This window comes from Battus philenor, unplaced genomic scaffold, assembly GCF_028537555.1.
Source record: "Battus philenor isolate CCGP_79_NKW_IND1 unplaced genomic scaffold, ilBatPhil1.0.hap1 SCAF_12, whole genome shotgun sequence".
Classification (NCBI taxonomy): domain Eukaryota; kingdom Metazoa; phylum Arthropoda; class Insecta; order Lepidoptera; family Papilionidae; genus Battus; species Battus philenor.
In genome coordinates, this window is record NW_027181674.1 from 7,732,897 (window position 1) to 7,804,985 (window position 72,089).

At 32.2% G+C, this 72,089-nt stretch overlaps 1 protein-coding gene across 1 annotated transcript; it reads right to left on the bottom strand.

The window, feature by feature from the left end:
- Window positions 1-6,742: 6,742 nt before the first annotated feature.
- Tmtc2 (Transmembrane O-mannosyltransferase targeting cadherins 2) lies at window positions 6,743-55,144 on the bottom strand. Its single transcript, XM_068776387.1, has 11 exons — window positions 55,096-55,144; window positions 48,571-48,704; window positions 43,893-44,700; window positions 26,484-27,447; window positions 23,034-23,148; window positions 12,702-12,787; window positions 10,770-11,032; window positions 10,293-10,433; window positions 10,123-10,207; window positions 9,464-9,642; window positions 6,743-7,473 (listed from the first exon to the last, which is right to left on the bottom strand). The coding sequence occupies exons 2-11, from the start codon at window positions 48,657-48,659 to the stop codon at window positions 7,306-7,308; spliced, it is 2,898 nt and encodes a 965-aa protein (XP_068632488.1). The 5' UTR covers window positions 48,660-48,704; window positions 55,096-55,144; the 3' UTR covers window positions 6,743-7,305.
- Window positions 55,145-72,089: the final 16,945 nt, after the last annotated feature.

The window sequence follows — 72,089 nt, forward strand, 5'->3', positions numbered from 1 at the left end:
TTTTGCGAAGACCTTGGGAGGGTAGCACTTGATACGCGTTTAGTATTCCGATTCAACAACACTCGAAAGCACCGATTCTCCACCTTTGGCTATCTTCTGTAGGTATCTTCTGTTGGACACTGTTAGCCGTTCTGGCTTTTACAGCTTCTTCGGATTCAGGGTTAGCCAATAAATTAAAAAAATCTACGTCAGATACGTCGTTGACATCTACTTGGTTTTTGGAAAAAGGTGTGAACCTTTTCTCCGGAGACATTTTACCTGAATTGATATCGGAGCTGGGAGAAGATCAGTTTGATTCGTCGGTGAGTGTGGCACTACGTCGCATACGGACACGAAACCACGAAAACAAAAACAAACATCTCAACCGAATGGCGGTTGTTATTGCGTGGTTAACGTTACTTCCACCTCGGAAAGTTAAGTTAGTAATGGGCAAAGAAATGGCTGGAGGAACTCTAGCAACGCCTCTACCTAGGATGATCAGATAATACATTTTTAACCTTCTTGGTCAACGAAGATAGTGCATTTTTAAAAAGTTGCAAATTACTTAATAAGCTATCTGTCTTACTGTAGTCGAGAGCGTATCTCGTCCAGAGGACAGCACAACGATTGAATTTGTCCGGAGGGATTGTTTTGTAGATGACGGCACCTACAAAGAAATTTGGATGAATAGCGGCAGACTTGGGACATACTGCAATGTAACTAGCTAAATAAAAAATTACGATAATGTAAAAAAAATATTTGAAATATAATTAAAGTGATAAGTAAAATTTAAGAAAAAAAATGAAAATAAGTGACTCTCTAACGTAAAATTTATCTAAAATAAAGTTATATAATAAGACAAAAACTGAAAGTCAAACATTCACAATAATGTAAACAATAAATTTAAAATTTATGAATAAATGGCTAGCAATATTTATTTATATAATGTTTTTTGTATACTCATAAAAGAGCATAAATTACCTATGAAATCTTACTGTTTAATTTAAATACATTAGCGAGGGATAACAATGCGTTTAAATTTTATCAAAAAGCTGTTCATCGGTTGACCTGCCTGCGTGTCGCGCCAAATATTAATCGTCTCTGCAAATAGTTGAGACCATTATAATGAACTTCCGTTTTAATCCAACCCTGTTTCAATTAATACTTCCACAGTCTTTCCTTTCATTAAGATAAATTAAATTTTATTTTGTTATAACACACAATCTTGATTTTTCTCATGTAGAACATTTAATAACTTGAGATATATTTTACGTTAATCTAGCCTTTATTATCTGTAAGAGGATGCTAGTGAATTGGCAGTGAAAATAATACTGGATAAAAATAATATCATTATAACGCATACATACATGGTGGGTACACGTTTGGTAAGTTAAACTCTGAGAAAGAAGTCAATCGACAAATCTTAATTCGCTGAGTAACGTTCGGATAACCATGAAACATCTAGTCACATATTTCTTTGTACCTTATGGTGAAAGTCAATGTGAGTTATCAGTAATGATTTCTTCTTTTCCTTTTTAGCCGATGGGAACCAACTACTGATCACTAGAATAACCGGTCCTGCACTGCTCGCATCTATCTATCTTACTAGTATTTTACTTGTTTTGGTGAACGCTGAGCTCTGGGAACGCTTCGATGGACGCTCCATAGAATGACAGGCCCCAAGGGCCGCCACGACATGATTTTAGCTTCAGCTATCACTCGTAGATATTCACCCGATTAAAATTGCGGCAAAAGGGCGCCCGAAAGGACCGAAACTTGGTTTGTTCGGTTGCTATTGCCTGACTAATATCAGTGCTACAGCTTCGGACAGCGTTGGTGAGGGGAGAACAAGTAACAGAAGAAACTCCAGCAATGCTTTTACCTAGTATGATCAGAAATGGCCAAACAACTCACAAAAGGCTGCGACAAATCTCCTCGCCCAGCATTTTTCATCAATAATATAAGGTATAAGATGTAACAGTTAATTCTATAGGTATTATCAATTGTACCCCAGAGCTAATAATAAAATATATAGAGAAAAAATATACACAGAGATGCGACCAAAGATTCTTCAAAAAATTCAATGTAACTAATCTCGGCAGCAATCTAATCCCGTTTAACCTTATACAAATTCGAAGTTTTAGTCGCATATAATATAACCAACAAAGGCCTTGACCTCGAAGCCTAGGTATAATAAAAAAAACTCAGCAGGAATTTTTTAATTCCTGAATGTCTGATTTTTCACATAGATACAAAACGAAAAAACTACCCATAAGTCATAAGTAGACAAAGTATATTTCCTTGGAGAGCAAGCAGAAGCTCAGTTCGCGTGAACCCTTTTTTTTCCAAAGAGCGTGCAATTACAATTACGTAACAATTGTTTTTGGAACAATAATAAGAGTTAATTTTTTTGTTTGATTCTTTACATGAGATAGTGTCTTTACACTCTTAAATTTGTTTTGATTTACAGCGCCTGTATATGCTAACGGAACTGATTCCTGTATGAGCTCTGAAATTATTGAATAAGTTACATATTAACACAGTTTCACCTACCTTTGCTTTTCGACTTAATAGTAATTAGATTGACAGATTTGACATATTACTCTGCAAATATATAATCAAGTTTACATATACATATAATAATCTATGTTCATGGCAAAAAAACAATTTTTATAAAAAAAATAGATTTCCTTGTCTTAACAATCTGTATATTTCTTTGTTATTTAAATCTCGTATACAGAAGTCGAATAGATTACGTATTTCGTGTTCAAATTTATTCACAATATTAAACTGAAATTATGCATGAAGTCCAACACAGTAGCCGCTTGGTTGTACCACAAAGATTAATATTAATGAAGTTGCGACATGCCGTTCAGGTAAGCGATGTCAAGCTTCTATCTTCCTTTTAAATGCAAATCATGGTTTTCTTTCTTCTGCGTACTTGTTGCAATACACTTTTTTCTCTCTTTTCCGTTTTCCTGAATCATTTTTGAAATATTTAAGTGTTGATTTTTGTTAAACAACGTCGTAACGTTCAATATTATTTGTATTAACGTTTTAGTAAAGTTATTCAATTTCTAAATTTATAAATTAATATTCATTTTTAGTTCAAAAAATTATTAATTATTAACTTCAACACGGTTAATTGGCAATGACTTTAGTATAAATACTCCATCGACATATATAACAAATAAGGGTAAGTTTCGTGTGGAAAAACAAGCGTTAATAAGTGTTATTTACATATAGATTCAATTTTTATTCACGTAAATACGTACATGCAATTTTTCTTCTAAAAGATTGTCAGTAACGAATGTTATCAACATATCTTTCTGCTTTTTACTAGAAAGAAAATACATAATGGATCTGGGTTACTGCTTATTAATTAACTTAATGGACCGCTTATAGGGTTAATAAGAGACATATTATAAATAATATTTATATACCCTCACTATAACAGTACGCTGTTCCAAACAATGTCTCTTCAATAAATCATCCATTGACTAAGGTCACCCAGGTAGTTCAAAGAAATGCAGTGGCAGTAGGTAGGGCCCATCGCTTATACAACGGAAGGCCGTTGAAAACCGAAAGTTTCTCGAGTGGCGGTCACGAGCCCTCCTCCTCCCCTATCCATTTTGGAGGACCGACGATATAGTATAAGTAGTGAGAAGTCGTTAGATGTGGGCAACGCAAGACCAGTCCTCGTTCCTTAGGGGAAGGTCTTGGTCCTTGCAATAGACGTCTACCAGTCAAAAGGAAGAAATCAACGATTTTTTAATACCATAAATGCTACAACACAGCGCTTTGAAATACTCAATCAAAATAATTTCGCAATCAAACTGATATATGGAATACAATGAGTATAGTATATGAGTAATACCAGAAATCGTCAATCTAGGTTCTTGAGTGTAGACCACAGATCAGCAATTGTAGTACAGGTCAATGGGGACCACGACCTTGTTAAGGTATATGCTGGCTACAAGCTGCTTCCCACTAGTCCTATTGAAAACTTTGGAGACCTGTCTAAGAGTAGACACACTACGACTAAAACTATGATTAGGTTAAACTATGATTGGTTTACAATTGTGCTGGGTCATAGAAGTTAATTAACTACCTGCGATAGTGTCTAAACCTGCTTTTATAAGATCTTTGAGTTTTTCCTATATACTTTTTTTGAATTACATTACCCACTAGCTAACAATTTATTTCTATATTTCATATCAAGTCATTCAAAAAAAAATGAGAAAAAAGGTTTTATGTTTGGTACGCTGATGAGTCATAATTTATTTATATGATTAAATACATTTTTGTACCCCCGAACTTTTAAAGATAAATGTAACTCAGCCGCTAACATTGCAATCTAACGCTAACTAAAAATAGCGACGCAATTCGATTTCTTACTATGTCGCGATATTAAATACAATGTTTCGAGAATTCAGCAACTTTACTAACTATCGAGTATTTTTATTAATTAATATGTGTGGAAAATGAATTTAATTGATTACACGGGCACCTGCTTGATTGCTAACCTAACCGTATAACCTAATGAAATAGAGTCATGTCTCTCCCGGACACTCTTAAGTCCAAATGCTGGGCGCATATTAATTGACAGCCAAGGTCGAAGTCCTAGAGTCCTTACGTCAGGTCAGACCACGGAATGTACGATTGCTTGGGCGGGCGTTCAATTGTCACTCAGTGCATATTTAGCATTTCGACTAAAGGGCACTCTAGAAAGCTAAATATTGACTTGGTTGCTACTACCTGGATAACATCACTATCATTTTGGAAAGTGTTATTCACCATGACGTCCTTTAAACTGGTTTAGTTACACTTGACGCCACGGTAAAAATAGACATCGCAATGACACGTTGATGACGTTCGGCAAAACAGATCTAGCGTAACTGCTCTCTAAAAAAATTTTGATGACATCTTGTTATAAGTAATTATGTTCCACACATCTCTTACCACACAGCAGAGTCGAACGGAGCTGACCTATTTTCGTTACATCAAATATAAAACTGCAGTCTGGTATAACATTAATCATTATAAAATAATACACAATAAAATGTCGAAGCTTTTATTTACAAAATTACCAACATATAATATCACTTTGGGAATTTGCAGTTTCACTTGCATAACACTATAAATATAATTACATAACTGGTATAAAAACAATAATGATTACAATTCCTCGATTCTAATCCCATCGTTATGTAGTTGTGATTATATAATGAACAATTAAAGGAAACCTATTTGATTATTGGAAGTACGAGATGAAGTATATAAGTGACGACGTTATAATTAATCGATTATAGTTAAAAAAAACCGTACAGCATCGTAATGGTCGGTTCTAATTTAGAATTTCTCAAGGAACTTAAGTACACCTTTATTTCATTTCATCAATTAACATTAATATTTTTGTAGGGTCTTAACTGTTTACTAAGGAAGTTGTTACAGTATAAATGCTTTTATCACTATAGAAAATCCCAAAGATTGCCTGAAACATATAATGATGCTTAATTATACCTAAAATGTGTTAGTTTCTAATTACAGAGCATCTTTACGCTTTCAATTCAAACATTTGTTAATAGATTGCCGAGAATCTAATAAAAAGATTTTTACTTTGCAAATTGTACAGTAGGCATTTATTAACCATAATTCAAGTTATCAAATTGGTCCAATACCTAATGAAAGTTTGTTTAAAGAAACCATATTGACGTTTCATATATATGTACATATATTAAGAAGTCTTGTCTTGGTACCACAATTTTAAAATAAATTCAAGAAGTAAACAGTTAATTTGGCATTTATCTATTACTACGAAGCGTAATTAACATTTATTGTCACAGTGAGAAAGAACGTAAGTTTATGACAGAAATTATGTACGATTATAATGAAAGACATGTCGCAATAAATAATGCCTTTAAGCCTTTATATTTATTTACAACAATGTTATGTTAAAATTTAACATGTAACAACAATAAATGTATTATTTTAATCTAATAAAACTTTAAATAGATATGTTTCTGAATTCACAGTAAAAAAGTATGCAGAATAGTTAATGATAAATTCACATAAATAAGATTACAAAAATAATGAAAAGAGCTTTTAGAATTATGAAGAGAATAATAGTCATCGATGGATTATAAATTAACACTTTAATAGTCCCGATAGAACACTTATAAATGATTGTACGTATTCTATCAATGAAATAAGTGTAGCCAATTATGAAAACCAAAAATGTCTATAATAACACATTATCTTTAACATGATATTTAACAGCATTACATTAAACGTACACTAGCCTTTAGTATTTATATTTGATAATAAATATTATCGATTCGCATAGTAGGCGTCTAAACATATTGGAAGACGAAATAAATATATAACTTAAAAAATAATTTACCCAAAATTTTCAAAATTATTATACAAATATTCATTATAATCAAAATAAGCACAATATTAAATTTGTTATATTTATATTAAAAAAAAGTATTTACAATACAGACCTAACTACTACTACGGCGTTGTTCGAAGACCCTTGAATAAAGACTTAAATTAGGACCATTATTATCATCGTTCGGATATACGTAGCGTATGCTGCGAGAATGGAGCAGGTAAAACGTTTATTGTGCCTTTTATCTAAGTATAAACATTATATTAGAAAAGTACATAATCACGTTTTTTATTCAATTGATATACAGTTACAATCTTAACACTTAAAATTAAGTTATAAATCTAATGCCTATACTTAACATAGGCAATTACACAGACATCATGGTATAAACACGTGAATTTTGATATGACTGATCTTTACACTAAAGTTTTTGTTACTAATATTGAAAATATTTCACGTAATGCGTCGGAGAAGGTACTGATATACAACCACTGTTCATAGGTCAATTCCAAGCAATTCCAATAGACATTTAGGTGTGTTGTAAAGAGGCAAGGCGATATAATGATTAGTTAGTATGCAAATAAATATTTATGAAATATAATATTAAACCATTACCAATCTGATAATTAACAATGAAGTAGATACATCCAAAAAAATATTTAATCTACGCCAAAACTACTAGATGTCAAGTGCTATTTGAGTTCAGTTTTACGTTGATACATTTTTACCCCTAAGTATTTTCAGATCATACGGATAAATGAAAAATATATAATATAATATACCTTATCATTGTAGCAAATATAAATTAACGTTTTTTTTAACAAATACGCATGTTTCACTCGATTTATATTTGGCAATTGACATCTTTTTAATTCAATTCATCGTAGAGGTACAATGCTGTGATAACTACCATATAACAACTTGCGCCGCGTTTATTTTCTACGCTGCTTGCTCATTAAAGTTCGAACTCTTTTTAAATTTGTTATTGTTATTTCGTCGTTCGGCTGCAGTTGCAAAGCTCGGCGATAAGACGTAGCCGCGGCAGCGTATTTGCCATTCAAGTGAAGAATTGCGCCAAAGTTGGAATGGTAAGCTGCATCCTGCAAATAAAAAGAAATATTCAAGCATTGCACCGATAATAAAACAATGAGCAATCGCCACAGCCAATCCTGTAATTAAAATATTCTTGACAACTGATTGTTTATTTATTCTCTCCGAGGCAAGTGTTTACTTATTCAATTTAATTTGATGTTTTTATTTATTGCTGTATTTATTATTATATTAATCATTCCATTAATCGCTTGTACTTCTATTTACATATTACTGTTATCTGAAAGAAATTTCTTTGAGTGTAAGACCGACCATTGTTCTTTTTATGCATCTGTATGTGTATTTGCTGAAATGTACAATAGTACCATAGTACAAGAGTTAAAATAAATAGGCTCCATAGGGAGCTCTCGACATTTGCTACCAAAAGCAGGTTAGAGGAACGCGCCATCTGCGACCAGCCAAACTCGTGGAATCTGCCAGTAGGCTGACAGTGGCAATTCTTTACAAAAAATGAATCGATACATATCGATTTTTTTTAATAACAGAAGTTTCATAATTTGTTGTAGTTAGAATTTTATCTAAGTAGTTTTTTTTGCATCGAATATATAAATACTTAAAGCAGAGACATTTAATGATCACATAAGATTATGAGGCTCCCACAAGACCGACCGGTACAGTCAAGGTTTTGTTTTCAGAAAATCATCAGAAAAGACGGACCTGGTTGTTAAATTATTGGAGATAAAACTTTTAAAAATGTCGCTGTGAAGAGATTGTAACATTTTGTTCTAAATTGTCCATAAAAAAATAAAACCTATTGCCCGAAAATATTTTTTTTTTTGTTTTATACTGAATTGCTTGTATCTAATAAATGAAAAAATCGAAGTATACCAGAGCTTAAAGATTTAAGTTGAGAAATTTTGAGCAACTTTCAATTACAATAACCAAAAAATATTTCACATTAATAAAATAAAAATGAAGTCTTATTTAACTTTTTATCGAAATTGATATAACTTTAGTAGCGGTAGCCTAGTAGTACACGATTGAGACTTGCAATAGTAGCTCGCGGGTTCGATTCATGGAATACAATCTCATATAATTCGTACTTTGTGCATTAATTTTATAGGATATATGATTGCTACTGCCCACAAAAGAGTTCCAAAGGAAGGGTAGTGGCGTCCTATGCGACTATAGTCCAAAACAGTGATCGCACATCTATCTGCAAATCGTAACAATTATAGTATTGTATATCCCATAGATATCTTTAGGAAAGGCCTATGCCTTGCAGTAGGCGTCTATTGGCCGACAAAACGGGACATAATTTTCAGCTAAGCTCTGAGATATAAAGTACTTGGTACATGGTTCTTGGGACATTTCAAACTTATACGACCTGTGGCTACATTCATATTCCTTAAAGAAAAAACGTCGGTCATAGCTAAATTAAAGTAAATATCTTAAAGAATATTCAATTAAACAAAGAAGCTATAAACGAAGGAACCTTACTAATCTAGTACTTTGACTGATATATTTATTAATAATTTATCTAATAAATAATCATGTAGTTGAAATGTGAAATGTTTTTCATTGAACAATTCTCGTTTATAATTATTATTTCACCTTACTTATTGATTTACCCTTTTACTGTATATCAACAGGGCTTAAAACAAAATCAGATACCATAATCTACAAATTGAGCAAATCAAGCGATTTTAGCACAAAAAAACTAGATTTCTCTTAGACAAACATTAGATAAGCTTGGTTAATAAGGAGAGATAAAGTTGACGGTCATCGAGTGATAAAAGATGTTCGAAATTGAAATTACAGATTACTTATAATACATATATCATACAGCTAAACTACAATATATACTTTTTTCCAGGGATAAGTGCACGCCTCTTCTTGTCATTGTAGTATACTAGTGACATGTAATAAAGTATAGGAAGCCTGTTAAAAAAAAAACAATATACATTTAAGTTCATTGCTTTACATGTTATTTGTAGCTATTATTGTTATGATAATATTATATGCTAAGCTGCAACTTACCTCGGGATTGAGTTCGACGGCTCGTCCATACCACCGCTCAGCTGATCGACAGCGGCGAGCGTCTCTAAGGGCTCTAGCCGCCGCAGCTGCGCGTGCTCCGTCGTCCGGCGATAACTGAGCTGCTCTTACAAACTGTTCTGCTGATTCGCGTAGCCTTCTTTGTGATCTCAAGAACATACCTTTGAAATTATAAGGATCTTACGTTGTAACGTATTATCGAACATCATAATACTAGCTTCTCCAAAAATATTAATATTAAGCAAAGCTAGCTAGTTTTTTTAAAATAAACAATTCCAATAATTATTGCCTTTTTTGGTTTTGTTCTCTGATATTTTGGTATCATACATATGTAATACTGTAACTAATGAGGTACGAAGTTGACCATGTATGTTCAATTACCGAATAAAAAATAATATTTTGTCTATGATAAACCAGGTCAACCTTTACTATTAAAAAATATTAACTATTTTAAATATATTTTACTTTAGTTAATATATAACAAAAATGTAAAACCTTTCAATTTTATATATAATTGTTGTTAATATAATTATCATGATCGAAATTTTAAAAGTTATTAAACCATTTATTACAGTGTTCTTTTATTTTCTTTGTCTAGAGAATATAATTTTTTTTATCGCAAAATCATAAATAAACCTTACCAAATTGATCTCGAACTGATGGATTGTCTGGCGCTAACGTCACAGCTCTTTTAAACCATAATTCTGCTTCAATAGCTCTACTTGTCTGTTAACAATTAATAAAAACATTTTAGTACAACTTTAAAAATCAAATTATTAATACAATTGATGAAATCTATACATTAACTCACATTTCGAGCAAGTATTTGTGCAAGGGTAATATGTGTACCCAAATCCTTCGGCGCAACAGCCAACGCTGAAAGAATACTACGTTCTGCTTGAGGCCATTGCTGAAGTTGTATATAAATATCGCTGGCCATGGACAACACACTCTAAAAATAATGAAAATATTATTTAACTAAGTACCAGGAGTTTTTGCTCATCAATTAAATAATGAAAAAAAAAATCGATTCAGAAGTTAGAAGATTAGAAAAAGACGAATGTCACCGACGTAGTTTAGAGAGACACATAGTATATCGGAAGATGCTTCTGGTAGGCATCCACTAAGTGTCCCGACGTCATAGTTAATACCGTGGAATATCACAGGGCACAAGCAAAGCAAGAAAAGTTATCGCGGTGATCTTTGGAGGAGGTCTATGCCATACAGTGGGCCTCTGTCGATGATTATTTATTAATAAACTGGTATTAGTGTAATTTTATTGTCATACATGTCTTGTCCATCCCACGACAGCGGCATTTGATTCAGGCAATATTTGTAGAGCATCTTTATAAGCCGAAAGCGCTTTGTGCCAGTGGCCACGTTGCGAGTGGAGTGTTGCAAGTTGTACCAGCGCTGACACCCGAGCAGCATCATGTTCACGTCGATCACGAACTCTTAATCCTTCGACGCGAGCGCCTGTTCGTAGGGCACTTGCAGCTTCAGCGAGCCGTCCGTCCGCCATTAACGATGAACCGAGATTCACGTAAGCCACTAAAATTATTATTTATTAACTAAAAATAATAGACGTGAAAATCAAACTATATACAGGTGGTTTGTTATAGATGATAAAACTATAAAGTGAATATATAGCTTATTCACCACCAAAAAGCTTTAAAGCTTTCACATCTATTTCCAATCAGCCTTTATAATGTGATGATACCAAAATATGTTGTATTAATTTTTTTTTCTATATGAATGCGATAGGCCAATAACTTTTAGCACTACAAAATCTTAGGGTACGGAGAGTGAATTATATATATATACATTTTCGGTAGCGTGTACATTGCATTAACTGTCAGCGAATATGGTATGTAGTCATCCCTTAAAAGGGCTTATACCTATAACCAATGACCCCGTTTAATTAATTTCAAACAAAAGAAGAAAAGGTAAAATAAACCAGTTATACGCATTACATCTTTACTGTTAAACAGAAAAGATTTTGACGTCACTACTAAAATAAGTAAATGTCTTCATACCATCATATACTTTCAGTTGAATAAACATCGTATAACGAAAATAGTAATCGCAATTTTTGTTCGTCATAATATAATTGCGTAAGTAATAAGTTTTATTATAGTCGGAATTTCGTCGAACTTGTTCACCGCCTTTTTTATTTATAGATATACTTATTGGTTTATCGTTATATGGCTTGAAATACATTAACATTAAACATTAGCAATAATACACATAACACTATTATTATCTCTTAATATTTATTAAAAATAAAATTTGCAGAATCTGAAGAAAGCTCATAATTATTTAAAGAGCGATGGGCAGAGGTATAATTGGGTTCTGTACGAAATCAAATTAGAAGCGAAGAGATCCGTAGACGAACAAAGTAAACTACTCGGCTAGGCCGATTGGCAAGTTGAGGCCGTGGTGGGAAAACTATATAACACGTAAAACATATGACCACCGGGGCCTTAAGGATATGGAGTGGAAACCAACAACCGGTAAGAGCAACGTCGTATGTTCACCCTCACGATCATAGGTCACGTTTAATATTTCTTTAAGGAGCTTATTGTAAATTGAGAACATGCAGTTATTAATATTGGGCAAATGCAGCGCACAACAAGGTGGACAGACGACGTTGTGATGGTCGTCAGAAAACGCTGGGTGTTGGCCGCGTCCAACCCATCTTTTTGGTGAATTGAGGGGGAGGACTGTGAAACATAAATGTAAGATAAAAGTTAAAATAAAAATCTGAGGTATTGCGATTTGTAAATAGACCTAACTGCAGTGATTGAGAATGGATGAAAAATAATTAGAGCCGAAGAGAAAAATAGATCGAGTTGTTGAATAAAAGAGTAGCAAGATAGATATTGTGACGAAAGAGAAAAGATAATGGAAATAAAAAAATAAGAAAAGTGAAAATAATATTAATAAAATAAAATCCCTGTCTCTGAAAGAAAAGGAGGTACCCAATAGCGGGGGCCATAAAAAAATCTAGGAGGGAGGCCCATCTCCATCAGCTGACTTCCTACGGATGAGATGATGATGATAGTTGAAACAACATTAAAATTTAAGATACATTGAAGATATCCACTTGTGATATAATAAGTTTACTAAAATGTAACCATACTAAGAAAGTGAATAAATAATAACAAGTTATAATTCTGTAAATACAATGTGCCAATCCCAAGTATTAAACAACACTCACGTGCCATCGAAGGTCTAAAATAAATTGCTCTTTCGAAACTCGTGATGGCTTCGCCGTATCGTCGCTGATTTTGTAGAAGAATTCCTCTGTAACAATTCAGTAGTATTAAGTAAAGCTATATCTAACTAAACACATATAAATGCAGCGCGTATAGAAAATATCCATCAAGACAAACTCGGCTGCATTTTATGATAAGACTAGTCCGTGGCAGAATTATACGGAGTGATTGGTTAAAGGTGAAAAAGCTCTAAAGCGATCATTTTCCAACTAAATATATAAAGGTTTTACACTAATTTAAATTTTTTTACATTATTTTTCTATTGGAATGAGACAGCCTAATTACTTCTGGCAATATAGTCTGCGTGGACAAGTAGTAAACAATAATTAATCTTAATATGTAGAAATTACAATTTTTAAAACTTTTTTCTTAAAATATTACGACATTTACATAGTGTCTGAAACAAATAAATGATTTAGAGTTTAGAATAGAGTGTGAAATGAGCTGTACATTTACCTCTTTGAAGCTTTTACATCTATAACAAATTATGCTGTATAAGAACACCTAGTTTTTTTTTTTCTTCGTTCATTCTTTAAGTCAACCATAGTCATATTGCCAAATTTGGTTTGTTCACTCTGTCAATCCTAAGGCGTTAGAAACGTTAACCATGTTTGTAAAAGCGTTTCTAGTTACAGGATAGATATCGAAGTTCATATTGACATTGGAGCAGAGAAAGAAAAAGAAGCAGCCTCAATATTACAGAGGTACGGCGGTAGTGCAATATTGTCCGCATGAATAATGCAGGCTTCACAACGAGGCGAGCTCAACGTGGCTCAAGCTACACTAATGAGAACCGTCCAACCAGGCCGACCTATTGTGTCTCGCCTCCGCCAACAATAATTTGTTACTAATTCCCTACTAATTATTGTAACGTGCTTTGTGTAATGTTTGTTTTCTATCGACTATTTTCGCAACGCAAGTAACTTATATTTTGATATTAGTTTGGTTCAATGTTCAATTTAATGGAAACATTTTCAACGTCACCCTTTTAATTAATTAATTAATTGAGTGTTTGAAAACTCGTAGCTTTTAATTATCACGTTAATAACAGTTGGCCGATGAGTATATTATCAATAAAAACAGTTAATAATGTATTAAATGTCCAAAGCTCTCCCCTCTGAAAAAAGGCTTATTAACAATTATTTGTTACAAGATTAAAAGAGACAATAGTGTATGAAATAACTATATTTTAAAAGCCGAAACCAAAGTATATTTATGGAAAAAAATATAAAAGAGGAAATGAATTGCGTGTCGCAAGTGGTCAACGCCTCCTACTCATACAACTCTAAAGATGTCCGTCTCGGTTATGTTGCCGACCTACAAATTTTTATATTCGAGCTATTTCATTTTCATTTTAAATTAGCAACACAAACTATAAAATAAATATACAGCATCTACTGGTATACCTCCTCGGCGGACATCTTAGATAGAATTACGAAACGATTATGTCTGGTGCCAAATATCACCTAGCTTCGGCTTACATTATAAATGTTTTACGACAGTTAGTAGACGAAGAAAAGTAAGCCTAATTAACTATTTAAAATTTTTCGTATCGGTCTGAAAAACTATATCTTACATTAACTTGCCATAAATCGATTTAAATGTTACAAGGCGATTTTTACATATAAGCAAATTAACATATGTAAGTGTAACGTCGTTTAATTTTATTTGTAGCTTAAAGCTGGGATTGATACCCAAATTATTGTTTTATTCGGCACATTTGAACTGAAACGCAAACGTGCTCGGATAAATTGAAAGTAATTTATACAGCGAAGGCTCACGAAACGGCTTGGATGCTTCTATAGGGTACGTAAAGTCACGCGATACCGACATTCCACCATCTAACCGAGGTGACAAATTGTAAATAAAATTAGTAATTACTAGAATCATCAAATTATAACCTACGAAATATATTTTTTTGTATCGTTATAATTTTAATAATCTCTATTTTCTCTTTAGTTTTTATAAACTTGTTTTCATCTTTCAGTTACTAAATGAAGTTCACCAAAATGGTAGTTTATAGAATTCGATTATAAGTTAAATGGAATTATGCCTTTGTAAGAGTGCTTCATTTCAATTAGGCGCTTTACAATAGCAGAATGGCAATTGTATTTCATGTTTCAATAATCATTTTAATTTTGTGAACAAACATTTGGATTTGATCCTAGAGAGGCCGTAAAATTGGAGAAAATTATAAATTTCTTTTGCTACTGTTTCCCTGGTCCCTTAATAAATATGCTTGTTGATGAAGAATATTATTGTATTCCAAATTATATTATCCTTAAATGTCTATGCGATTGATAAATGAAATATTAATTTACAGTGCTTTACAAAGGCAAGAGCTTAAAGAAGCAGGCTGAATTTCTTTTATTCAAATAAATCGTGCAACTTGGAGAGCTATGACAAGGATTTACACTTATTACACATACACTAACAGAAATTTAAAAAATTTTTTGAGCTATTGTTAAGAAAATTTTGGACGTCCATTAAAATTACTTTACACCAGCACAAAAATCCCATGACAATCACAGAAGAAAACCTTTCTGCGATATAAACAAGAGCCAAAGCTGGCATTCAAAGGAATAATTAATATTATCGTTTTACATAAATCCATTCCACGAGCATGTTACAAGGCATTTATAAACCAAATTATGTCGCTAACATGTGAAATACAAATGCTCTGCAAGTTCTCGCAAGTCTAGCCGTCGAGAATGTTAAATATGTGTTTGTGAGCAAACACGAGTTTAATCTACGCTTTATCGCCATCACGACTCAGTGCAAGTATTGCCTGACTCTTCGAATTATTAAGTACTGCAATACTTAAGAATATTTTTGCGTTGTTGCAATGTTTTTTTTTTAATACACATTAGTTTTAGACATAACGTACAAGGAAATAATGTATTGTTTGATGTTAAGAGCTGAGAAAATGTAATAATGAGAATAACTTCTTTATATTTGCTATTAAAATATTACTTATACATATATATCTATGAAATATTTGTCATCGTAATAATATTAGTTATCGAAATATCGAAGCAAATATTTATGGCAAACAAAATATTTACATCAAAAGAATTAAATATATAAATATCGCAAGCGTATTCTTAATTTGCTGTTTCCACATTCAATTTTATAAAAAATTTATTGAGTTATAATATGATGGCGCAGAATATTAAAAGTCAGATTTGCAAATACGAATTTACAAATTAGGAAATAATTTTATTAATGTTTTTAAAAATTGTGTTTACTTCCAAAATATTTTCAATAGAATTTGTAGGTTATCATTGAGATACATAGTGATAGAAATATTTTCACACGGATGTTAAGTCTCTTTTGTAAGCAATATCCTACCATCGATGCATCTATTTTTGCTATCAAACTGAGGTACACAAGCATTACAGTTATGGCGCTAATGAGAACAAAGTAAAACGCACAGGTCGTGTCGTCTGTCTATTCACCGTATAAAAATAATTTCATTCTATTGTGTCATTTATATTACAATAGATTTGTAAGTTGAATATTCCATTTGAGTAATATTTTATTCGCTACCAAAATAACACAACCGTGTCAGCAATAAAACATTATTATATTGGCAATAAAATTTGTTAGTTTCAAATGAAACTAAATTTGTTTACAGCTATCGCTCTACGCAGCAAATCGTTAATAAACAAGGTACTGTAAGGTAAACTGTGTCGCAATACTTCTCCCCACACAAATTCTCTACCGACACGTACGTGCTCGAGTGATTTCTTGCCGCTAGAATTGGAATTACCTAATCTTTGTGTAAAATCGCAGTTCATTTCTCTTTCCATTTCTTTTACAAAAGTAATTTTAGGTAAGGGGATAAAACGTTCTCGAATTTAATTATTTTCCTGTCCTCCATTTATATTGCAAAGTTTGCAATTTCGTTTCTTAAATCGTCTATTTGCACATCTTATTATATTATTAGTACATATTTTTGTTTCATCAGCTATACCGACACTTTAATTTGTTTTTATGAAAATATGATGCGGCTAATGACAGCTGTTGGTGAAGCACAAAAAACGTACACACACCGTACACGCACCGAAAAATTCAAGTGATTTTACTTTTATGCATTTTTAATACGTAGTTAACGCCATTCATTAAAGAAACAAATTTATAAAGGCCTTTTTTCTTTTAAATATTTAATTAAATAAAAATATTTAAAGAAAACTTGATTGCAAATACGTTGCAATCAAGTTTTCTTTACAATAAATACTTATTTTAAAATGTGCAACGTACAGCTTTATATTGTATCAAAAATCTTCAGCTAAAACTTGGCCCAGTGAACATATGATGATTTTATGCATTAAGCACCCAGGCTTTGTTTATCTTCGAAGTGAAACTACTTCGGTTCCTCTAGTTTTTGCTACAGAACCCTCTCTACTACCACTTCTATGGTATTCCCTGTATTGATTTATTGCATCCTTTTAGAAAATGATTTTCGGGCAATTAATAAACAAATTTTTTATTCTTATGTATACAGACAATCTCCGAATTAAGTTCGGTGGTTTTCTTCACGTGTCTAACCATACTTTCGATTTTTCAGTTGATGATGTTGTACTATCGTTTTCATTTCTAACAACTTCGTAGGAAAATGATAAAATTTTAAAGAGTATTATAATCGAGTAACATAATTTTTTGTAAAGAAACGGTCATACCAAATCTTTTTAGCTGATTGTTGCGTTAAGTATTAAGCTTTTTTGTGCTCCTTTGTGTTCGAGTAAGGGTTCTCCAAACATAAACTAAATGTGCTGACCAAAAGCAAGACAGCCATATTTTAATTTTGTACCGCCTTATATTTCCTTTTTTAAATAGGGCATTGTAACGTATCTACAATACAATAATATATCCATGAAACTGTACCCACAATTTATATGACAAGTATATAGTATAACTATTATTTTTTCAGCATTTAATATTGTTACTTATATGGACAACCCCACAAATGTCATAAACTTATGAGTAATAAGAATGACATCAACGTCAGAGCGATTAATAAAAAGCGACTTAATAAGCATCGGTCGAATTAATTGCGTTCTGCGGAATTTATTATTATTAATTGGAGCACTCCACTATCTCCACAATGGTGACCCCGGTTCTAGACATAAGATCACAACCTTCAGAAACTATTTTGGCAATTCAAAAATCGCAATGAGTACATACCTATATAAACGAAAATGTCGACATCAAGCGACGCATTTAAAGAAGCATGCGAAAACAATGGAAGTGCGCAGTTGTCAGTTGTTTCCGATACATGCCGCGTCGGAATGAAGATTCCACCTTTTTATGCACACGACCCTCAGCTGTGGTTTGCACAAATAGATAGACATTTTCTTTTATCCGGAATAACAGTTGATAATACAAAATTTCATTATGTGCTCTCGAATTTAGAACCACAATATGCAAAGGAAGTTCGGGATATAATTATTTCACTTCCCGCAGAAAATAAGTTTGAGATATTAAAGAAAGATCTTATAAAGCGATTGTGTAACTCACGTGAAAAAGAGGTAAACAGTAATTGATGGAGGAAGAATTAGGAGATAGGAAACCTCAATTTTTAAGACACCTAAAGCAGCTCGCGGAACCTGACGTCCCTGAAAACTTCTTAAAAACTATTTGGACTAGCCGCCTTTCAACAAATATACAGACGCTCATTGATCACAGGCACAATCGTCATTGGGTTCGCTAGCTGACCTTGCGGACAGAGTAAATGAGCTTGTACCAAGCATCTCTCAAGTAGCGAGCACATCCAGAAGTGACGAAATGGCTGAAATGAAAGAAAAAATCGCAGAACTCACACGACAGGTGCAAGCCCTGACTAGTGCAAGAGACAGATCGAAGCAAAGTTCATATAAATACTACCTCGGGCGTAGTCGTAGCCACACCAGATCAAATTCCAGCTACCGCAAATATCCCATCTGCTGGTATCACTCTAAGTTTAGGGCAAAATCTCATAAATACGTAAATAAGGGTGAAGCGCGAACGGCAGTCGCCAATGGCGACAAACGATTGCCATTCAAAAAGCTCCGGTCGCCTGTTTCTCCAAGTCAGTACCACACGAACGCCGAGTCAAGACCAACTACCAACTATATGCAGCAAATGGCTCAATCATCGACACTTATGGTTTCGCACACCTACAACTTGATTTTGGATTACGTCGCGCCTTCCGGTGGCAATACATAGTGGCAAATGTTACTAAACCTATAATCGGTGTAGACTTTTTGACGCATTACAACTTAGTCGTGGATAGCAGAAATCAAAGGTTAATGGATGGCATCACCTCGCTGTCCACGTCAGCAACGTTAGTCACTACACTGCACTACACTACATTCTAAAGAAGTACCCAGAAATTATCCGACCATCTGAAATACAAAATAAAACATGTCACTCCACAGTGCATCATATTCGCACAACGCCCGGACCTCCAATCCACTGCATTCCTCGAATATTACCAACGGACAAAATGAAGATTGCTAAACAACAATTTGAAGACATGTTACGCGACGGTACAATAAGACCTTCTAATAGTTCCTAGTCTCCACCACTTCATCTGGTGCCGAAGAAGGACAACGGCTGGAGGCCGTGCGAAGACTACCATATGCTCAATAAGCGTACCATCCCTGACCGATATCCCATACGCCATATACACGATTTCTTACACAATCTGACTGGATGTACTATCTTCTCAACAATCGACTTGGTGAAAGCGTACAATCAGATATATGAGGAAGACATACTAAAAACTGCCATCACAACACCGTTTGGACTATTTGAGTCACCTTACATGACGATTGGCCTACGCAACGCGGGGCAAACGTTTTACGTTTTATTGACGAGGTCACGAGAGGCATAGATTTCGTTTACGCGTATCTTGACGACTTTTTGATATTCTCCAAGGATAAAATTCAGCACGAAGCTCATTTACGTCAACTCTTCAACAAACTGAAGGAATATGGCATTATCATTAACCCAGCGAAATGCATATTCGAAGCGTCGGAAGTCAAGTTACAATATATCCACCCAAGGAACTAAGCCCTTAGACTCCAAAGTCGAAGCTATCCGGCAATTTCCACCTCCTAAAACAGTTAAACAGCTACGAAGATTCCTCAGGATGATCAACTTTTATAGAAGGTTCCTCCCAGAGGCTGCCAAGCTTCAAGTTCCACTCAACCAATTGGTCACTGGATATACAAAAAGTTCCCAAACCGTAAATATGAAAGGTGACACAGTGATCGCTTTTGAGAAATGTAAAGAGAGCCTCGGTGATGCTGCGCTTCTCGCGTATCCAGATTGTGAAGCTGAGTTAGCGGTTGTTACGGACGCATCGGACCCGGGTATTGAAGCAGTGTTGCAGCAACGAAAGCAAATCGAATAGCAACCTATATCATTTTTCTCCAGGAAGCTAAGCCCATTTCAGACAAAATACTCACCATACGATAGAGAGTTATTCGTCATTTATGAAGCCAAAGAATATTTTAGGCATATGCTTGAAGCACGAAATTTTACCGCGTACACAGACCATAAACCATTCTGTTTTGCCTTTGACTTGTACAAACGAAATTGTTCACCAAGACAATACCGTAATCTTGATTTTATCGCTCAGTTCACGACTGACATTCGTCATATCTCCGGAAAGGAAAACGTGGTAACAGACACACTGTCAAGAACAGACCAAATCGAGAAACCCCCAAACATGACACTGATAGCCCAATCACAAACTGAAGATCCTGAATTAAAAGAAATCCTTAATGGCGGTACATCTCTTCAACTCAAGAAGATAATCTTACCTGGAACTCATGATGAGCTATACTGTGATATTAGCACACCAGTTCCTAGGCCTTGCGTCCCCAAGGATCTACGCACACGGATCTTCAAATGTCTCCACTCCTTTAGTCATCCTGGTGCTAATGCTTCAGCAAAGCTAGTGGCAGAGCGCTTCATATAGCCTAACATGCGAAAGAACTGCAGAAATTGGTCTAAAGCTTGCATTCCTTGTCAACAAGCTAAAATGTCTCGGCATGTGTCATCTGCCCCTGGTACCTTCAAATTGCCTAAAGCCAGATTCTCGCAGATTCACGTGCATATAATCGGACCGCTCCTTCCTTCGCGTGAATACCGCTATTGCCTTACCGTCATAGATAGATTTACAAGATGGCCTGAAGCTGTCCCCGTCAAAGATATAACCGCGGAGACTGTAGCCAAAGCGCTCATCAGTGGATGGATATCGAGATTCGGATGTCCTCCGCTCAAAGTCACAGACCGCGGTAGACAATTCGAATCTGCCCTATTCAAATACTTCCCTGAAATGGCTGGTTTTCAACATCGGCGTACTACAGCATACCATCCTGCCTGTAATGGTCTAGTGGAAAGATTCCATCGACAGTTAAAAGCAGCCATTGTGTGCCACTTACACCACAGTTGGACTGAGTCACTGCCCTTAGTGCTACTTGTAATCAGAAGTGCATTTAAAGAAGATCTCCAATCATCTGCTGAACTTGTATATGGAGAAACGCCCAGACTGCCAGGAGAATTATTCCAGTCGCAAACGAACACCACAACAGATCTAACAGACTTCACTGCAAGCTTAAGAAAACTAATACAGCAGTTGCAGCCGGTGCCGACATCGAGACATTGTAAAAACAAAGTCTTCGTTTTTAAAGATCTGGCAAACACAACTCATGTCTACGTAAGAGACGACACGGTACGAGGAGCTGTTCTTCCAGCATACTCCGGTCCACATCCTGTAATCGAGAGGACAGAAAGAGTTTTTAAGATAATTATGAATGAAAAGACCACCACTGTATCCATAGATCGCCTGAAACCGGCATACACATTACAAGAAACTCCCACCCAGGAAGACGAAAGACAAAATAAAGAACTCAGGCAGACTAGATCAGAGCGCAGAGTGAATGTACATTTTTTACCGCCCATGAAACGGTCTTTGGAGGGGAGTGATGTGGGCAACCCCACATATGTCATAAACTTATAAGTAATAAGAATGACATAAAAACGTCAGTGCGACAATGACATAGTAAGCATCGGTCGAATTAATTGTGTTTTGCGGAATTTATTATTATTAATTGGAGCACTCCACTATCTCTACACTTATTTACTAAAATTGCTAACGTAAAATTCAATTCCATGGTAAATTTAATTATTCTAGGAAATTACCCTACAGTGGCGTTATGCCCAAAAATAAATTAGGTAACAAATTAGGGGCTAACGGTATTAATATATATCGCCGAAGCTATTTCGACCGCAAACTATGTTTGTTCAAGTTTGTTGCTCGGTACGCCATTAGTTACTAAAGAATATTAATAAAAAGGGTACGAATAAATATTTACTATATTAAATTTAAGCCCCTAACTACTTAAAATATGATTGTTACTTAAAATATGATAAAATCTAATATTTTTTCTTTGGTTTGTCTTAATACGTCAAACGTCTTAATACCCTTCTTAATCTTTTTATTTCAATAATATGGTATCTGAACGAAATTGCCTTGTATTAAAACCACTCACTTTATTTACTTTTTAGTTATTATGCATCTAAGTATTTTTTTTTTGGACAAGTGTAGTAAAAAGTAATAAAATAATAATAAATTAATTAATTTAATTAAATAAGAAAGTGTTTATTTTTGCTGTTTTTACATTTTGATAACTAATGTAAAAACAGTAAGTGTTTTATAAAGAAACACGTTTTCAGACGCTCACAAACGAATTTTCAAAGGAATTTTACATTATAGGAATGGATAGCTTGACGTTAATTTGTGAAACTGCACGGAAACCCGACGCTTAGGTGGCGGGATAGAGAGGAGCGCACCCGATTAATTCAAGAACTCGGTGCCTCGGCGAATTAATGGGACAGCCAGTCGTGTTGCGTGCCTATTGATTGTTTCGTAATTCTAACAGGGGAATCCCAAGTTATTTATTTCCCGAAGAGAGCTAATGCTGACAAAACAATTTTATATGCAAATATTTTCTGTTTTCAAATAAAATAAGGATTTCTTTTTATTTGATGGACACTTACGTACATATAACTACTGTGCTTTATTTACAAAATTTATGATATTATATTTATTTTGATCAAATAAAAAATATTGATCCTAATAATTAAATTAATTTTACTTTATATGAAAAACCAAAATCAAATCAAAATTGTAAATTGAGAACTAAAATATTTTCGTTGATAAATTTATCTTATTCTACTTTATGAAAATAAGAATGCATAAAATTTTGTAATGTACTTACAAATTATAGTGCACATCAGCCATGTTTGGCCTGTATTTCAGAGCTCTCTCGAAAGCAACTTCCGCCTCTTCAAGCCTCCCCTGTGTGGTCAGAACGCTGCCTAGATTGCCGTATGCTAAAATAAACAGAATAATAATGTAATGTGCTAAAATGCAATATTTTACCTCAAATATTCTAAAAGGTCTTTGAAACCAGAGATTTCACTTTGTATTTTGGAGTATCTTTAATAAAATATCCTTATTTTATAACATAATCTATAATTTATGACATTAATACAACAGACATTATCTATTATGAGCAAGATATATTGTAGAAGCATAGTATACAACTTTCTAAATTGTATTCGTTATGCGTGTAAAAGAAATTCTTAGACTGGCGCTTGATGTTATAATTCATGAATTGGTGTTAATTGCTCGTTAGGAATATTCTTATTCTCTTCTGAAATCTTCTAAATCCAATACGGCGAGAGATGAAAAACCACTCCGACGAAAATGTTTTAAAATTTGTAATATCCTAACCAAGAATGTTAGCTATTTTTTGTTTATATTTATATGTATTTTTTATTAATTTAATTTATACTTAATGTAAGCTCATAAGCGAAAAACAATTTGGCTAGTTGAAATTAGACAAAATTCAAAATATAGAAAGTTTGAAAAATACAAGTTTCTACGGATAAATATAAAAACACATATTAATGTAAAAAATATAGCACATGACTATTGGAATATTTAAGAAAAATTTTAAATACCAAGTAAATAAAAATTTATTCAGAGCTGTGATAAAACGCCTGTCCAACAACTGTAACAAATAAAAATTACGGCTTTTCCTAACGCTTAATGCTATCAAAATATTTCGTAGTAAAGATGTTTTTGTGTCATTGTACTTGTACAAAACAAGTCAATATCAAGATGAGAAATATACTTTTAAATGTTTTAGCACTGAGCAAACAAAATGAATTTCGTCTGAAATTTGTTAATGTAAATGGCTCATGTAATAACGAATGCTTCCTAAAGTATTCTGATCAGGACAGACATAAATGCTGTCAAGTAAATCTGAACATTGAAATTATAGTAGACCATTAGAATTCAAGGCCAAAGATATTCACTACCTATATACATGACACTTTTTAGATAATATAATTGTCTTTCATACAGATATTTAGGAAGAGGTGTATTTAAATGTATTAAGTATCTAGGCAACCTAACAACTGTTTCTTAGTCGTAGTTTCAGCTTATAGATGCCTAATGCAAGGGAAAGCCCTCTCCAGATTATATCTATTGGTTGATTTATTATAATCACCACGCTGCGCAGGCAAGTTAGCAATCGCAGCGAAGTATTATGGTACGCGGAGAATGGTACTGCCCATCTTCTGAAAATTATTGGTGAGACACTTCACTAAGCCACGACCTACGGTCGCAAGTCTCAGCCCTCGACTGCAGGGCCACCACTGCTCGTATTCGTCTTATTTCTTAGCACTATCTTCTATCTGAATTACACCATTAATATCATGATAAACCAATTTTGATAACAATTTATCAAAAATTTATCTATGTAAGTTAATAGTTTTAAAAGGGTGAATGAATTTCTTAACAAAAAGTTATAAAGCTTTTACAATACCTATTTCCAATCACTTTGGTTGAATAAAGTGATCAGTCTGAAATATATAACATTATTTTCGTCTTTTTTGGAATACGACAGGATACTAATAATTGACAGCTTAAAGTCTGTAGGGACAGAAAGGAAATATAAATTATTTTAAATTTCAGTATTACTACGTTTGAGTTAAAATGTTTACTATATCTATAGCCATTGGTTTTTAGATAGGGGATACAATGCTTTAATTGACAGCAAATGAACTATACATTCACAACTTTAAACCACATCTATAACCAATTAATCTGTATATAACTATAGAAGATTGTTTTTACAAGTTTGTACTGTGTTTCATTATAACGATAAAAATGAAAAACGTTACTGCTTTGTTAATATAATTTAAGTAAAATATTGCGATCATTACTAATTTTTAGTTCCTAATTAGTAAGTCGCCAAGAAATAACATGAGATTAAATAGTTTTTATGTAACGTTGCTTTTTGGAGTTATTCGATTAAATGTAACATAATATACATGCCATGTTAACGATGACTCAATCACTTGTAGATCCAATACCTTCGTTATCGCAACAAAAGTTGAATTCGATAAAACGGCAGACTCGACTGATTACACTCCACTATCTGTACCCTAACCAATTTGTAGCAAGGACAGCTTGTGATTGGTCTGTTTCGAATATCCCATTGGGACAAATTGGATCCAATTAGCTTTTAGTGCGAGGTGAAAACGAAAAATTTCTATAAAAAGATTATTCCCAACTAAGCTCGTTTATAATTGTAACAAGTTTGTTAATGTTTTAATTGTATCACAGTAAATTATGTTAAAAAAATTAAACAATATTTAATTTTGCGATAGTTATTAATTTTCATTTATATTGTCAAATAAGAGAGATTTTAAGTTTTTTAAATTTTCATATGAATAGATTTATGAATAAAAAGAATCTAGAATAATTTAATCAAAAGTAACTCAATTAAACACTTCATAAATATTTAAATAATTTTTACAAAACACTTTTGTTTACACCTACTTTAGAACGTAATAAAATAATATGAAATGCCTTTCTGAGTCGGGTCGAGAGCTGAGGTAAAATGAGAACCATCAGGTAAAACTTTTCCCTTTGCGCAAAAGTTTGTAATGTGAACACAGGCCCGAGGCGGCCTCCCTTGGGGTACTATACACATGCATGTTTAATGGCGTCCTAGAAAGGTCAAGAATCTTACTGTGAGTGGAAACAGTGAATACATTAAAAGCTCTCGAGAAGGCACTCAGTAGACCTTGCCACAGTCACGACGACAGTCTCTTTTCAGCTTTGACGAACTGACGCGTCGCGGACAGGTAGTTTGTAGCTGTCTCTCAAACAAATTAATTGTGTCTTATTTTAAACAGAGCGTAGAAGTGCTCGAACAAACTTTTGAGGAAGGTACAGAGTAAAATAACAGCCACGCTAACTTTATATTACGGCTTGAACTCGTTTTGTTTTGCCACAAAAACATTGCAAATTGTAATAATTTAAAAGTTTTCAACTCGAGTCGTGATTTCCCAAATGATTAATGAATCTTTGTTGTGAGAAATATATTTTATTTGTTAGTAATTTTCTTGATTAAAATATCAATATCAATTTTAGTTTGTTTAATCTTTAAGAATATTTTACCAGCCTTCTTTATGTAAATACGTTTTTATAACAAAATTAGGTGTTAGGGTATTTTCTAACATACAAGAACAATAATAAAAAGACAATGCTTATAAAATCGTTTGGTAAATGTTGTTTTTCATTTCCACCGATATGTTAGGGACAATTTAGAAAAAAATTATAACTTAGTAAAAATTAAAACAAAACTTACCTTTCGGGGGATTTATGTGCAATGCACTTCTAAACAGACTCTCTTCGTCATACCAATCTAAATTCCTGCGCAGAGTACATCCGCACATTGTCAATAAAGTGGCCAACAGAGCAAACATAAATACTCTGAATCGAACTTCATTCCAGTTCCAGTTTCTCGTCAGAGCACCTGCGCCGAGGCCGAGCAATAAACAAAATCCAACACTGGGAATATAAAGCACACGCTCTGCCACAACAAAACCTACATAGAATAGAATATTACTAGCTGGCACGAATGGGAGCACCATAAATGCTATAAATAATATAATAGCTGCTTGCGGCGTCTTATTGGTGTTCTTTTTAGGTGGCTGTATCTTCACTTTTTCCTGTGGTTTTGCACATACGCAGGTAGAGTTGTGCATCATTGTGTTGTTATTATTTACGATACGGCATACAGTCGTATGTTCCACCGCAAATGAATGTTTGCATCCGTTGCAAGGGCAAATACTAGTTTTAGTGGAGACGTCTTTGTTCGGTATTACATTTCTTCTCTCTGTTTCAAGAACTTTTGTTGATTTTTTATAATTGTAATTCCATTTTGACTTACTCTTTACTCCTGGCTTTTTGTAATATTTAAGCTTTCTTTCATAAAACATTTTTATTTGCATAAAAAACGCTCTCCATATTAATTTAGAAAAAAACAGATAAAAAATCACAGAAAAAATGTTTCTTGGATCAGTAATTGATGTTATACGTGGTATAGAATCCATAGACCAGTCAAAACTCAAATGAAATGGGTACAGAAGAAGAAAAAAATTAAACACCGGTAGGTAAGCAAAAGTGTAGAGACGTGTAAAAAAGGAAGGATCTCTGGCTGTTGGATTATCTGCAGTAGCAAAGGGCGATGGATTTCCTTTAAACTTTATCCGCCAGTAAAGTAAGATACAGCTTCCAGTTCCCAGAGCAAAAATACTTCGCCATCGACACTGAAACAAAAAATAGTTTGATTACATTTTGACCTAATTTACGCTTATCGTTAAAATTTGCCTATTGTTTTTATCAAATATTGTTGATTTATTTAGGTCATATTCATGAATCTTAAAAACGCGAAATTTTTCGACGTAGCTCGACAAAATGTGTTAGGCGGGGCACTTTGCTCGTGCAACCGTCGGCCTTCAGGGCCGAAAGGTTCTCGAATGGCGACCACAAGCCGCTAGACGCGGCGTAGCTAGGCCCCCCACTAGGCGAACTAAAGGTATAGTTAAGGGGCGATTTTCGGGGGACACCTATTCCTTGCAGAGGGCGTTTATCGGCTGACGTGATGATGAAGATGACATGAATCTTCGCGCTGTTAAATAATCAATTCGCTTTACTCATTAAGCCTGGGAACCCGTTCAGATTTTTAGTTTCCTTTACATAACAAAGTAGAATTCAACTGTTTTTATTTTACTTCCCGATAACCATTCATAAAGGCGAAATTATTTATCGTTATTAATATAATACAAAATTGAATAAGACAAATGTTGTTATTTTTAAACTAAATTATAACCAAAAATATATTTTTTATTCGACACTGAGATCTACTTTGTTGGATTTTAATAAAAATTATAAAAAGTAAACAAAAACCTATGAAGATGGCACAAAGAAAATCATTTGAAATATTATCGCGTTATTACAACAAAATACTGAGGCATAGAATACTGCATTTTGTTGTACTCGTATATATCATGCTTTATTACTGTACTGTACTCGTATAAGTATAACACCCTTCCTTCCTGTGCGATCATAAAAATGTGCCAAATCAAAGTTTAATATCTATTTAAATATAAGACTCGTTTGGTTAAACGAAACTTCAAAGTAATTAGTTTTAATGTTAATCTAAACATCCACAAATGTTTATCCTTCTGTTGCTAAAAATTGATAAGTTTTTTTCCAAGAAACCTTTCCTAGCACAGCCGACAAACTACCACTGAAAGGAATTTATGGTCGTATATTTTTTATTTCAAATATTGAATACATGGACGCCATTAATGAATGGTAGTATTTCAATATAACATTTTACCCCCAGTTTCTAAAACTAGAAAGTTTTTTCTAAAAGGCCTCAGAGTTAAAAGAAAAACTTTTACCGAGATTGATTGATCGTTTGACCGTACATATTCGTTAATATCCGTCAGGCAGCTGAATACAACATGACAAAATATTTTTCTTCTCATCATTGTCAACTATTAAAAATTCGATGCCTTCTTAATAACGTAAGTTTACTATTAGTGAAAGTTCAAGTTAAATATTTTTTTTTGAATTGCATAAAGATTGAACTTGGTAATTGAAATCGTCCAATGAAATTTACCTCTCAAGCAAAAAATTCACTTCCTTGAAAGGTAAATTACTTTCTTTTTGATTTAATAATTTATACAAACTATGATATACATAATAGTGATCTTAACTTTTTTACACTAGAAAGACATTAAAGGATTTAAATAACTACGCTCGTATTTACTGACGTAGATAAATGTGTAGGTTTTTCTGTATCGTGGCTTTTCAAAAACCGACACACCAGGAGAATTGGTACTGTATTACTTACTTACTTTTAACATATCTTTTAAATTCTGTTCTTTTAGTTCATTAAAGTCTGTTTTTAAAAGCTGCTGACGTCACCTAGCCTCGCAACGTAATGGTACTAAAACTTTACTCATCAAAAGTGCAGCGGATAGTTGTCAACTTTTCAGGCGGTATATATCATTATCATCATTTCAGTCGTAGGAAGACAGCCGTAGGTTGACGGCGGTCTTTATCCAGCGTCTTTTGAAGACAACAAAGCCTTCTGTCACCTTGTGGGTGGACGTCATACCACATAGAGACCACAGTCAACATATTAACGTAAAATAAAAAAGACACTGTCATCAATCAGTATAATTCTTCAGAACATTCCGTAACCAGCGTTAATCAAGTTGTGAATTACTTACTGCAAGGCCATACGTGCTCACGAATATTAATAACGAAAATTATAAAACGTTGAAAAAACATCGTCAGTAAACTATCATTCCCTGCGACGAATAGGGGAAGTATCTTAATCATCAAATATAATGAACTTTAAAATGTATTGCGTGTTTTAACAGCATTAATATTTAAATCAAACAATAGCAATTTTATTGTAATGCTCACAACAAGTAAATAGAGATTATTTTGTACAAAGTTTACAGATATTATCTAAAATTTTGTTACCTTCCGACTTAATTAGAAGTTCGATTAGTTAGTAAGGCTGAGTACTTTAATACATTTTGGGCCGTGTTATTATGAAAGTTTTCACTGTTATTTACTAGTGGAGGGATCCAATTGACACAAGTTGAAAGTACGCCGTTGGCTTGTTAGTTGCGGGAAGCCGGAGGAAAAGATTTATGAAGGTAGCCGTCGCGTCCCAGCCCGACCTGGCCCTGGGGAAACCTTTGTGCAGCGCTAACGATGTCGGTTCGAATATCCAGCACAATTTACACCGGAGACCTTACAGCGTAAAAGCAAAAATATGAAAATATACTTTTAATAAAATTCAAAACACATTTTTAGATATTCTCCACTAGTAAAAATGTAATGTACAATCCAAAAATCTGTTTTTTATTTGAAAAATTTTAATGCAAGTTCTTTTTGTCGATATATTTTAATTATTGGAAACTATTATATTATAATTTTAATATTCTCTTTGTAGAAAGGGACAAAGCCCTTCTCTGGTAGAACAAAGTCCCCATTACACGATCCCAATGCGGATTGATGAACGTGACGTTTTATTCAGATTTTTAGTTCTATGGTAAACCGATTATGATGGTGTGCTTGTAGTAATATATTATCATTCATACAAAGTTCGTACCTACTAGGAGTCGTACTAGCGATTTACGAACGTAAGTTCTTAATTCTACCACTGCCAATACGCCATGAATTATTTAAAAAAACTTACCGTGAAAATAACTATGAAATACATCGCTTCATGTTTTTCATCAGAAATACCATCAACGGGGAAAATGAAAGAAATTCCGTCCAATAAATTTTTGATATAAAAGAAAGAAATTTTATCGCCTTTAAGCTTACCCCTGTATTTTAAATCACGATAAACTTGTGCTTGGACGTACTGCTCTAATCGGAAAGGACAGAAAAGCACAACAAATTACAGGGTCCGTTTCAACAAACACTCGTTATAAATATATATATATAAAAAAAACATTATAACGCTTATGTTAATGTGGTAGATTTGATTGTTCAATAACTAAGTCTATTGTTTACAATTACGTAGCAATAACACAATAACTCCGGATTGTTACATAATAAGAAAGACAATCCAATTGAAAATTGTCTATTACGTTAACTTAAGTTCAAGTCAAAGCAAACGACTAATGAAATAAGCGAACGAACTCAGCCTAGACGTCGGCGGGACGCTTATCAGGGAAATATACTGGCTAGCTGACATTACCATCCTCGCCTTGCAAATAGCACCTCATTTGCCAGTCTGTTTGAAAAATGTTTTCAAACGCTAATTAAAATGTTTTACAAATTCGATAATTTAATAAAAAACGCATTATTTTAAAAATTTCACTGCTAACGTTATATATAATATGTACTTTGAGGTAAGTTTTTTAGAAGTAAATTTACTTAACAATTACATTACAAATAAAATACAGTAGACGAAGTTTGTTAATTTTAAGTTATAAATAAAGTCTTCCAAGAAACTACGAGATTAATATTAAATATATAACAAGGAAATATTTCAAGTAATTTATAAACTTTAACTATTTAATATTTGTCATATTTAGTTTTTTTTTTTGAATTCAAAACAAAAATATTAAATGGTAACCAAATATGAACCTTTGTTCGCGTTTCACATAGTTTTTTCCGTGTCATTCAAAAACCAACGGATTTAAAACGAATACTGTAGTTTTTTTGTACTAAAAGTAAATCATCAATAACATTTTATAGATAATAACGTTACTTTTATTGAGCGACGATTGTAACTGGTACTCCATCGGTACTCGCAAGAATTTTTTAAAAGAGCAATAAATGTTTCATATTTCGACCTAACATTATTTTGGCGACTACTTTATTTAAGCACTGAATTCCTATATTCTCTTGAACCGTAACTCCGTCATCATCATCATCATTTCAGTCCACTGGGCTTAAGCTTCCTTCGTAGACTTTCAATAAAACAGGTTGGAAGAAACTTACAACCAGCGTCTACCATCGACCTTAACAATGGCATTTGTCCCCTTTGTGGGATTACGACCTACGCTGCGCTTGCCATTGTAATAATTATAAATACAATATAATAATTTACAGTTTACTTACAATTTGTAATTTTACAGAAATGAACTTCTTATAGGAATATTAAACGTGACCTCTGATCAACAGTCGTTTGTAGGTAATAAGATAAAATCAATGAACCTCACCCGACCGAGAGTGACTTCAGTGCCCACCCTCAGAGAATATCTCGTGACGGTGGGGATTACCTTTGTTTGTTCCCTGAGTCGGTACAAAGCGAACATTCTATTGACATTGAATGTCACTGTAAATACTCGATGTACCTTTATTTACTGAGTGGACGTATTATCTACGCCACGGCACGTCTACTCTGTTTGTCTTTAGTGAACTCTCCTATACGAAGCCGTACATTTTTGTTAATTTATACTTACACGTTTATTTCATTACATTTTTATTTTTTATCTACATATTAAATTAAATAAATATAACACGTAAACCATCTCTTTAAGTAATGGATTTTTAACAATAACGTTGGTGACATCGATGATTTGTTGTTTGATAAATATTCAAACATTATTATTCATATTTACCAATACGACAAATAAAGATTCTAAAAGTCTCCTCAGTTGATTAATTTCTTAATTTAACAATTTTAGATTGCATAAGAATAGTCGATGGTAGAAGACAACGTAGTAAGATAATATTTTTTCTAAATTAAAGAAGGGTTAAATAAACTAAAGTTACTTCCAGAAGCATAGTACAATCGATCCAACATTTATATAGTTTTATAATAAAAGATATGGATGGGTTCCAACACTGAATGATAAAAAATTCATGTACTATATTTTGGAAATAAAATATGCCTAAAAACTTTCTCGTCGTATATTTTCAATGTAAAATTTCAATGTTGAATCGTATTTCTCAGGAATCGGAAAAATATGTAGGTCAAGCCTATAAATAAAAAAGACCCTTAATTTTTGTAGGCACTTTAAGAAAGAATGTATAGACCGGGTGCCGTGTATTTGGACTTTCGTGTATAGTACTCATTAAATTATACAGAGTAAAAATAAAACTTGAAAACAAGCAGTTCTGAAAGTGATATCTACAAGTATCGTACGGACAATTTAATCAAAATAAAGTTAACCATCTGGTAATTGAACCATGAAGAGGTTTGATGTGTCTTTTAAAAGGTTAGTTCTGTTATATTTTTTTATTAGAACAAAACTATTATTTTTGTGTTATTATACACACGCTATTTTAGTTATAAATAATTAGTGACTTACTTTGTTTTTTTTTTTTATTACATGTATCCTTTAAACATAAATATATTTAGACGAATTTTTACATGTTTTTTTCCATAACATTGTGAAAAAGGTTTAAATTTTATCAGATACACGATAATAATCATCGAGGCGGTGTAGTTTACAAGTTCAGTCTAAATTTTCAGTTCAAAGTCAATAATCGAAACTTCCGATACTATACTAAACAAGTGTAATGACAATCCATTACATTTATTTTTTTACATAACGGACTATAGTATCTAACATAAGTTCATTAAGGTACGTTACTAGCGTATATTGTATAAAACACACGAACACATTTCAAGTCTATTCTATGTTTTCTCTGTTCCGTGTTTGAGCAATTCCGTCTGAAATACGAGGTCATTGTTGGTGGCACCGACGGTGTCGGAGACTAAAGGGTGGGGCTAGGAGAGGGGGCGGTAACAGCAGCAGCTCTTGTGGAGAGAAGAGAACGGCGAACGTATTACTGTAGCACGCGAGAGAGAAATAGGACGCCAGTGTCGAGTTCCTTTTAAGTAATTGTATTTTATCTATTTTTTGCATGAAAATTGAATAGAAAAATTTATTAAAAATTTAAAATTATGTTATCTTCAGTTCATTTTGCTATAAATGATTTTAAATTAAGATTTATGGAATTATTCTAACAAAATTCGGAAATTTGATAAAAAATTTAAATATTGACGATAGCTTGTTTCAATCATAGGTTGTTTTTTTTTTTTCAAATCACCATGATATAAAAAGGCATTACTTTTTTGTCAAAAAATCAGTTTAATATGAAACTATTCTTTTTTTCTAATAATAGGACAATTATATTTTCATGTCCATTTTATTATCTCTGGGCATCTAGCCGATCTCAGCCGTGGCGATGTTTTCTCATTATTAACGTGTCAATCGCGCAGAGTAGCACGAGTACTCGAAAAATATTTAAAAAAGACCCTTTATTTTTACAAACATTTTAACATCTAACCCTATAGCAGTGTAATATTTCAAGATTATTTCTAAACCATTTTAGAGATAAAAATGAAATGTTTGTGATTTATGTAGGCGTATACATATACAACATTGGGTTAGCGTACTTTTGCGTATTTTCTCATTTACAAAGTTAGTGGCGGCGGTGTTAACGTCTATTAAATTACATGGTCCTATTCTACGTATCTCGGCGTTCTCTGCAAAACAAAAGACGAGGAAGGAAATGCCTTCAGTATAACGCTCGTAACAACTTCGCGCCAGTGCCGATTTAATATCTGCCACGCTCGTTTTCTCTAACTTTTGTGAGGTTATTCCTACGGATCTATTATTTTAAATTAACAGTCTATGAATGTAAAAAAAATATTAAACGGTGCGAAATATAAAATTGAACCTAATGCAAAGTTTATTTAGATAGCTTGATAGTATAGTTTCTTTATCATCATCATTATTTCAGAGGTAGGATGTTCACAGCTAAACGTATGCCTTCCCCATAGATTTCCAGCATCTTCTAACTATCTTAAAAAGGTCGTCTGTTTAACCTTGTAAATGGGCGTTCTACGCTACGCTTGGTAGTCTTCACTTCAGAATCATAAGGCCCCAGTGATCAAATTTCCTGCGCGCTTTGTGGCCTGCTCAGTGCTATTTCAACTTGATAATCCGATCCACGTACTTTCGTTCGGTCAAGGATCCCCACATCCTTGATACAATTTAAAGTGTAGTAAACCCAAAAGTATGAAAGAAAAATTAATCGAGAGTTCTTGAAGACCAAAAATTAAGGTGACACAAGCGACAAGGTCATTAACGATGACACGGTTATGTAATACATTATTTCTCTTCATATTACTCTTTGATATAAGACACAAACAGTAACATAATGTACTAAACAATTATTGATATTACCTACAAAAAGTTAACATATATGAACATCATATATGCTTACCTAAATGCTATAATTTAAACATCAAAATATTTAGCCAATATTTAAGTTAAATGTGCATTTTATCTATAACCTGTATTACAAATTACGTATTGCTACGAACTATGATATTAGATATGACCAAAACATTTCACGGAGCTAAAACACTTTTAGTAAAAAGATACGATATATCTTACATTTGATGTTCAACCCCAGGAACTAGTGGCGTTATCAGCAGAGCGTAACGTTACACAGGTGTCGAACGAAAGGATCGACTTTCTTACGTTTCCAACTTAAGGTACTATTCAGAACTTTGTCCGCAGTCGTTTCAATCGATTTTAGATTAAGGAACTTTGTAGGCCTAAAATACTTGTTAATAAGTTTTTTTGTCGAGAACATCAGTATTACTGGCTATAGATTTATTATTAATATAAATTCGTGATTTTATTTTAAACATTTCATGACAAATTAAAAAACGTTAAAAACTATGCTAATTATTTTTACTTATTATGTTACTACGTATAGATTTTCTAACGTGCACCATAAACAGTATTAAATGAAATAAAAAATAAGTTATAATATATTAGAAAAATATTTCTACGTTTTTATTCACAACTGAAATTCGCTCTTTTTATTTTTATTAATTTATATTAATCATTATTTATTAAAACTCACTTACATATTCTTACATAATCATACCAAATATTAAAATAAATTCTACCTATGTACTGACACATTACGATACCTCTGGAACCTGAAAGACTTCAAATTTGGTAGAAATATTCCTTTTGCTGAGTTGAGGTTGGCTAAGGAAACTCTAAGAATTTTATTATCATTCGGTTGAAGAGGCGTTTATTAATTCGCCGGTGAGGGACAGTAAGTATATCGAATAACAATACATCAATTGCAATTATAATTTTATCATCATTTAGAACGCAGAACGACCCCAGCAAAGGACACATAACACTTCCCTTCCTATCGATTTCCAAGAGGACTGGTAGAAAACGAACTTCATCGAGCGTCTTCCGGCGACTTTACCCTAACGTGGACAGACGACATCGTCCATCTATTGTATATACAGTGCTCTGTGTAGTCATGTATGCCAATCCGCTGAACTACGAGTATGTCTGTTACGTTCATTCTTGTTACCGATCTTCTTATTTCTTATACGATCTCGAACGTAACTCACTCAATGGCACATTATGTGAAACCGAATTGAGAAACTACTTTTACCAGCGTTACTACGTTTAGCCGCAAGTCACCACTGCACATATTTAATTTATTAATATGTTTGTCTGACAACATTCATTTTGTTTTCTAAATTAATGGTGTGAATAGTTATTATTATTATTCCACCATAAAATTAGCGAAATCCAAATACCAATCATAATTAATTAACTATTATTAGGAGTGCAATGATATACGTGGGCCATTATCTCTAACTTCAATATACACATTTTGTATTTCTGTTCAAATAATTTCAATAAATATGATTTTTGTAAACAAACATTCTTTTGCTCGTTTTAAATGCTTCTTCAATTGCGGCTCGCAAAAATTTTCAAATTTCGAAAAATGGCTCATACTTTCAAAGATTGTTTGTAGTAACATTACTTGTTGCTTCTTATATATCAGATATGATCATCTGTTTGTTAAAATAAGATTTAAACATATTTATCTTGTTTTCATAAATAAAATCTTTTTGCGATCATACTCGAAAGCTATATGATTGTTGAAGACAAAAAAAATTCTGGGAAAATTATTTTAAGCCAGATTAATTTTAACGGTTTTTAACATTTCAGGCAATTTATAATCATTAAAAACGTTGGCTAGCGTATGGACTGTATAAACGGATTAAATAAATGAAAATGTTAGTGTTAATTTAATTATAATTTTACAAAACTAGGTCAATGTAAAATAATACTTAAAAATTGACTGACAAAACAAACGAATAAGCAAAATTGTCGCTTTATTACTTTTAATTTATAATTTTTAAAAAGTATGAAAAAGGAATAAAAATATAAGGAGGTTTTAAATTACCCAGTCATTCACCAATATTTAAATAGCAATTTAATATAATCAAAAATCATTTTTTTTTAAATTCAACACTTCGCTAACACAAAAGTTATAATTTCAAATACACATTAAATAGAAATGTCACAGCGAGAGTAGGCTTTTATGATCATGGCGTTGGGATATAAAAATTTATATTTTATCTGTGCCGGTTGACTTCATGCACAATGACTGTTGAAAACTCCGCGATAAAACAGATTGCCTGACTCATACATATACAATATATGCAAGCGGTGATAAATGCATCAGTTATGTATTATCGTAACCGAATAGTTTTATTTATTTATTTATTATTTTTTCAAAATATTTAGTGTATACAAAATATATTTTCCTTTTTAAATCATGTATAGTCGTTGTAACTCGACAATTTGATATATCCTAGTTGTTACAAATTTTAATACGTATCAACATAAAAGCTGGATATCACTTGCTTACTCCATGCTCATGCAATGCTCGTAGTGGTCCCTCTCTCTCTCTTTGAGTAGTTCTTCAAGCTACTGTGGTGACCTATGTTCTTTTTAGATCTCTTCATTAATGATTCGATCACACGAACGTAATTTTAATAACTTTACTTATTACACAATTTTTTAAGAGCTGTCTGAAGTTAATATATCTAGAACAGAACTTTATTAACATGTTTTTTTTTTGCATTGAAGAAGACGTATAATTAGGAAAATATCAGTGTTTCTTGTCCATAGCTTATGGAGAGATTTATTTTTCATAGCAATTAGTATTACGCTTTTTCATTTTAATATATTTAGACTGCAGATAGTAAGTACCACACAGTTTTTACAAATTTCTAGCAGATGTTATGTATAAAAATCTGCGCTTTAAATATGTGTTCAAAATATTAATTACATTTCTTAATGAGACAGTAGCTTTTTTAAACTTTAAGAATCCTAAGAGCCAAAAATATTTTGAGCCAATTTTTATACCGTATTAGGATAGTAAGGTGACGCATAAATCCATATATTTGCTCAACGGCGATTATATAACTTACTTGGAGCGCGAAAATATGGAAAAGAAGGACTTCATAGCGATTTGATTTAAGACTTATCCAATAACAATTGGCACCATATTTTTATTAAAAGACAGACTTTGACTCTTTTCTATTTATTATATATTGTTTGTTTTTTACAATATTTTTAATTTATAGCTCTGAAACTTAGACTTCCAAAATAATTAGGTACGTCGCTATACTATATTTTGTATATGAGGGAACTTATGACTCTGAGACGAGGTCATTTATGATGGGCCCCAGGAGACTATAAGTTACCCCGAGAACATTGGTAAAGGCCGTGCACGGACTTCCGCTGATCGGATCAGAAATAAGGGGATCTGCAGAAGAGCTAAAGTCGAAGTAGCTCAAAGCATTGCTCAAACGACGTCGTAGTGGGTGCAGTACATCGCTGGTGTAACTGACTATTGTTGGGGCTAAAAGATTCTGGAGTAACCGCTAGTGTAAACGCGCCATAGGTACGCCCTTACTAGGTGGACTAACCATATAGTTCTGGTGGCGGGTAGTTGCTGAATATGGGAGGCCTATGTCTTACAATGGACATCTATCTGCTAACATTGTGATGATAATGATGAAGAAATAAAAAATACATAAAAAAGAATGTAAAAAATGTTAGAGAAAAATTAAAATCAACGTTATAAAATAATTACGAGTTTTTTCTTAAAAAAATAACAGCTGTATGCAATCAATCTAATACAGTTCAAAGAAAATTGAGACCGATTCCAGTAACACTTAATTTTACATCACGGCCGGACGGGAGGGACACTAGAACACGACACGAGCGCCAGGCGCAGCTGGCTGCCATCCGAGCGGACGTAACTATACATAGCCGGCCTAACGAAATAGAAAATACCATTATTCTTCTCTAAAGACAAGGAGGCGTTCAAGCAACGTTATTTACAACCGGATTTATTCTTTGCATTTTGATAAACATTATGGTTTCTCTGTTCTAACCTATAACCAAATGTCAACGAAGTTTTTAAGAACTTAATTTATAATCAGCTAAGCATAACAGAAATTATGTCGTCTGAATAAAGCAGAATTAAACAAACAAATATATATTCTCGAACTTTGGGTTCCAATAATAAAATAGTATTGAGATATATCGCCTACTGATTTAGTTTGTCTAGTCTTAGATTGATTTTTCTCTAATCCGGAATGTAATAGTGCATATAGTGTGTATTAGTTTAATTCATGTGTCATAAAAATGAGAAAGACATTTTCCATCATCTTATTAAAAAACCGTAGCCTAAACCAAAATTTCTCTACATTAATTAACAAAAAATCATCAGCGACCCTAGAAATAAGTAGCACTCAACTTAAAATAGGTTAAACAAACCACTCGTTCCGACGATAGGAGAAAGTTCTTTTAATACAAAAGCGTTCCTTCTTATTGTTCAAATACAAATAAGAATTAGGCCATGAAAACTTATACTTGGATATTGAATTGATATTTACTAAATGAATTCGTACATTGACTATATTTCAAAACCACTAAATAAGAATATTATATTCAATTCAAATTCAAACTCAAAGTATCTTAATTCAAGTAGGCAATTATATGCACTTTAGAATCTTCGATTATTTTAACATTACAAGTAGTAAGCTACCGCCAGCTCGAAACACTGACCTGCTGAAATGGACAGGCCAGAAGCTCAGCAGTTACTTTTTTTAAATGAAATTTTTCATTATTTTTAACGTGCACATTGTAATATCAATCATGTCAATGAGTTAGCATACTAAGTTTCACACTTCAGATAAACTAAAAACTCTTGAACGTTAGAGTAAGATTTATTCAATAATGTACTTTTAATTTCAGATTTAAAACTAAGGAACGGAAGGTCCAAGATATGTTGTAGAACTCCATAGGATATCGTAGACTTTAGGTTATTATTTATCCGGACATCAATACCCATAAAGGATTTGCTAACTTTTTGAAGACGAAATGCACTATTTTGTTTAATTCATATTAATATTGTTTTGAACTTTGGACCATTTATATATTCTCTGGTGTACGTCATTAGAAGAACGCCAGGAGAGCCTAATTCGATAAAATCTAGAAATCAATTGAGCTTTCTTGTAACGGTTTCTTTTAAACCTAAATATATGTCTGCGATGATTTCTAACGCGCCTTGATCTTAGAAGAGGTAAAAAAACTCAGATTTTTTCTTTGTAATCACTTTCACAAATATCCTTTATATTATACATTATTCAATGTTACGCCAGACTGTAGAAATATCAAGATTATCTTTATAAATTTCTAAATATAAAGGTTACTTGTTATTACATTCCTTAATTCCTATAAAATATGGGTATAATCTGAAACATAAGTAAGTAAATTTACTGTACGAAGCTTTAATATAAAAAATATGTGGATAAGTACCATCTTGAATTAAAAAAAGTTCACGTTAAGATGAATGGTCTGAAGCAATACTGGAACATTCAAATAGATGGCAAGGGTACATTTGCCATTAGAAGGGACTTATTAATTCCCCCTTTCGACAGACCGACCGAGGAGGCCATAAATTCACCTCAACCAAAGGGATGACCAATTTCAGAACATTTACGAGCCACAAATTACGCGACCGTTGAAATATACTGGACTACGGCTTGGGAATGGAAAGCCAGCTTAAAGAAAAAGCTCATATGTAAATTTAGTCCTAACAAATAAACACAATTAGTTTTAAAGAGAGCAGTAATTTCGTTGAAAAGGAAATCCAGAAAATATTTTTAATTTTTTTACTTTTAATATTTATAATGTATTTTGTGTGAAAATTATTATTCTCTCCTTTAAAGAACTAATTCTTATTAATATTTTAAAAGACCTAAGAAAATTTCCGTAAATATCCAATAAACATTGTATCTTAATTACATTCATTTATAGTTAAGTTATTTTTAGATATATTGAAGGATATTACAAATTTCGAAATCAGGTCGTCGAAAAACATGATACACTATTTTATCTATTTTATTACATGAAATAAAAAGAAAAACAAACATTCAGCAAGTTTATGCGTTTAATGGTACTTTTATTTGTTCACGTCGATATATCAAATCCAGTTTGGTAACGTTGTGTGAGCTAACTGTTTTATCACTTTATTGCATGAGATGGCATAAACTCCGAAGGCAGGGGTAATAAAATGTCAATGTAGTAATATTTTCAGCATGGTCCAACTGGTCGTTGGTAAGATTAAATGGTAAGAAAATTATATAGAAAATATATAAATAGTGTTTATACCGTACCAGTTTTTTTTTTCTGATATTTGAATTTAAACATTTCCGGTAGCTGGTTATCGATTTATAGTAATCTACTTCCTTTACTAAACATATTTTCTTTTTATTATAAAACCCGTATATTTTCACCATAAACAGGTTCTTTGTTTTTTATCGCGCGATTTTAAATTCTCTTTAAAAAAAAGTGTGTAAAAAATTTTGTCAAAGCCAGAAGTTATTTTTTCACTACACAACTCATAATAAACATGCAGGTGTTACTGTGTAAAATTTTCTTTTTCTAGATACAATTAAATCTTCATGTTCTTTATACGTATTTTATTTAAATCTCCTATCCCTTTCTTGCCACCTGTATTTCCGTATACGCGCGAGAGAGCTCATTTTCAAGTTGCAAATGAGCCTGAGCCGGACCCGCAATATCTCTGTCATGGCTACCCGCACGTGAAAATTAGATTTCATTAGCCTTCCTGTATACAACGGGCTTATTTTACATCCGCTACATATATTTTTAAAACAATTTTGTCACAGTACACTGTTTATTGTTTATTTTTGTTTAAGTTATTAATTTTAACTCCGAAAACTTATAAAAATATGCAATTGTTTCAACAATAATTTGAATACGTATACGTTTTTATGAATGGAAAATAAATAATAATTTATGTCTAATTTCTGATTTCATCAAAAAATCTTTAATAAAGTTTTTCTATTTTAATAGAAAACAAATATGATAGTAATGATTACAACATAGTTACAAAACCTATGTTTTATAGCCTAGGTTGTTAATCTCACGGGCGATCAAAAAGTTACCAATGCTACGGGATGCCAGGATAGATTTTAAATTTCAAAATTTTTAGTAGCATTGTGTCGTTATATGTAACATTGAATTCCTGTTAGTTAAACTCCCTACCCACCCATTTGCAACTTATTAAAATTAATAAAAATAAACTAAATTATTATTACTAAATTTTAAAGTCAAAATACAAAGAGTAAACCAGTAGCGATGTTTATATTAAATAAGTAAACTGATCAGTTTTTTTTTATAAACAAACTTTAAATGAAATATTAGAACCTTAATTCCCCGAACTTTCGCTATTTGCCAATTAAAGTTTTGCGGAGCAAACAAATAGTTTCATATTAAGAAAAATTACAAGTTCAAGATAACCGCAAATCTATAGGAGAGTCACCAAAAACTACACATACAGTTGTTGTTTAAAAATAAATATGCAAGTGCATAAATCATAACGAGAAATTTTTTTACCGTATAATTTGTTCAGACATTCCATATGAAATATAATGTCACAGAATTTTTAAACATGTTTAATAACAATTTGTTACTCCCAAATATTATAAATATAAGTTGATACATAAAGTTTCGTGCTATTTCTTTAGTTTTATTCTTTTATTTTCGTACTTTTCTATTTTCTTTTTTGTGCAATAGTGCCACGTACAATATTTTTGTACAAAATTCTGCAAAAAACATGCCTATTCCTTTTAGAAAGTACAATTTTCTAACCTAGTTAAACTGGCTAAAGGTAATTGGCGACAGTTACGAGCGATGCGGTGATATTTTCGTAAAAGAGCTCTAAGAACTTTAACAAAATAGACCCATTATTATAAAACGAATTACACAACTGTTATTACATTGCGTTGCACTTATTAATCGTATTGATATTAAACTGTAATACAACCGTAAACGCTCACAGATGGACATGGGTCTGCCCCATAGATTTCCTATAGGACCAGTGGGAAGAAGCCTGTATCCAGCGCCTTTTGGGTGGACGTTTTTCCTGTTCGCTATGTAGCTTGTCGATTCAGTTCAATGACGCCTAATGCAAGGGATTGCCTCAGGGAGGATATATCATAATCGCCACGTTTGGCAGGCGGGTTGGCAATCGCAATGTGGTATTATAGTACGCAAAGAACGCTGCTGCCCATCCTTTGAGACTTATTTGTGCATTGGCTATCATATATATAATTATATTATATATTAATATTAGATTGTATCTTGGGAATCGAACACTATCGTAAATCTCAATCCTCAACTACTGGGCTACCACTGTAACTACTTTCAAATGATTTATTAATAAACATTTATGACTTAATATTAATTTCGGTGATAAAATTCGTAACTGAATATTATTGTTCAGTCATTGTAGATCATTTATATTCTTCAAAATATATTATATTCTATAATTTATTTACGTCATAACCAAATAAGTTGTATCATGAACCACGAAGGCCAAACCTTTGCCAGGTATTATGTAAAATTGGGTGCCTTGCACGAAACAGTATCATATTTTTACACAAAATTTTATACAACACCTTGTTTCCGCTCCTCTTCCTCGTTTATAAAATTAAACTAAAGGCTCCAAATGCTATTTATTACTAAAAAAATGTATAATTTTTAATAGTTTCTGGTTTTACATTAAACTTTGTTACCAATGTTTTATTTTATTAAATAATATAGTACTTCAAATATAAAAACTAGTTAAATATTTAACGCACAAAAAGTTTTTTATATTTATTTCATGTTGTTGCAAAGTAACTAAGATGTTATTACACGTTATTCCATAATATACATAATATTTTTTTTCTGATTAATTTTAATAATTAATTAAACTAAAAGTACTTTTAAAACAAGTTAATGATAGTTACTAAAAATAAACAGTTATCTTAAATATTACTTACCTTTAATGACGACTCATCGTTACGCGTATCTCTCAAAAGGTCATAGAGAATACACAGCGGTAGAACCATTATTCCCGGTTCCTTACAAAGGGTGGCAGCCGTAGCAAACAAAAGTGTTCCCGCTAACGTGAACCACTGCAACAGTTCACACGAATATGCACTTACACTACTGTTACACTGACACTGTTTTAATTTCAGCGTTCCCGAATCAACCTCACACGTTTTGAGCACTAGTGTTCCAATTTTACTAGATTTTAGAAACTTTCGAAAGTTCATTACGATTTGTCCTAAAAATCCATAGCAGCTGAATCTTAAAACATGAACCGTAATTGACAAATGCTGACTAGTTAATTGATCTTTCGCGATATGCCGGCACTGTTTCTTTTGGTTCTCGTTGCGGATTCTCGAATGTTCGCAATAGAGTAAAAAACTCAGAAGGAAAAAGTTACACGCTGCCAAATCTGCCCGTCCAACTACTCCGGCCACGGCTTCCGTGTGGATTGGGTGAGCTGCAAAACTTAACCCGGCTACTGCGCTACCCACCCGCGTGCAATAGCCTGGCAATAATCGCCGTGCCGTTGTAACTACCAACGCTGTAGCAATTGAGTGAAACAATATGTTGAGAAAGTGATAACTCCATGGCTTGAATCCGCTTAAAGCATAATTCAGACGATACGAGGCTACACACAAAGGTCTGTATGATCCATGTGAACCAGGGTCCGTAAGCGGTGTTCCCCAGAAATCGTTTTCAAATAAAGCCTTTATTGGAGTGTGCCCAATGACGTCCGGATTGGAGAGGATCGCCCGTCTGTGAAACAAAATTACAGTCTTAGGCTTATTTTATTTAAAAAAATTCAAAGTCAAATTCAAAAATCCTATAAGTACATATTTGCGTTTTAATGGGGAGTTACCCATAACAAAATCAATCAGTCAAAATCAAATCAAAAAGTTACAATGTTAGATTAAAATAGAACTCACTTTTGTACCAAACAAAACAGTTTGCGCGCAAGCAGACTCCATAAATAGATTATTTTATTAGTGTATTTATTATTAGGAAGCAAAAAATAACTTTAGGTAAATATTCACTCAAATGTCCGATTTCTTACAACGATTCGCCTTTTATCTGTACGTAGATTAAGAAGATGAAAGAAAAAAGCTCACAAAAGGCTGAAAAGAAATTTTAATCTCTCTTAAAGTAAAGCAATCATGTCGTATTTTCAGCAAAAATTATAATGTCACAGCAGTGACAGCCGTTATGAAAATCCGTTGCACTCGGTTTGAAAGTATTTAAGCAATGAGTACGCCTGCGGCTCACGTCCTCCTATATTTTCCCGTAGCGTTGATTAAAAAACTTCGCGTTGAATGTTTTGTGTTTGCGCTAACATTCCTTTATTTCAATTTTAAGCAAATAAACTTTTTCTCTCTTTTCACCTACATTAGTTAATTTTATTAACACTAGTAGTTGGCTATTCAAAATGAGTTTCTGTAAATCAGTACGCTAATAGCAGAAGATATCAAGTCTGGTATCATTTTAAAATTGCGGCTTTAATGTGTTTTTAATTTCTATTTCATGTATTATATAAAGGTTATAGAATATGAATATAATAAGCGACTCGATATCCTAAAGTTAATTCTATGTAAAGTCATCCTACCTATATAATTGCATTAAAATTAAGGACTTTTAATATCAGTATATAAGAATGGTACAGAAAAAAAATAAACGGTGAAAATTTTTCGGTAAGAAAGACAATTCAAAAAGATTAAACAATTTGCAGATTTTCTCTCAATTGCCTTACGTTATCGCAAACCCCGCATTTAATGCCTACCTCATCTCTTTATCTATTGATCCCTCATACATTTTATCCCTTCATCTTAGATTTGGAGTGGAGAGCCAGTGAAAAAGGCGATTGAATAATATATTTTTATGGAACCAAAACCGTGCTTACTATGCGAAGAAGGAAAAATCATCTCTACAATTCGGCCATTGTATTGCAAATTGTAAGACGTTTTCCCTTTCACTTATTAACATAAAATTTTCGCAGAATAAATATACGTAGTTTCTAAACCGTTATTACTATATGTATAAAGCTTAATTATTTTGTAATATTTGTTGTAAAATTTTTAGAATTTGGTGTTTATTTCTAACACAAACTGCAAATTTTCTTTCTGCAATTCATTTAACTATACATTTGAATCTTTCCTTTTAACTATATTTCTATCACCGATTTTATGTGAAAATAAATAGTTGACACCTTTGCAATGATCCCTAAGTTTCTTTAAAAAAGTTTTGGAACATTATAATAATATATAATAAATAAATAGTTAATAAATAATTAAAAAGAAAAGAATGATAATTACTTACTTACATTTTTATTAAATTAGGATATGTGAGGAAATAGATTTATCGTTGAACAATTTTCATTTTGAAATTTTTTTTTTTTGGTAACCAAGCTCATGTTGTGGTTGCCCGTTATTCATATGTAAATAACTCTTGTATTTTTTAATTGATTTGTATTTGTACATAATATTGTTAATTTTCTTGGCAATTTTTAACAAATAAAGTAAAAAATAATATAACAATATACTACAATACTTATTGTATTGTACGTATAATATGTATACACTAAATTGTTTTAATTTAATTAGTGAACGCTCAAATCTTAATAATAAGTTACATTGAGATAAGGTTAAGAATCGTATAACACTCTCTGCAAGTAAAGTTAGGGCCAGCTGCGGCGTAGAGTCGTCACGTAAGCCCTCAATTACGAAACACTGAAGTGGTTTGCAGCGCTCTAGAACAAAGTTCTTCCATTCTTTCATCATTACCGTCGCCGTCGTAATATGTTCAGCAATTGAAAAGATATAAGCCCTAACTTTTATTTTTTGCGATTCTTATCATAAATCAAACCATTTTTACTAACGAGAGGTGGTGAACGCACCGCCATTTAGTAACATTATATTGATTGATATAATTGACTTATAGTCTAGAATCCCCCGCTTTTTCAGAAGCGGACTATGAAGTCTGAATGCCACGTAAAAAGTCTTAACCCTCGCACGTTTCCTGCTTTACGGCATACCCCTCACATTAATTCAACAACTCACTCTCAGTCCAAAAGACTTGACTTAACTGAAAAGTTAGCTGTTAACCATCAGCTGGTTTTGTTTGGTAAGTTATAACAAAACTAAAGAAATTTTATGTCATGAAGGGTCATAAAAAGTGAACCAAGAACATCCAAAAAAGTTTACGAGTAAAGGGCAGTTAAGCTCAAAAGGCAGTAGCTTAACCCCGATTAACTTGCAATAAGGTGGTTCTGTGTATAAGGTAGAATAGAATCAATCTACGTTCGTTTAAAGCTTTTCCTTGAATTACCGCCGGACAAAATTCGAATTCTGCCCGATTCGAATCTCTGCTGCCAGTTGGTAAGAATCACATAAGGAAATGTCAAAATTGGCCGTAAATGATCAACTTGTCTTTGATCAAAGAGCAGCAAGCAGCTCTTTTTTTTAACCGTTCAGACAACTTTTAATAAATAAATTCAAATCAGACACGTTTTTAACTACTTTAACTTTACTTTAAACTTAGTTACTGCCCAATCAGACACGTGTATCTAATTTATTCTAATAATCACATTGGTTAACAAGAACAGTTCAGTTGCGCGTCCATACGTTATGTCAATCTATTTAAACCCATCAGATTATGCGTTGATAATGGCGACACCCGCTTTGTTTTAATATAATTGTGGATTTAAACGAGTGCATCGGGTTTTTGGTAATGGGTTTTTCAACGAGAGATTGGGTCGTGTTTTTGTTTTAATTCCTTTAAACTTAATTTCGTTTCAAACTGAATTTCGGAGCTTGTAACTTTCGGATATTTTTTTAACATAAAATTACCCCAGGACGTCAGTTAGTCCGCTATTTTGGGCTGTTTAACTCTTTAATAACACTGATAAAAGCTGTAACATAATTTCTTCCTTTTTTGGGTTATTAATATTTTAAAATGTAAGCTGTAAAATTGTAAAAACTTATTTTACAGCTGTAAATAATATTTTAAGACGTATTTACACATAACTTATTCTTTAATAATGTACTCATTTTCACATGTTTTTGGGCAACTAGTTTTTTGAATAGGCCGAAGATTATCGTTGACCTTTGATATTTTGAGTCTTTTTTTGACTTCAACTTTATATTTATAACACACTTTCATGTGTGTTTTTTATATTTTATCTACACCGTTACAAAAAATAACTTTATGTCACGTGGCCACATGTCACGAAGCATAAAAATTTCAAATCCTTTGTCGATAAGGCTCATAATCATAATAATACAAAAACAAGCGAGCGTCTCTATTGAAGACCTAGCTTAAATAAGAGTAAATATCTATTTTTAAAATTTCTGAAGTACATATAAATATGAAAGTGAATGATGATTAATCACTCAGACTCTCTCGTTACTCGTCGATACTTCGGTAAAAACAAATTCACGCGAACGGACGGTGGTCCTGTCGAAACTTTTTCTATTTTACAGATGGTTTATAAATATTATGTTTAAATACATACATTTGAAGCTCTTTCTTTTGCGTAAATATATTCTACTATATAACAATTGCAATCATTAGAGAAATAATCATTGATTGTACATTTTTTTATTTAAAAATATAGTAACGAATATATTTAATTACCTGTCATCATAAACAAATCCTGCATTAAGCGTATTGTAATATAACAGAAACGCTAGTAATGCACTAGCCACCGTCATCCACTGATCCATTGTGTTTGTTCTAGTAAGGACATCAGCGTTGCTTTACCGCCGCCTCTGAAACAAAATAAAGTAATTGTAACATTACATACATTTCAATATTAACACAAAACCTGTGGTAATTTACAATAACTACGCTCATGATAGTAATATCCAATAATGTTTCAAATAAGACCTGATAACGCTATTACCGCTATTATAAAGTGAAATCCATTCGAATATATTTGCTACAATGAAAAGCTTTTATATTTATTTACCAATACATTTTTTAATAACTTCCGTTTTTGGGGACTTCTTGTTTCGTCCTTATCATGAGAGGAACGAGGTCTTTATTAACAGTTTAGTGTTTATTACTTATTTTACCTCTTTCATACATTAAATTAATTTCGGATCTTCTCGACTTCTATCTCAATTTCTTCCGTTCTTTTATCATTTTTTCTCCTTCTTTACATCACCTCTCTCTCTTCTCCACTATTTCCTCAGTATATATACACTTACAGTTTTGCCCTCGTTCTAATTTCTTGTTAGCAAATAAATATATTATAACAATTTATATATCACATCTAATTTATTTTTAGTAACTATTATATTGGCATGTACTTTTAAATTATCTTGATTATATATTTGACTCTTACCCGATCTAATTTACCTACAGTATATTGGAAAAAGAACTACATCTTCTCGTCCAATATTCCTTAGGGCTTTTTTTGGACCGGACTTTCATTGTTGCTAAAACGGCATTTGTTGATTAAGTGGATTTGAAACGTCAGGGCGCTGAAAGCACCTAGCCGAAGACTTCTTTTAACGTAAAGAAGTTCGAAGGCTCCCAAGTGTGCCTGGTTTCAGACCGCTACATACCACTGTTTCATCGGATAGGGATTCCCACAACGCCATATGACGAAAGGTTACCGGCAATGTGTTATCAGTTTTAATTACGACGTTGGCACAAAGTCTCTCACTTTGAGCTTTGCTGGAAACCTCATTTCCGTTCAACGAGGCAAGAAAAGGGTTAAGTTCAGATTTTTATTACTAGATCAGAGATGAGATGAGATCCGTAGAGGAATGAATGTAAGCGAAATATCCCAGTGGATTAACTAGTTGAAATGACAGAGCGTAGGGCATCCACCTACTGGTTAGACAGAACACTTTGTTAAAGTCGCTGTAAAACACAACGTATGCAAACTTTTTCCAACAGATCATGTTAAAAGTCCATAGAAAGGACCTATGGAGGTCTTACGGCTAAAATAATTATGATAATAATTATTAAAGATATTTTGTTTATGATTAGTATGTAATAAATGTCAATAAATATTATTTAAGGTTGACATTTTATAAATTATACCGAAACATCATTATGAATTCACCTAATTCGGTTTTAATCCATTAAAGGTGAGTAATTTTTATGCCATCAAGTAACATGTAGCGGCTGAATACTATAATTATAATTTTATTTAACACTCCATTGACTTTAAAATTTTACACATAAGACAATATAGTATAAAACAAATTTTTGAACATACGTAAACTAATTTATAAAATCAAACCCGTTGTTTATTCACCTTTTATTGTTATAACTTATGTAATAAAAATACAAAAGTAAAAACATTTTTCACTTACGTCAACATTATTATACTTGTTTAACAAAAATATTTTAGCAACCTGGGAACAGGTTACCAGAATAGGTCATCTTGTTACCCAAAAGTACATATACTTAAATTTAGTTTTACATAACAGTGTCTTGAAAACTTTAAATTCGATTCCTCCCAAATACATTAAACACAAAGACCTCTTCCATATATTCCGAAAAAGGGCAATGGGATGCGGTGATATGTACATAAAAAGTAATAAGTTTTAAAAGAGGGAATAAATAGCTTATTTCATATCAATTGATTTATAGAACACCCTAAATATCAATGGTTTCAGTGACAATAAATAAAGTAAGGGGCCTATAGTAAGAACAATTGTTTTAAAAATTCGGATAACTACCCATTAAAAATTAACTATAGTAAGGGTCCCTGCAGACTGTTAATATTATTTTATTTGTTGTAGCAGGATTAGCAAGCCATTCAGAGCAAACACAACAAAGCACAAACGCGAAGCGAGAATAAACAAAGAATAGAATGCAGGTACATAATAGTGGAGTGCAATATGAGCACAGAAGTATTATCTTCAAACTCAACTTTGCATACGTGAACCGTAGATTAACAGAAATTCATTGAGATTCTTCTGTTTTGTACTTTTGATTTTAGTTAACAAAGCACCGGTTCGACTTTATTTTCATAGAGCGTTTATAGTAAAAACGTGTTTTAGTACATGATAGAAAAAATACAATAGGGGTTTTTAAATAAAAATGATTATTTTCTTATTTTTTAAGGGTTCTACTGAGAAATGGTAAGTGTTTTTTTTTTAATTAATACAAGTAAATCATGTTCATCTGATAAACACGGTGATAGTACCGCAAGATTACAAATATGACTCGAACTAAACAAATGTTTCACAGAAGATTAACACGCGTTCCTAAGGTAACTGCTATTACTCAGCCTATAAATTTCTTTTCGTGGCTCGTTACTTTCGCGAGAGCGCGGAATTTATTAAGAATTACCTCAAGAATCTCAATCGACGTTAATATAGATGGAAGTAAAAACAATAAAGACATAGCACCGATTCGTAAATTATCATTTGAAAAAGGTACACACTCGTGCACACGCGTGAACAAAACATCAATGAATGTCATGAACAAAAGCCAAAAGAATAATATTGGTATGTATTTGACTCTACTATTTCTCATGGGTGGATTTTTGTACAACTATTTAGTACAGGAAAATCAATACATGTACCAAAACAAATAATTTGAGAACCTCAAGAATATATCTAAACTTTTATAATGGCTGGCATTAAAAAAAATCGTAATGAGACAACAAATTCATTCATCTTAACTGTTTATGTATTGTAAAAACAATCTAATTTATTTGTTTAATGCTAATGTACCTAGGTCTGATACAAATGAGTGCTTTGCAATGTTTATGGTTTCTAGGAATCTTAATATTGGTGCTAATATCATTTTCATTTCTTAAGAATGAGTACGTCTAAGTATTTCCTTCAGTGCAACCGCAAGTCGAACAAGAATGTAATAAATCCCGCTTGTCGTATATTTCGCTTCGAGTTCAATGTTGTGATACATTACTCTAGATAGAGTGGAGATTGCTTTACAACATACAAAACTGGATTTTATGTTGTTCTGAAATAAATTATTAGAAACCAAAATTAATGCAGGAAGCCACAAGTTAATTATTATGAATACAACATGGATTCTTTAAAACATAAATTTGAATCGAACATAGTCATTGGTACCAATGGAAATATTGGCAATGTCATTAGTATGCTATCTATCCACACGCGACTCCACGTGCCGATCGTTAAATAAAATGTTCAATATCATGTGAGCCGTAAAAAGGCTATGAGATGGTAGATAGGGTGTCAACTGTGCTCGAAAATTTTATGAAGGCCCAAATATGGAAAATGAGTAATTTGTAACTTTTACTTTGACATTTTCACTACCGGAAAACGTTTGCGCTTTTCATTTGATATTAAGGTAAAACAAAATTAAGTTGATGTTTGTTTAAAATGGTCACATTTTTTTCTATTCATAAAAGCATTTAAAAATCTTCTTTCATTCACTTCATTCATTTTTGTCACATTATTTGTTGCTTAGCTACTAAAATTATCTTTTATAAAAAGGCGTTTTATTTGAATTCCGAAGGCTCGCGCTTGAATAAAAACTGTTATCACGCAAAACAAAGTAAATATTAGATTTCCTTGTGTACAATAAAAAAATAACTAATTAAATTACACGTACATTGTACTTATACATTATTTAAGCTTAATTCATTAATTATTTTATTCATTTTCCTTGTTTAATATATAGGTATATTTGTCTAAACGTCTCAAGTTCTAGAAATATATAACAAAATAAGTCATTAGTTAAAATTAAAGAATGTATTACGACAATGTTTAAATTATTGAATAAAATAGTATAGACTTCTAAAAGAACACAAAAATTTATCTAGCTGCAGATTACTTTATAAAAAAAACTTACACTATTAAAAATTATATTAAAGAACATTTTTCTTTTATTTGTTTAATGACTTTTGTACCTACCTCATACATTACACTCCGTGTATCTCTCCCTACATTTATTTATTTTTTTGTTCCGCACATAACGAACCTTTTAAAGAAAATCACTGGAATTTTATTAATTAAAACTTCATTGTTATTGTCAACATTATTTTCTAATACATTCTATATTTATTTTCACAATATTTATAGCGAATCACATTCATCGATGACCAATATTTATGTTCCGTGTATTCACCACAAAGAAAACGTAAATGTGTTGATTCGGCCTGAAAACATATTCCGCTACTCTAAAGGCCTGCTGGTTACCGACTGACGTTAGTGTTCACGACACATCTGCATTTAAGAAGCCGCTATCGTTATGCGACTAATCGATTGGTCAGAAAGAGAAAGGATATCACCCATCTTGCTTTCACCTTCTCTCTCTCAGTTGGCGCAAGCGCAAACCTGACTACTTCTCTTTTAAAAGTGGCGGAAAGTAAATAAACTCATACGAAATGTTTGTGACGAAAAAATAAATTACTATCAAAATACGTAACAAATAACTAAAATAATGACTAAAATTAAAAGATTTAACATCCTTGAGATAAACTATCAATTAAATTTATGATTAAGCTTTGAAATGAAAGAAGCTTTTGTCTCAGATGGCTTTTTCTAAGAAGGATATAACGTCACTTGTTGCGCGGTGACTTTGTTCCGGCGATAAGAAGCTACGTTTGCCTTTGCATGCCAATGTGAGAATAGAATAGATACGAAAAGTAACATCAATCTTTTTTATGAGAAATTAAGGTTATATAAAATATGTTATTGAACTAGAAAGCATGAAAAGCTCTTTTTACAATTTTTCAAATAAATGCCACAAATACCTCGATACCAAGTAACATTAATGAAGAATAATATCGATTATATAAAATTACTTTTTGTAATCCTTGTGTAATTTTACATTAACAAATGGATCAGCTCTACGAGATCTGTAACTGAAAAAACTATAAAAACCGAATAGCCAATTCCCCAACGTTAATCGAATACATCTCTACAGAAATGTGCCGAATGCAATACTGTTTGTTTTCACCTGTAGAGGTTTAAATTAATGCATTTTCGGGTTTCCTAAAGGTAAACAAAATTGTGAATTTTCAAAAATACGACTAACAATACACTTATAACGGTGAGTGGTACGTCTTTATAACAATGTAATGCTACAGAAGATTTACAAGTGGTGCTTTGGTAGTAAGAGATCTCCTACAGTACTGTAAACCGTAAATGGTCTTATATGACAGCTTAAACGGAGAGGAAATACGTGTTTAAAAACACCCCATAGTCGAGGTTCCCTTTCGTGAGCACTAGCGCCCTATTGCCCTATGAAGGAGCCTAGATGAATTAAACCCTTGACGCTTTCCTAATACGATGCAATAAATAATGTAACAATTCGGCTTGAGCTCCCAAGAACGTCTACTAACTTTGTTACTGTAAAGACGTTCTAGGTTATTACAAAGGAAGTACCTCGGTAAAGCTGCCAATGAAACAGGCGAAGACATATTTCAAATAATTTCATAGTAATACAATAACACCTGCGTTCCCGTACTGTAGTACTTAGTCACAATTATGCACCGCTTATATTCTAAAGACCCATGTAAAAGTATTCTACCACTGGCCCAATTCTCATCGATTATATCACTCATTTGCTTGTTGGAGTAATGCAATTAGTATTAATAGATTTTTATTAATAATTATAATGTTGTTTCAAATCTTTGAATAGAAAGGAATAAGCTTTTTTGTTTAATTAAAATACAAATTTAGGTAAAGGGTAAAGTATAAAGGTTGGAGAAACTATTTTAACTCAGATTATTTTTTTATTATCATCGTTACTAATTATAAATTGAAAATTAACATCATTTTAATGCTAAAACTTTTTACAGATATTTACACTTTTTTTCTACTTGTTGTATATTCTTTAAAAATTGAATTAATAAATGAATTTTAATTGTTTTTAAGAATTTTATGCATCATCATCCTTATTTCAGTCGTAAGACATCCAATGCAATTCATAGGCCTCTCTCATAGATTTACAATAGGACCGGTAAGAACCCGACCAGCTGGCCAGCATCTTCCGACGATCTTTACCTGGTCAGAAAAAAATTATAGTTGGAATAGTTAGTAGTTGGCTAAATCATTTATACCCTTCCGTAACATTTAAGTAAACTTCAGTAAACACACTTCCACTTCAATAAAACACCTCCGTAACACTTCAGTAAACTTTTAAAGTTGGCTACTAAATACGCTAAGTAATACATTAATAAGTAAATATTTTACTTACAACCAATTCTCTTAAATAACGTTTCTGAAATTAAAAGCAATTATAAAATCCAACCGGTGCTCATGAAGTAATAACATTCACGCGTTAGCCGTGTTCGTACTCATAACTATGATTAAATTAACACACAAGAGCACCTCGCGACGGTTTTTCGTTTGTGTGTCTCCCTCAGAGGGACCGGTACTTCGACTGGCGAGCTCTTAACATTTAGCTGGGAGCTGTATCAAACGACGCGGAAATTCCCACTTACTCCCTGATTGCCACACTACGAGGGTTAATGCCATTGCTGATTCGGTAGACCGAATACATTTCATTTTCTACGTTAACGGTTTTCCACTTTTGCTACATTTATAATAAGTTACGTTTTAAGTTTCTGAGTAATTAAGCATGTACCGCACACATGTTAAATAAAGTTTATTCAGCATTCTAAAATATTTAACAATATAATGTAAATAACGAATGCGAGTAATATCAATACAATTATTTCAGGTGATAACTTAACACACTTGTAATAAATAATAATAATTAAGTCTCACCCAATCAGTGATATACGCACAAATAAATTGTGTTGATATCTTGTAGAAAGCAAGTAAACAGTAAACAATAGAGGCATTCAAACAAGACAAGCTATCCACAAATGACTGTTTACAGTGCGACGTAAACTAAACACTACTTAGGCTGACAGCTCATTGTCAACCAGATGCTTTAAACTTGATTAATTGGCATCTTGAGGGCGTCTGATTAATACACCAACACCGTTTAATTTTAATCTTTTGTAATAATCGTGTATCTAATAAAGATTTACACGTTCTATTCATTCTTTTTCCAAAAGGAAATTAATTAGAGTTCACGGATATCATAAACAAAGCGAAACTTTACAAGAAGGGGAAAAAAGAGACGATAGAGCTAATGAAATGTAGCAAGGGAGCTTCCCAGGATAAATGTACCGAAACAAATGCACACTGTTACAATTTCCCAGCAAAACATCGATAAAAGAACAATGATTCAGAAGATGTGTTTCGACAAACAAAATATGCTATAAAGTTATATGGTTCCTTATCGTTGACATGTCGAAGCTAATTAACACAAACACTCAATGCTTAAAAACTTTACACTTTCACTTTAATTTTTTCTTGTACACAGATCTATTTTAGCATTTACAACTTGTCATTAATTATATTTAAATATTAATTTACGGGTTAGATATTTCTCAACTATTTCTAATTTTATCTCAGCCCTTCAGCAAAACTTTAAAATATCTCTTGATTTAATTTTATGTTATAATAGTCATTAATTGCCAGAGAAATAATATTTTTTATTAAATCACTTGTAAAACTACTTTAATCAGTCCTTATTTATGATAATATTTAAACGGCAATTTAATGATGAGAATTAGGCAGATATAAGCATATCAATATTTATATCGGAGCTATAATATATTGTCTATACATGTAACAAAACTGCGCTGATTTCTAAAGGGTAGTAACTAAAATTTTTGAATTTCAAAATAATTTGCAACCATTTATTTTTACGTCCGAGCACACATTTCATATTCTAGTACTTCACTTGATGACTTGAATGTATTTTGCCAAAGAGGAATCGTGCACACTTGGTGCTACATCCAAAGTTTTCATTGTAATATCTAAACTTATGCAATATGGCGTCTGCTTCTTTAATACTTTCCACAACGCTCGATTACGTTTAACGGCACAATTCGGATGAATTTTCTTATTTACTGTAAGCCGGCAGAAAATCGGGTTGAGCTGAATTCCTAGTTGGAGCGATTTCACACTAGACATGTTTTCTAGAACGAGTTTATTGTCAGCATGTACATATTTTATTCTATTTTGTAACTTTCCTTGAATAATAAATCTAAGTTTCCTTTCATTTTTCACTTTAACCTGGATAAAAATAAAGTTTAATATTGAAGCTCTAGACAGTTGTAGCATGCGATAAGATTTTGAACGTCCATTAACTGATTGTACTTTGTTTACCTGATACTTGCTAGCTGAAAACAGTTTTTATACTCATACTTATTATAACTTGAATTTAATAATATAAGTTGTCTAGAGTTCGCATTGATTACTTTACCTTCAAATTATTAATAAATTAACTTTAAAAAAAATAAGAGCCAACTATCGTTGACAAAAAAATAGTTATTGATTTTAAAAACATAATTGATTAGCGATTAGCGATTGAGACGACAAATAATATGAAAATCATATGAAATAAATTTATTGTAACTAATAATACAAGTAATTTAATATATTAATTATAACATTTGTCAATACAAGTCAGTCAATACCGCATACAAAAACAACAATCATCAGGTATAGGGGAGTTTATAACACAATAATATTTTAATACAGTTTAGCTTGTTGAATTGCAGACTAACGTCGAATCAAATATTAACTTTGTCGAAAACTTTGTCTTTCTGATAGTTAATTATTAGACATCAGCCGAGATCGACATATAATATAATAAGCTTTAGACATCGCGCCTACATGTATAGTAAGCTCGTTATTGAAAGCGACGATATTAACGCTCCCACATCGATATTATATCAATAACCCATCGACAAAAAGCCTCTTCGCTGTCACGGCGTAATTTAATTTCAGGCAAAACTAGGAGTGGTCATTAGAGGACGTATTCCACATACGAAGCCTATTGCTATTCAAAAATCTGCTATAATAAATCTAAATGTTTTATTTTGAACTATTTCGATGAAGGAATACAATTTTATTGTGCGAACCTCCAAACGCTAGAATAAAGGTTTGAACAATAATATATTTTACAAAAAAAAAAGTTTAAGTCTTTAATTTTTGGTTGACTCGAGACCAGATAGATGCTTAATAAATGACTATATTTTCCTTTGTATTTAGGTTACCAGCTTAAACCAGCTGAGTATCAAACAGTAAAGGTGGTACATTTTCATTGTTTAATATAACGATTGGTGATAGACATAAAAGTAAAATAACATTCTGATCTTCAGATAGGGAGTAGCTACGTAGAATACTGTTTTTATTTATTTGCTGGTAATATTTTTGGTGTAACTTCTCTAAATTTTATTTTAATTTTCTTACACTGTATGATAACTATATCATTAAAAAAAAACTAAAAGCAAATCTCAAAAGTTTGTTCCACAGAGTACATGTATGTAAACACAATTACACCTAAACGCATACATTATAGTAGAATAGTACTTGTTTAATAAAACTGCTGCTAACTTTTTATAATAAATATATTTTTTAATAAAATAAGACATGCATTGCGTTACAAAGCAAAATTAGAGGAGAAGTAACAGTTCTCATTGTATTCAGTTATCATTATTATTTAATTTCTATGTTTCCAGAATTACGTAACATTTTACCAAATAAATTGTAATTAAAACAATTTAATTATTGTATGTTCTGTATTGAAAGATACACTTACACAGAGATACAAAAACATTAATTTCTCCTTAAATCACAAATCTATGATCATAGTAAATATATACAATACTCGGGACTACTTAATATATTTAACATTTGTTAAATAGAAATATTATAAAAAATATATACAAAACACCGGGAGTATAATAATTTCACACGAAATAAGAGCTTTATATTCGGGAGGTAAATAGGCCGGGCCACTCAGACGTTATTGTTCGTGATATACTACACCCTAGTAGTAATTATTATTAATGATAGTAGCCTTATATGAACGACATAATGTAGAGCATATATAATTCCTTATAGCATATTTAAAAGAAAGGAAATTGCGCTCATTAAATATGTTAATCTTTTAAAAATAATTGCTAAGCAATATGTATTTAAGTCTTGCTTGGTCAATAATATTACTAATAAGTTATATGCATCCATTCATGACTACTATTTCCACTTCAAACGAAAGCTTGCCCTCTTTCACTCATTCGCATTGTTCAATTTTATTTTATTTTAAGTTTTTTTATTCAATATCAACTTTACTGAAACTTTACAAAACCCATAATGGGTTTTCTGCTATCAATAAAATATAACTTTTTACAATGTTGATTAAATGGAAAATGAATTTATATAGGAAATATCATAGTGGCCATGTTTTATGCAAATGGAGTTTTATCGTTTCAGCTCATAGATGCCCACTGCAAGGTATAGGCCTCCCTTAAAGATATCAACGGAGAATATAACATAATCGCCACACTTAGCAGATAGGTTGGCGATCGCAGCACAGTATTATGGTACGCAGAGCACGCTATTCCCCATCCTATTTAAACTTGTTTGTGAGCAAAGGCAACCTTATATAATTAATACACCGAGTGTGAATTATATAAGATGGTATTCCAGGAATTGAAATCACGACCTGCGATCGCAAGTCTCGGTCCTATACTGCTGGGCTAGCACTGCTAAAATGGAGTTTATTTAAATCATAATTTTTATTAATAAATGCAAACAGTTGCTCCGGTCAGACGTACACGTTACGCGTGAACATGTCGCCTTAAACAATTTCCATTTTAATGTCAATAATAAATGTTTTTAATACTTTAAAAAGCAAAGTCAAAAGGCTATAAAAATTTATACAAAAAAATGAACATTGGTGAAAATTCAAGTATCGGGCCGTTTGCCAACACAGTTCGCATTGCAGAAAGATGAGGTATCCATAAAACATCTTAACCAATAAAAGTTATATTACTGGAATAGGATAGTTAGGTACGGCGTGTTAACGGTTACGAAAATCTTTTACACCGATACTTTATTATTTACCAGTGTATTAATGCTGAAACTCACTTCAATTGCATTTATTAAAAAAAAAACACTTATATGTACATGATACTCATTATCGCTCGTTTTGACTTTTCTTGTAATAAATAAATATTAGTAAATAATGTCTGAAGACTAACATATGCAAAAGACTAGGTACGATCGTAGCTTTTATTTTATCGAAACGGAGAACGTAAATTTTATTTTTAACTAGTTGATCCCGCAAACGTTGTTTTTCCATGTATGTTATTTCTAGGAAACATTAAAAAACAACTAAAAAAAGGGTTGATCGTATAGGGATTAAAATTTAGGGTTGTATGTATTTTTGTATGCTGTTTCATAAAAAATACACCAAAAAAATTGATCCTTAAAAGTAAAAAAAAATAGGAGTGGACCACCCTTAACATTTAGGAGAATGAAAAATAGATGTTGTGCGATTCTCTACCCTGGCCGATATGCACGCTAAGATTCACGAAAATTGGTCGAGCCGTTTCGGAGGAGTTCAATCACGCACACCGTGACACGAGAATTTTAAATATTAGATTAGCCTCGAATAGCTAACAACTGGTGTTGACATCAGGTTAATCTTCATCATAATTATGGCTGTAAGATTTTAAATTCTGGGACTCCGAGGTTTTATCAGCCATGTATGCTACCACTTCAACCTGCAGAGCTATATCCGTTCGTCGACGTACCTCCTCATTCCTAACTCAATCTCATAGAGAAACTCTCGACAACAAGATGTGTTGTAGTTTCCAGAACGCTACCTAGATGAGTTGGATTCGTCGATAGACCCCTTTCTCGAAGTTGGGCTTACCACGTTTGGCAATTTGTCCCGGGGTTGGGCTCATAAGATGTATCAAATAACTTTTAATTCAGCGACATTAGTACGTGATTTTTTTTTAATAAAAATCGGTGCTATCACATGTACCATCTTCCTCAAATCGTACCTTCATGGGATAAAAATTAAGCCGGTCTGTTCGTTTATTTTACAAAGTACATAAAACATTACTGAATATCTTACGAACGATTTGCGATCTACAATTTTAGTAAAATTACCAGATTTTATTTTATTTACTTTGCAAACACATTGTACACTTAGGTAAACAAAAATCAAGAAGACAAAATTTATTTGTTTATTTGTAAGGAGATATTAATGATTTGTTTTGATAACGCTGTTGAAGGTTTTTTATTGTTTAGTATACATTTTTTTAATTTTACATGTAAGTTAAATTAAAATAAGACGTCTCAAGCTCATATAATGAGGACCTTTAATTATTAAATTTATTAATAATTAAAAAGTGTCCGTCTGGATACATATAATATTAAATGTCTTTAGACAATTACAACATATTTGTAAGTAATGTCGGAAACATTTTTAGCCGATAAATTATAATTGATTAAATTTATTTTCATTGAAAAGTATTTTTTAAAGTTATGTAAATAGAAAAAGTTTAATTTCTTCCTAATTAAAAACTTAAAAAAAATGAAGCGCTTTTCATTAGATAAAATATATTAATTATTACTTACTACACCTAAAAATATAATTGTTCGTACAAATATATCAAGAGACACATTATCCTGAATACTTATTTATAACTCAAATTAAAAACGAGGGCTCATTTCTGTTTTATCCATTTGCTTAATGGACTTATATGGCACGAGGGACTTTGCACACCAACTTTCATCATACTAAAAGCGCCGTACATGAAACAGCATGAGATTAATAAACTTCGTGTTTGTAGTCATCTGTGCATGTCTGAACATAATATTTTAAAATTATGTTATTAATAACAGTTACAATCCTTTCTCAAAATTTTTTGTTATGTGTTTAGCCCAGCGCGATTAATTTTGGTAAGTCTGGAGATACATTTCTCAAAACAATTCATAGAATACAACTTGATATATAATTCTCGTAATTCATTCAAAATTAATGAAAAGCACCCATTACTTCATCACATAAACCAAATATTAAAATTCCAATCAAAAAATTGACAGCAAATATTAGAACAAAAACTTTGTGTACATCAATGAAGCTTGAACTTCTCGGAGCACATGGCTCGAGGAACTGATGGCTGTTGGTTTCGAAGGTTCTCACATAGAGACCACAAGCCGGTAGATATGGCTTGGGTAAGCCATCGTCGTTCGGTTAACAAAAGACCGGTCATTGCGGGGATCTTCTGAGTAAGCCTAATATAATGATAATGACGATGAAAAGGAAACTTTTTACAATTCCAACGTATTAATATAGTTTCCGTCGATATAAACACACTTTGCTCTCTAAACATTTAAAAAATAGTTACATCGCGTAGCTTACATCAGCCGTAAAACAAAATTGAAGCATCACTGTGTCCCGGTACAGGAATTACTAGTCGCAGCAACACATATATGGATACATATATATATAGATTTTACATTACAAAAGTTTATGTATCACCAAGCTGTTAACTTAGCCTCTACTTGTCAAGAAATGGCATTAACGAATGGATATAATAACAAAGGTTCTAACACTACCAAATTCGAATACTCTTTACTAATATTTGCACTTTGTATTCCACAGTTTAAAACAACATTAAGTGTTTAAAAATTATAAACAGCATTAATTTTGAGTCCTCTTTTAAGGCGTAAATGTATAACTCATTTATTGTTAATTTTTGTATGGTATAAAACCTTTTTTTTGGTGATTTTAGGGAGAAGCCTAAGCCTTGCAGTGTTGGACACTATGATGATGATGTATATGATAGATGACATATACTCTATCGAAAAATCAATGGTCTTAAAAATAATAAATGGCATAAATCTAATACAGTAAGAAAAAACAAAATTCGGATTAACATGTGTTAAAATTTATTATTGTTTACTATCTATCTCTACGGATATTATGAAAAAAAATGAACATATACCATAATAATTTTTTAAAGGTTATTGGAAATAGGCATAAAAGTTTTAAAGTAGTTCTATTAACAAATGAGCTACACATTCACCCGTTTGAAACTTTTACATCTATTTCTAACTTCTACCCGCATGTAGTCGTTTATTTCGTAAATGAATTTTCTTTTAAATGTATGCTTTCATTTCTTACGAGCGTCAAACATGTGCGACGGTCAAGATGGTCAGCTATTTAGATGGCTTTCAGTAAAAGAGTTCGCCACGTATAAATTCGACATTTTTGCTATCATCAGATAAAATAGATTTAAAAAAAAACTTTAGAATCCAAAGCGAGAATAGATTGAACGATTCAAAAATTAATTCAAACCAGAAACGAAAACTCATTTTATCCGCGAAGTCAAGCAAGCAGCTGACGCATAAAAATAATATAAGAAAATTCTGTAACATCTGCGTATACTTTTCGGAATATAACTATGCCTATCTGGAGAGACAATAAACGCATATGAATGAATATTGACATTTTGTGTCGAGAAAACGTTTCGTGTTTAAACAACTTTCGTAATTACAAAAAGCAAAAACCAAATTAATCGCTTCTAAAATAAAAAGGTGTACTGCACTATAATTTTTTATTTATAAAAAATAGGCTGTCATCATAATATCAACCAAAATACGCCCACTACAAGGTATAGGTCTCCGCCTAAGATCGCCGAGATGACCTATGTCGTCGATCCACCTAGTGAGGAAGACTCTCAGCTCTGGGTCTAGCTGGTCTAGTCTGGCTCGTGGTCGCTTCTCGACAACTTTCCGGCCCCAACGGCCATAGGTTTCAAGAAAGTTATTACATTACAATAAACTTATACTATGATATAACGATATATATAAATAAGCAATTAACATAAAAAAATCATAAACCAAACAAAATTACGCTGCCCTAAAACAATATACAGAAAACAAGCAGCAAGTATAAAAAAGTTACACTGCACTTTGACAAAATAAGTGGTTAATGCGAAAAATTTGTACTACTTCATAACAATATGAAAACGTATTTAATATTAAAAGAAAGTTATACTGCTTTATAACTTTTTTCATTAAAGAATGAAGTTTTCTCGATTTTCAACTTTACTAAATTTAATGAAGCAGACCACTGAACGGCGCTTAGCCTAGATTAATTTAAAGTAAGTACAAGAGATCTCCAGAGAGTATAGATTTTAGCCATTATTTATTTCGCTGGATTAGGAGGCCTGCAAACTTAGATCGTGGTGTAATAAGGTCCAATGGCGCAAAAAACATCCAATGAGATATAACAAAACAATTGTAATGTTTAGAGTTTCATGTAAGGAATTACATAACGGCACATGAAATTAATATCAATTTTAAGTGAATAGTACATCTGTGTCCCACCCTAACGATGGTTGATTAAAGTGTCATCCATAATGAAATGGCTGGAAGGTATGGTTTGCTTTGTGATATTATCATCATCATTGTTATAATTTCAGCCGCTGTTGGACATAGACCTATCCATAGATTTCCAATAAGACTTATAGAAACCAGTAAGTATCTAGTCTTTCAAGGATCTTAATAAGATCACCTCGTGTCTATCTCTGCGCTTACGGGTCCGGCTTGGCAGCTATCTGTAGTACGCGCTATATGGTCTGCCTCCTGCCACTTCAACTTGCCATCCACTAGACTATATCGACTACTTTCGTTCGACTTTCAATCTTTTTATCACTCTCACAAGACTCTGTGTTTGGCACTAATCGGTGTAACATAACTCCTGAAGATGCCCTGTGGAGGCGTGAAACACGTGTTGAGTGATTTGGCGGTGGCAGTTGTGTGATTCGCATTGTTTGCCGCATATGCATTTATCAGCGGGCTGGCGGGCGGTGCACTTAGTTGCACGACTACTAATGCATGTGCGGAAGTGGCTAAATATTGGTCTTTTTCTTACTTTTTATCATTGATTCGATCTTGTAGAAAAATCTTGTGCATAGCCATTTCTTTTTCGAAAATAAATTTCTACACAAACAACAAATCCATTCTCTTATATATGGACGCAAAAGTTTTTCTTAAAAAGTTTCGTGAAGAATATAATATGACAGTACATATTCGATACCTGAAAATATGTTCTTTGCGCATGATATATGTATCTAATGTTAAAACTAGAAATAGAAATATACTTGTTGTAGGCTTAGATCTTCTCTAGGCTCCATAAAATTCTCCGTATATGATTTTATGGGTAACTGCGTATTGAATTTTAATTTTGAATGAATTGAAATATTTGAATTTGAACGATTGTGTAACAATTTCAATTTAGAGTTAAAATTTAGATTTGAAAAAAAAATTATCAGGAGACCGGAAAATGATGTCGTTTCTGCGATATTACTATGTCGACGTTTCATTGTCATTCGGTAGCTTATTACGTGCTTGGAAGAAGTTATATACTAGATGGCAAAAGGTTGTTGACAACGAAAATGAATATATTGTTAATTAGAAATAAAAACTTGTTAAAAATGTTGTCGTTTGAATTTAACTTAAACAAGCGACATTACTTTCCGGTTCACCTAATACATTGTAAAGGATTTTTCGTGACAATAAAGATTGAGAATGAATTGCTATGACCGCTGTTTCAATTACTATAAGCTTTAGTAATGAAAAAAAAATCCCGTCTGAGTTTGTTGTCGGCCCTTCTCAGGCCAAGGCGCGATTAAAACCCTCGATGCCTTAATTTTAAGTATAACCATCATCATCATTTATCTTAAATGTATATGAATTAATAAATTAATAATTAAAATAATTGTGATTTTTATTTGTAACTTTAAATTAAATTTGTTACTTAAAGTTATTCTCATTAAAGATTACTCTTAATTTCTTTAAAAGGCAACGTTGTATAACCATGAAGTATGAACATAACAACAAAAGAATAGTTATCGAATTAAAAAAAACACTCAAGTATTGATTTGTTACTGTTTCGTTTTTATCAAATATAAATCAGCACAGAGACACACCGACAGCGGGTATAAATTTAAACGTTTAAATGTGAACTGTTAGCTAATTAAGTCTCTGAAATAACATTCAATAAATAGTTTAAATTTTCATCAGTTCCATACAGTCTCGTTTAAACAAATTTGTTTAGGTAAATAAAAGCGTTTAAAACTTTACTCCGTTCCATGGCTAGGGTCCCAAATTATTAATTTGGCCTCGGAGATTTAATTATGCACATCACCTGCTAAAGCTGTTACTATAAAGAAACGTGTCAACATTGTTTATAATGTAGTAAACACCAACTCATTACTTTAGTAATTTCACTTTATTACTTAACCTGAGACATTAAATATATTTTATTTATATTACATGATATTAGACATGTATTAATTCATATAATTAAGGTATTTTGAACATTTTCAGTGTCAGTTGTGTATGTTAAAAGAAGAATACCAGTAGAGTTCAATTTGAAAGAAACTTGAATCAGTATAAGTTAGCCTATAATAGAATTTTTCAGCTTAATTTACATGGCTCAGAACAACATTACAACTGATATTGCACCTCCTTCCACCAGGAAAACTGATTAAATTTAGAACTAATCCCATGCGTATGTTAGTGTGTAATTACAGATCCTTTATTTTAGTGTAATAAAGATAATTAGTTTCTATGCATCAGTAAATATTGTTATTCATAAAAGAAATCCTATCCAATGCACATTTAATAAAAATATACGTCGCATTATTTATGTAATGAAAATTTATGAAGACATTATTTGTGTGATCATCGCCCATATTTCCGAAAACTCACAATAAATTTTTATAGTAAGAATGAACAAAGTATGTAATAAATATAAGGTTTAAAAGCAGCCCTTGCTAATATATAAACAAACACGAAACCTTTATTTGTCACTAATTAGGGGAGTGAAATAACAGAGCGAAGGCGCGGTCGGCAAACGTAAACCAATTAGTGGCGATTACTATTATATTGTATTGCATTACTATTGATATCATTTTATACATGTTCCGAATAATCGATATATACACACCATTAACGTGAACACTGAGAATTCGCCTATGTATCGAATAAATTAAACTGGTAAAATAATATCACCCTTGACAAATAAAATATTTCGAAGTGAGCGTTGGCTGGTCGCGTTATGGCATAAATTTTGCATAATCAATGTGTTGGCGTAGAACGCCAAACTGTGTGTAATTTAAATTTCCAAGCAATTTTTATTTTTTAACACGCACACAATCATGAAATTTGGGTATTTTAAAAATGTGACAAGCGTGAAAGTCACTTTTAGTAGCTTATTAAAATTTATGTGCATACACGTTAAGATACGAACTTCACCACTCACTTTTAGAACCAATAAAATTAAAACAAATTATAAATATTGTTCAGATGTTAATCACATAATTAATCAATGTACTTAATAAAATTTTATCCTTAAAAACAATCTACATTTTCATCTTGCTCTTATTCCTTTTCCCGTAGCATAAAAACACATCTCAGTGGCCGAAAAAAATTAAATACTACATCTTTTTAAACCGAAAGACAATGATGTTTACGCAATACTATTTGATTGCAGGTGTTGACGTCTTATAATAATTTGGTATAAGGCTTAGTTGATGAAACAAGAGACGAATTATCATAAGTAGGTTTATAAGAGAAAAAATATTGATACTCTTATATGGAAAAATATTTTTTTAAAAAAGCAACAAAAATTGGCTGTAGTCATTTTTTAAGTGACGTACTAGTGACGGCTTACTTTTCCATGCCACTATATCTACCTTACGCCACTTGTTTAATGTTACCTCCAATACGGAGGCAGAGCGATGAAAGCGCTTAGCCCCCACTCTTACGCTTATATTTCGTTTAAAATAACTAAGCTCTTGGAAATGTGATGCTAAGGAAAATAGTTGATTATTGGATATGAATTTAGCATTCATTTTTTATTACTGAAGCAGAAAATCTCGCATTGAAATATCATAATTGCGCAATAGCGCAATTGCCTGCTCTGTTCGTCGTAATTTGATTGCTTTTTGCTACGAAAGACAATACAAAATTCGTTGTCCAGCGTGAATGGTTCAAGATACAGAAGACTACAAACAACCAAGTTTACGTCGGACAGATGACTAAAAGCAAAAGCACTCCGGATTTACTGCTAAATATGTGCGTGCTGAAGACCTCGGTAAAAAAGAAATAGGAAAAGACTGGTAAAAAGCCTCATCAAGCAAGAGCGACTTCCAGCCAACAAAATAAATTACAAATTATTTCTTTTTAAAAGTAATTTATTAATTTTCGATAGTCTTAAAAGCAGCTCGAAATACCAGTTACAACGACGTCGACGGAGACACCCTTTACATATGAAAGTTAAGTTTGTTTAATTAATCCTTTATATCTCTTTGAGACATCGTTGCAGTACTAATTTTGGAGAAGATAAAAGCGCTGGCACCTTTCTGATAACGTCGTGAAAAAAGACATTATTTCAACAATGAGCGCGCATTCCCTGTTAAAATAAGTTATGAATGCTACGCTGAATATTGTTAAGTATTATGTTCTGTACTTTATTCCATCCAATAGAAACAAAATACTGCAATAAAAGAACAAACATGGCCATAATATTCATTATTATTGAAAAAAATGTATTGCATAACAATTAACATAAAGTTCATATAAACATTTATTTTAATTTGAAATAACTAGAAAGAGCTTTTTTCAGGTTTTTCTTTACGTTTGAATAAAGAATGCTCACTGGCGCCCCACGGTCTCAAAATAAAACTGAAACGTTTACTAAGCAATCGTAGTAAGCTTCTTCACCGACAGGAGGTGCTGCGATGTTTACCACATATAAACGAAATAGCAATAATAAATACCCTTTTAATTCAATTATTTTCTCTCTGAGCTACGAGTAATAAAGTAAAGTATAATAAGCCGACATTCTTTTCTTTTGATATATTAAATTCTAAAAAAATTAATCGCAAGAAATTTTGTCAATGATTAATCGTGACTTTATTTTTTATTTCATTGTTACCTTTATTAATATTTTATTTTATACATCTTATATTTATATTTTATACATCGCTACCATTAATTTAGTAGTATTTAATAATAAATGCTTATTTTAATCATATTCTGTTTTTTTGCCTTTAGTTTTTTTATGTGTCGTATTTTTAATTGTGTTTGTCATTGCAAAGTGTAATAAATGTTTATCTTATAGATAAAAACTAGAGTTCTATAGACTTAATTTTTTGATATTCTTGAAATATCGAATCCCTCATTGATCCTCCACGTTTGTAATTTACCATCATTTAATAATTTACTTTTTGAACTTTCACTGAATTACAAAACATTTTCGTACCTATTTATTTATTTGCTTTGGTACGCAGGACAAGTTGGTTTCCTTTGTTGTCGCAATGTACCTTTTACTTTTAGTTTCCCGTGAACAAGCCCGCATTGTTCTTTAATTATTTCTCACTGTGATGATCTTGTTTTAATCATTTTATGGCTTCGATTTAAAGATTTTGCCAAATATTGTAAACATTTGTATTAATAAAAGCATTGTGCTTATTATCCTATTTACTATTACTACAAAATCTGGTATTTTATGGTTTCCAACAAATGTAATTTTTGTTTTATATTTAGGGGGAGTATTTGAAAATAATAAGAGTTGAGTAGCTTTGAGGAATTCTAGAGATACCTAATGCCGAGGAACTGTTTTTTGCTTACTTTTATTATATCCAGTTGCTATTGACGAATTTAATTTATCTGCTTATTTATGCATTTAGATGTTACCGTTACCGTTATAGAATGTAAGTATGTTTATTTTAAATAACATATTATACATTGACTGTAGTAAATAATATATAATTTTCATAAAAGTTTTGTTTTAACATAAACCGAATTTTAATTTAAAACTGAATCGACATATTTTAATGTGTCATTAGCAGAAACTGTGTTAAAAAAGTATTGCTACTTTTATTGGCGAACACTTTGAAATCTCTTTGTTTTACTTATTATTTTTTTATTTTATTCAGAACTCAATATTTGAGTAATGATAGCCCCGTGGTAGATGAGAGATTTGCAATCGTATTTCGATTTCTTGTATACAGTCTTACATAATTTACACTTTGTGCATTTATTATCACTGGGTGTATTGCCACTGCTCACAAACAAGTTTCCAGAAGATAGACAAGAGCGTCTCCTGCGAGCTATATATATCCACGATCGCCAACCCGCCTGCCAACCGATTATGGTATTTCCATTTATGGATTTCTTTAGGAGAGGTCTATGCCTCGGAGTAGGTTTTTATGGACTGAACTCTCGACTCATTTTTCAATTCGTTCTTTATAGTTTATATCGGAACTTAAAATTCTAGATTAAAAATTATTTAATAAGTGAAGTAAAAGAAATGAACGGACTCACACAATTTATAACAGTGTTGTGTATTATAAATATATCGAAACATCGCACTACATAAACCTTTGAATTGAGTACATAATGAAATTAAAGCACTGCTCTCCTATTTTGAAGGTTATTAACGGAATTGACGAGGGTAAGACATGAACCTAATTTAAGCGGAAACTACCAGGAGAGCAGGAATATAGCCGCTCGATAATGTATCAGATTGTGATGCAAATGAGCAAAAGCCACTAAGTGTCATCTTGACAGAGCTCTGCCGGGGTTATTAGGTTGGTTCCTTCATGGCTCCTGCGTGATTAAGATAAGGTATTCAATATAAACGCTTAATCTGATATTGGATTGAAAATTGAGTATGGAACGTAAGCTGATAAAAGTTGAATTAAATTGAAATAATGAAGAGAATATTCTGTTTTTCCCACAGGCTTTGCTGAGCACCTTCAACAAGCCACGACACTGATATGATGTTCATTCAAATATGTATTTATACATAGTATTATTTCTCTCAATTTTCTGTACACTAAGTTCGGAATGTTGATTATTTCTAAGAGAACCTGACAAGAAATTTATTACTCTTACAATTTTGCCGTGTTATAAATCTTCTATTTATCGTGTAAAAAGGCATGATAATCATTAATCCTAGGTATATTAGTCTCCTACATAATAATTTTTGACATAAATATAAATACTACTTACAAATCAAACATCATTTAAGAATCTTCCTTACACCTTTCCACATATTTATTTACATTTATATTCATTGCATTTATTTACATTTACGTAAATACTACATTAATTGCACTTTTCTAATAATTAATAATATCACATTTTTATTCAAACAACACGTTATTTAAGAGATATATAGTAACGTGCTTTGATGACATTGAACAGGCTAAAAATGAAAATTTTATAACCATAATTACCTATTTCTATTCGTTGTTGTTGTTTTATCCCAGAGACGTCCACAAGGCATAGGCCTCCTCCAAAGGTATTTATGGGGATATATTCCATAATCGCCAGGCGGGTTGACAACCGCAGTGTGGTATTATAGTATGCAAAGGACGCTGCTGCCCATTCTCTTGAAACTTGTTTGTACACTTACGACTGAATCCCTATCGTTGGGCTACCACAGTTCGTAGGAAAAACAATATTGGTACTTATTCTTATTACTTAACTTTTCTTTTGGCGATTATATTACTTACTGCGGTGCAAAAAAGACTGCGTCACAAGGTATACACCATATCTTGCTCCAGGATCAACTACTTACTTTATTTTAAAATTTATAATGACAGATTTACAATAAAATTATTGCTTGAATAAATAAATTCATAATATACATACAAATACAGAAATACAATCCATTTAATATAAACCATATCTAAATATTTTGTATTGAAGATTTAAATTTAAATTATTTTTTCTTTTATTGGCAATAACTTTTCTAATTTTTTTCTTATAGAATAGACAGCTAAGCCATTGCAAAGATGTAGTATTTTTTCAACAGAACGATATTAAGTGATGTGTCACTAAATAGCGCGCTGTTCATTCAACGCACTGTTATACACGCGCACAGCTCATTTCCGGTAGAAATAAACGCCGCGGCGATATCGACCTTGATTATCTCACGGAAATGACTCCTACGTATTTTCGAGAGATGACCATTATAACACTATCAAATTTGCGCTTTAGTTATTAAAAAGAGAAATTCAAATATCAATGTCCTAATAGTATTTTGATTTTATATATAAGTTTAATAGTAAATAGTGATATTGATAATGTGTAACTAAGAAAAGGAATAATGTATAGCTACTTCCGCTATGCAGCAGTAGTCGTGCAATGAAGTGCACCGCCCGCCAGCCCGCTAAAAAATGCGCGTGCGGTAAACAATGCGTAACACAACTACCACCCTTAATCTCTCTCTTAATTACTAAGTTACTCTACACGTGTTTCACCCCTCCACAGGGCACC

What these genes read in the sequence shown, in the direction of transcription:
- Tmtc2 (XM_068776387.1), bottom strand. Translation starts at nt 48,659, where the DNA reads ATGGATCAGTGGATGACGGTGGCTAGTGCATTACTAGCGTTTCTGTTA. An exon ending in GCTGATGTGCACTATAATTT is followed by an intron (nt 12,788 to 23,033) that starts GTAAGTACATTA and finishes GAATTGTTACAG; the next exon opens with AGGAATTCTTCTACAAAATC. An exon ending in TCGTGGGATGGACAAGACAT is followed by an intron (nt 10,434 to 10,769) that starts GTATGACAATAA and finishes CATTATTTTTAG; the next exon opens with AGTGTGTTGTCCATGGCCAG.